Here is a 72,089-nt window from a genome sequence, read left to right on the forward strand (position 1 = left end):
GAAAAGTAAATATTATTTTTTAAAAAGTGAAGAAAAAAACATTTCATGTAATCAGACAGTGAGGGAATTTGTTTCGGGTTGAATGACTTTTCATAAAATGTTAAAAATAAATTCTTCAGAGAGAAGGAAATTAACATGCATCAGAAACTCTGAACTATTTAAAGAACACCAGAGAAGGAATGTTTTCTTCTTTTTCTTAATTGATTTAACTGATAACAATTCATGTAAAATAATAGTAGAAACAATATATGTGTTTATACACTAAGTGGCCAGATTATTATGATCTCTGAATATATATATACTAGAAGCCCGTTTGCACGAAGATTCGTGCAATAGACCTTCATTCACCTGGCTGCTTGCACCAGTTTTCTGCCAGCACCAGGGACCCAGGCCTTGGCTGTGGCCACCGCCTTCTGCCTTCTTTCAGGGTCGGGGCTTGGCCCTGGGCAGTGGCCTTGGGCTCCGCCGCACCCAGCATCCTTGCTACCAATTGCAGGAGCCGACCCCCAGTGGCTTCCTGTGATTGGTGCAGGCTCCCCACTGGTGCCCAAGGCCGGGAAAGCCTGGGGCGGCTTTCCCGGCTTTGAGCTCAGCCGCACCCAGCGTCCTTGCACCAACATCCCTGCAATGGTTTCCTGGTGGGCGTGGTTTGGTGGGCATGGCTTGGTTGGTGGGTGTGGCTTGGGCATAGCGAAGGTGCGGTCAATTTGCATATTTGTCTATTATAAGATAAGATATATATATATATATACATATATACATATATATATATATATATATATATATATATATATATATATATATATATATGGCTATAAATAAAAGGAATGACAACAGGTACTTTATACTACCTGTGAAATCATAAAGCATTATTTGAAAATGGATGAATACTAAGTACATAGAAGTTTTAGGGCAGGGAAATAATTCTATATAATGCTATACTGTGGATCCCTGTCATTATATATTTGTCAAAAGCCATAGAATATACAAAGCCAAGAGTAAGGCTTCTTGTGAGCGATGGAATTTCAGTCAAAATGATATGTCACTGTAGTTAATCAAATACAGCAAGCATGCCACCCAGGTGGAGAGTGCTGATCATGTGGGAGGCTGTGTATGTAAGGGGGAATGGGGTGTATGGGATCTCTGTAGTTTCTGCTCACATTTTCTGTGAATATTTAAAATGCCCTAAAAATAAAGTATATATGAAAAGAAAAATTAAGTAAGAACAGCTACTGAGCTTGCTCGCTGTGGGCGAGATATGAGGCCCAATGCCTGCCACTGCTTCTGGATATTGGGCTAGGATCTAATCTGATCTGATTTGATATAATCAGGAGCTGTAATCAATGTTGGAATTTTAACTTAAAACTATTTAGATGTTTGTTTGTTTGATTGCTTGTTTTAAGTAGTAAAAATGAGAGTAAAAAGTCAGTCTTTTAAATAAAGACAGTATTATTTACGACTGCTTTGGCCTAGGCTCTATCCCTGATGGGCAGGTGCATCAAAGAAGATGGCCATTTATTCATTCAGTAAAGACAATTTATTTGGTGTCTTTGTATCAGACACTGCTTTGTGGGGACACAAACACATGAGCTATGATTGACTTCTAAGGATTAGCTGGTTTACTTTGGACAAATCCCCTTCTCTCTCTTGGTACTCATGCTGGAACTAAACTATTTAGAATCAAATCCCAGCTCCACCTCTTCCTATTCTGTGAGTGCATACGGAAGTTAATTTGCTCTCTCACAGCCTCAGTTTTCTCATTTGTGAAATGGAGATGATCTACTTCACTCCCTAGTGTTGTGCTGAGGCTGAAATTAAGATAGTCAACTACTGGCACATAGCCCTCAACCTGGGGTGATTGCTACTGATCGGTTGATAGGTGGAGCTTGGACTCTCTGGACTGGGAGTGGCAGGCCAGCCCAGAAAGCCTGGCACAGGTTATTTAGGGTGGGACTCACAGCTCCTTTTCAAAGGTGGAGGAAGTGTGTGGGTGGAATTTGTAAGGTCAGAGTCTGGTGCCAGGCTACCTAAGGTATTGAACTGCACACTGAAAGGCCGTTCAGAATGTGGCTCCGCATGCCCAGAATGGGAGCATGGCTGTCTACCATCAGCTCCGAGTTTTATGTGCCGCACACAACCGCATGTGCCAGACTTCTCTAAGGTTGGCAGCACAGTAGGTTTATTTGCACCAACATCGCCACAAGCATTGCGTTTGTTTTTTTCTTATCCTGTTTTTTATCCTGATAATGTTCATGGGCTCTGTAGTGATACCCCTCACTCTCTTTCATTAGTAATCAGTAATGCCTTTTTTTTTTTTTTCCTGGCCTAGTGTCAGAGACCGCAGGAGCATTGCACAACATTGCTGCTCTGAATTGTTCTGAGTCCATATATTCTTCTAAATTCTCCCTGACTATGCCAAGGCAGGTCCCTCTCGAACCCTGCCCACTGTACTAACTGTTGGGAACTTAGTCCAAGTTCCTCCTTTATCCTCTGCTCACTAGTTACAGGTGTCGGATTTGCCTGGGGCTGGACCTCTTAGGACACTGGGTCTCAGATGGAGAAGCCATGAGAGGTTGTGGGATATAAGAATGAGTCTTTATTGCAGAAGCCAGTGACCATATAGCCATCAGACAAGACAATTCTTCACAGTAAAGTCCATACAGGCAGGCAGCCGGACATCGGCTGGTGAATACATATCTTTTCTACAAAGGAGCTTTAGTCTCTGTACCCACAGCTATTATCTGAGCAGCTGCATGCTGCCCCCTAGATTCACTGCCTCACAAATTGGCGGCACCTGAGCTCTCGGGCTCAGCAGCTTCTCCTGATTCCCCTGCCCAGCACATTGGCTGGTTAACATGGTAACTATATTGAGCTCTCTATGAGCTCCAGCTCTCAGCTCCATCTCGCTAGCTTAGTCTTCTTCACACTCCTTAGCTACTCTCTCCTGCACACATGGAAGCTACGTTCTCTGTGCCTACCGCCTCTGCTTCTTCACATTAGCTCTGCCCAGCTGCTCTTTCTAGCAGACTCCTGGTCAGTAACCTGAATATTAATGCCACGTATTTCCTCTTAAGCACTGCTTTTGCTACATCCTACAAATGTCAGTAAGTTATGTTTTTATTTTCATTTAGATAAAATGTTTTTATCTCTCTTCAGAGTTCTTTGCCTCATGCTTTATTTAGAAGTGTTATTGTTAACCAAAGTATTGTGAGACTTCCCATCTATCTGTCTGTTATTGATTTCAAAATGGCTACTGTTTCTCTTTCCTGGCTAGAGCAAAGGATAACTTTTGTGCAGATCTTTACTGTGGGAAACTCATGGAGTTCCTGGAAGCTACACTCATAGAATGTCAAAGGCCCCCTATTACGGGTTCGCCTTACAGTTTCTACTCATACACCGAGACTGCCAACAACCCTTCAATTATTGCTCATGTTTTCCGTCACTCTCACCGGTTTCCATGAGGTTTCTGGTTATGGACTTTTGCTTCACAAGGTTGAGATTCTCTGCATTCTTCTATCTTTATTTCTGTGGCCCTGTGTGCCCCGTAACCCCACTTTTCTAACGGAGAAATGGTGTCTATTTTGTTCAGATTTTGACTTGTTAGTTTGGAGTGGCATCTTCCACTCTGCATACATGCTGGACAAGAAACAGGCTACTTGGCCTTTGCACTGGAGAGAGCCTCTATTTACATGCAAGTAATTACTTATTAAGGATTTATTGCATAAATTAGATTTCTAAAAATATATCTTTCTGTATACATTATATTATTTTTTCTCTCTTATTCCCTACATTCTTTCTTTCTTTTGTGTTTATTTGAATTGTTTGTAGGGAACCCTTTTGTTTTCCTTTTCTTTAGTTTATTGGTATGTTTTAGATATTTTCTTTATGGTTACATTGGTGGCTACATTTAACAGCTTAAAATTAAAACAATCTATTTAAAACTGATAGCAATTAATTTCAGAAGCATACAAAAACTCTGCTTCAATACATTCTGTCCTCCCCCACAGGTATTGTCATACGTTACATCTTAAAAATCATCTGCCTAATAACATGTTTACGATTACTTTATATGCATTTGTCTTTTACATACTGTAGGAAATAAAAAGTGTAGTTTCATGCAAAAAAATAAAATACTGAATATTATATTTGCCCATATGTTTATTTTAATGAAAATTTATATTTCTATATCTAGCTTTAAGTTTCTGTCTATTATAAATTTATTTCAACCTAAAGGACTCCTTTAGCACTCTTGGTAGGGCAAATTTATTGATAAGTAATTCCCTTACCGTGTGTGAATGTTTTAATTTCTTACACATTTTTGAATGATATTTTACTGGTTATAAACTTTTTGGTTGCCCCCCCCACACACACACACACCTGCCAGCTCTTTATATATTTTATACCACTACCTTCTATTCTCCAAGGTTTTTGATGAGAAACCAGCTGTTCATCTTATTAAGGATCCCTTTTACATGATAAACAAGGGATCATTCTTTTCCTCTTCTGCTTTCAAGGTTCTGTCTTTTATGATGTCATTCAACAGTTGTTAATGTATTTAAAGTTGGATCTACTGGAGGTAATGCTACTTGTAGTTTGTTTAGCTTTTTCGGTGTGAAGATTTATGCTTTTCATCAAGTGTGGGGTGCTTTTATATAATTTCCATCTTATTACTTATATTTCTTGCTTGGTCATATATCATTTTTATTCTCTTTTCTTTGTTAGCCATGTTTTCAATTAGGAGGTTATAGGTAGACAGTTACAGCCCAGTAATTTTCCATTCATCTCACTTCCTCAGTTAAATAAGTTTTCTTTTGCTCATATATAGTCTCCAAAAATGTTTATAGCATGGAAAAAGTGGAGAGTGTGTGTTTAGGGTTTTTGGGATATCAAAAATTTACATAGGTTTTTAAAGAAAGTACAGTAAAAAAAGTGAATAAAATCACAAATTTTGCTAATAGCTAACACCTATTTGTATTTGAAAATCTGATGTAAAACTCTTCAAAACTGAGAAAGTATCTTATTTGAATTTCTCTCCTTCACTTTTATACATGTACGCTAACCTAGAGTCCAATGGTTAATGTTCCAAAATGGTCAACAGGAGTTAGGAAACCAGATCGTCTGAAACTCAACCTGGGCTAAAGAGATGGAGGTGAGTAGGAAACCCGAGGCAGCTAACATTTGTAGCACACATTACCAGAGGGAAGGAAAGCTGCAGTGGATAGAATTCTGCAGCTCTCCAGAGGGTACTTCTTAAGTATTCAGCAGAGTACTGACAAGAACATTTGTGCAAAAAGTTAAGCAAGACAGTAAAAAGCACCACCTAAACTATTAAAGGCAATAGTACTTGGAACTTACAAGGCTGTGAATTGTGCCTGTCCCCAGCAGCAAAAATAAAAACCCCATTCATCACAGAGCACTGGGTAGGATATGCAGTACCATGCAGGTCATTTCTAAAATCAAAGTCTAAAAGGGTCAAACTGTTTCCTAGTAATTTAACTGCATTTCAGAGAAAAGCCCTAAATTATTTATAGAAAAACAAAACATATGGCGCACAACTGGCTAAACTTAACAATGTCTGGCTCAGGATCAAAATGACCAGAAATGACAAAACATATGACCTCTACTGAAGTAAAAAAAAAAAAAAAAAAAGTCAATGAAAATGGACTCAGTTTTTCTCACAGCATTAGTAGATATTAATCCTATGTAATAAAATCCTAATATGCAAATTGTCCCCTCAACCTGGAGTTCAACCAGGAGTTCAACCAGGGAGCAGGGCCGGCAGCAGGCAGCCAGGGGAAGGGAGGTGCTCCTGGCCAGCAGCCACAAGGGACCCTACCTGTGCACGAATTTCATGCACTGGCCCTCCAGTATTATTATAATTGCATTCTCTATGTTTAGAACATTAAGTATGAAGATATTAAAGGCACCTAAAATACATGTTTAGAGTTGAACACTTTAGTGTTCCAGATGAAAATATAATGAGTGAGATTAAAGAAATTTTATATATTTTGGGAAGAAAGATTAGTGAATTGGAAGATAGAGTAATAGAAACTAAACAAAATGAGGGAAAGAGAATTATGGGTAATAAATAATTAGAGCTTTATTAATTAATAAATAAATTGAGCTATAGGAAAACTTCAAGCAGCCTAATATACAAGCAAATGGTGTCTTCAAAAAGAGTTGAGAGAAAATATATTTGAATTTTTCCAAAATTAGATGAAAAGTGTTAACCCAAATATCCAGGAAGCTAATTGAACCCCAAGTGCAAGACTCATGAAGAAAACGATATTAAAACACATTATAACCAAACTGCTATTAGCCAATGAAAATGAGAAAGACTAAAAGCAACAAGAGGAAAGGGATAACAAAGAGAGGAAATTTCTCACCACAAAAGTGCAAGTGAAACAATATTAAAGAAAGATCTTTAAAATACTAAAAGAAAAAATAAAACTGTCAACCTGAAATTCTATATCCAGTTAATGCATCAGCAATGACAGAATATTTACGTAAAATTATCAAGTAACTTAACCTAATTTACATTGATAAACACTCCATCCAAGAATAAGTAGAATGCACATTTCTCTCAAGTGCACATAAAATACTATTATGATAGAAAATACTCAAGAACAAAAATGCCTACTCTCTATAAATTTAAAAAGATTAAAGTCACACAACTGTGGTCTCTGACCAATGTAGAATTAAATTATAAATACAAAACAGAAAGATTTCTGGAAAAAACTAAATATTAAAAACTAAATAACACATTTCTAACTTAACCATAGAACAAAAATGAACAAAACAAAGTAAAATTGGAAAACATTTTGAAGTGAGCCAAAATGAAAATGTACAATATTAAAAATGTTATGTCACCACTAAAACAATTAATAGAAGAATTTTACATTACTCAATGACAATAACAGAAAAGAAGAAAGCTCTTAAATAAATGTCCTCAGTTTCTAACTTAGAAAGCTAAAACAAGAACCCTAATTGAATGAAAGGAATCAAAAAAAAAAAAAAAGAAATAATATGTATCACAGGAAATAAAACAAACATTTGTAGAGAAAATTAATAAAACAAAAAGCTAGGACTTTGAGAAAATCAATAACATTGATAAGTCTCAAAAAAGACTGATCAGAAAAACATAGATAATACAAATGAAAGATTCAGGAATGAAAGAAATAATATAACAATAGGTTCTAAAAATATTAATGTTTTAAAAAACTATGTCAATAAATATGAAAGTTAGAAAAATAGGCAAATTCTCTTTAAAGACAAACTATAACACTACCTCAAGAATAAATAGACAAAGTGAATATTCTGATATCAACTAAAGACACTAAATATATAATACAACTCTCGTACAAACAAAAAAAAAATGAAAACAACTTGAAGTATACCAAATAAGAAATAATACCAAGTCTGTACTAAAGCTTCCCCAAAAATGAAGAGGAGGAATTATTTTATATTTATTTCTCTGAGAAGAATTACCCTGGTAGTAAACCAAATAAATGGAAATAGAGAATATTATTTACCTTGAAAATGTAGGCAAATATCCTAAATAGAAATTTAGCAAATCCAATCCAAAAATATATTAGAAGGGTTTATTTTTCCACATTAATGTTTTGTCTTGGCTCATGCTGAGTACTTTCCTAAAATTTCTCAAATATTCACAAGCTCCAAACAAGTATCATCTGGTCTAGGTGCATCACATACCTCTTGCTAAGTGGCCCTAGATCTGGAAGTAGTGAAAACTATCCTAGGTTTCAGCTTGTCATCTCCTGGGTACCTCCAAGCCCAGCACAAATAACAGCCATATACAGATCATCCTGTAACTCATGCCAGGTGTCCATAGGTAAAGTGCAGGAAGTGACTGACCTTGACCTGCACCTCCTGGGAGACTCCAGAGCAAGTTTACCATTGGACAGCTTCAGACCACCCTGGAGAATCACACAAGCATCTCCACCAGTGACACATTCAAGGGCCAAATCTTGCTGGCCACCAGAGCTCCACTGAAGAGAGTCTTGCTTTTCTGGAGTCCATAGCTTCTCTGTTGTAATTGTGGCCAGTCCTCCAAGCAAATTGTCCTGGGGAAAAAGCTCTCCCATTTACATGCCAACAACAAACAAAGCTCAACTAGAACAGGAGGGTGCACTTGGAGTGCCTGACTCAGGTGACCAGAGAGGCTGAGCCACTGGGACTTACAGGAGACCTTCTAAATAAGGACAATCTACCAAACCCAGGGGACATACATAGCAGCTCTACCCAATACTTAGAAACACAGGGAGGAAACCAAAATGAGGAGACAAAGAAATATGTCCCTAATGAAAGAACAGTAGAATTTTCCAGAAAAAGAACTCAATGATATGGAGACAAGCAAACTACCAGATACAGAGTTCAAAAGAATAGCTGTAAGAATGCACAAGGAAAACTTAGTAAGAACTACAAGAGTATAAAAAAGATTCAGTCAGAAATGAAAATACAATAACTAAAATAAATAATGCATTACCGAGACTCAACAGTAAATTAAGTGAAGCAGAGAACTGTGTCAGTGATTTGGAAAATAAGGTAGCAGAAAATAACCAATCACAATATCAAGAAGAAAAATAATCCAAAAAAATGAGGACAATTTTAGGGGCCTTTGGAGTAACATCAAATGCACCAATATTCAGTTCATAGGGGTACCAGAAAGAAAAGAGAGAGAGATCAAGGAATTGAAAACCTATTTGAAGAAATAATGATGGAAAACTCTCCTAACTGGACAAAGGTAGTAGACATACAAATCCAGGAAGTACTTACAGTCCCAAACAAGATGAACCCAAAAAGGCCCACACTAAGACACATCATAATTAAAATTTCAAAGATAAAGACAAAGAGAATTTTAAAAATAGCAAGATAAAAGCAATTAGTTACCTACTAAGGAGTGCTCCTAAGACTCTCAGCTGATTTCTCAACAGAAACTTTGCAGGCCAGAGTGATTGATATGAAATATTCAAAGTGATAAAAAGCAAGAATCTACAACTAAGTCTGCTCTATTCAGCAGAGCTATTATTTTAAACTAGTAGCCCGTTTGCACGAAGATTCGTGCAATAGACCTTCATTCACCTGGCTGCCTGCACCAGTTTTCTGCCGGCACCAGGGACCCAGGCCTTGGCTGTGGCCACCGCCTTCTACCTTCTTTCAGGGTCCTGGCTTGGCCCTGGGCGGTGGCCTTGGGCTCGGCTGCACCCAGCGTCCCTGCGACCTGATCGCAGGAGCGAGCCGACCCCGCAGGTCGACTCGCTCCATAGGAGCAGGCACCCGGCTGGCGCCCAAGGCCCAGAAAGCCCCGGGCAGCTTTCCAGGCCTTGGGCTCCGCCGCACCCCAGCCGGGTCCCTGCGACCCGATAGCAGGAGCGAGCCGAACCCCCAGGTCAGCTCGCTCCTTCGATCGGAGCAGGCACCCGGCTGGCTCCCAAAGCCCGGAAAGCCCCGGGCGGCTTTCCGGGCCTCGGGCTCCGCCACACCCCAGCCGGGTCCCTGCGATCAGAGAAGGCACCCGGCTGGTGCCCAAGGCCCAGAAAGCCCCGGGGGGCTTTCCGGGCCTTGGACTCCGCCACACCCCAGCTTCCCTGCAAGGGTTTCCTGGTGGGCGTGGTTGATGGGTGTGGCTTGGTTGGTGGGCGTGGATTGGGCGTAGCGAAGGTGCGGTCAATTTGCATATCTGTCTATTATAAGGTAAGATTGAAGGAGAAAGTGTTTCCTAAGCAAGAAAAAGCTAGAGTTCATTTCTACTATTTGAAAAAATGTTAAAGGGTCTTCTGTAATAAAAACAAGAAAAAGAAAGATGAAAACCAAAATTAATAAAATGGCAATAAATACATATCTATCAACAATTACTTTAAAACCAAATGGATTAAATATTCCAGTAAAGACATAGATGACTTAATGGATAAAAAAATACAAGATCCTTACATATGCTGTTGACTCACTTCAGATCAAAAGACACACATAGATTCTAAGTAAAAAGATGAAAAAAGATATTCCATAAAAGTGGAAATTAAAAAAAACACACAACCTAGAGAACAATACTTATATCATAAAATAGACTTTAAAACAAATGTTATAACAGGAGACAAAATAGGACCCAGAAATTCCACTCTGTGTATCTATCAGAAGAAACTCAAAACATCAATTTGAAAAGACATATGCATCCATATGTTAATTGCAACATTATTTATAATAATCAAGATAAGGAAGCAACTTAAGTGTCGAACAATAAATGAATGTATAAAGAAGTGGTGTATATGTACAATGGAATATGACTCAACCATACAAAAGGAATAACATCTTGTCATCTGCAACAAAATGGGTAGACCTAGGTCTTGTGCTGAGTGATATAAGCGACAGAAAAAGACAAATGACAGATTATTTCACTTATATGTAGACTCTAAAAAACAAAATAAACAATCATAACCGAAACAGACTCATAGATACAGAGAACATTTTGATAATTGCCAGGTGGAAGGAAGTTTGGAGAAAACAGGTAAAAAAGGTGAAGGAATTAAAAAGTACAAATTGGTAGTTATATTACCATATACAGTCAATAGTGCCAGGGAGTCACCCCATTGGCCAAGATGACGAAGGGGGAGTTTCTCACACTGAGAAAAACAAAGGCTTGAAAGATGAATGGATGGCCCAAGACATCAAAAGCTAACAGGGTGGCCGAAACCGGTTTGGCTCAGTGGATAGAGCATCGGCCTGCGGACTGAAAGGTCCCAGGTTCGATTCCGGTCAAGGGCATGTACCTTGGTTGCGGGCACATCCCCAGTAGGGAATGTGCAGGAGGCAGCTGATAGATGTTTCTCTCTCATCAATGTTTCTAACTCTCTATCCCTCTCTCTTCCTCTCTGTAAAAAATCAATAAAAATATATTAAAAAAAAAAAAAGCTAACAGGGTGATTGGATAGAGAAAGAAAGCCCTCACCTCCTTATCACTATAAACACTGCAGGCTTGAGCAGGAAGGTGAGATTGTCTTTGAGACAGGAACCCACCATTCTCCCAGGTTAGCTCCTGAGTAAGCCTCTTCCCTTTTGAAGCAAAACTGTCTCACCAGTTTGCCTTTGCTACCACTGGCAGCCAAACCCACTTGTTAGGTTTCAGTTTTTGCTGAGCCAGCTGAGAAGATGTGGATCATGGTAAGTACTGGATTGCCCCAGCTCAGGTCCCAGCTGCCTGTGGCAGGCTGATCCTGAGAGCAGGCTGGTGAAATGAAAGAGATTTCTAGGCATCAACCACCTAAAATCCTTGGCTGGTGAAAATAAAGTTTGTTTCTAGGAGTTGATGGCCCCAAGGACTTGGTGAGTCAAACCAGCAGCCAGCACGCACCCTGGGGGTCCTCTAGCCCTGCCACCTGGGCTTTGAGCTACTGACAGTGGCTGACGTGGCTTTGATGAGCTGGCCATGTGAAATCAATGGGAAGGAAATTGCTAATTTCTGGAATCTGCTTCATCTGAGAGATTCTGAGCAGCTGCAGCAAGTTTTAATTAGCTGGTTATCTATCCCTGCCATTTGGGTTCTGTGCCATTTGGGTCCGGTCAGGACCACTTGCAATATCAGTTGGCAGAAGATAAGGGGCTAGAAATTGCTTATGAAAGCTCATTTGGACTAAGGGAATTATGGATCCAAGTTCTGTTCAGATGTCCCACTTTGTCTGGGGTCTTTCTAGGTTATGGTTTTGGGTTTGTACTTTTTTGCCATTTGTATTGTTCTGTTTTGACTCCTAAAGGGAGTCCACTGGGCTGAATTTTAGCACATTGGTCAATGTACAGCTGTAATTCATTGACTAAAAAAAAATTGGCTTTCTATTGTAACACTGCTTGGCCTATGTATATTTTAGACTATGGGAGAAATGACTCTAAATGGTTCTCTAAATTACTACACTGTCGTACAGTTGATATTGTTTTGCCAATGGATAGGGAAATGGAACAAAATCTCTTATGTCCAGGCATTTATGTTATTACACAATGTATGATGAAGGAACAGTCTCCCCGTTAAGGATCAGACAGGGCTCTCAATTTGGCTAGGGAGCATCCCTATCCATACTGGGACAATTTATCATCCAAACTGGGCAGAAATACAAAACTATCCAAGGAATGTAGCTGGAGAGTTGGTAACTGGAGTCACTGTACAGATACAAAAATATACGTACCTTCAACCTCAACAATGCCTGCTTGGCGATCAAAAAATTACACATAGTTTTCTCTACATGCACTATTGCCCCATCTCATTGTTGGGCCAAGAGTTACTTTGTAAATTGCATGCACAAATAACATTTTCCCCTGAGAAACAGCAATTATGTTTAGGAGTCCTGCCGGGATATGCTCTTCAGCTTTCTAGGTACTCCTGGCTTGCCTGGAAGTACCCAGATACGAACTTTTCCACCTGAGATTTATGAGCAAGTTGATTAAGCAGTAGGGGCTGATGGAACCCCAGGTAAAGTGGCTAACATCTACCAGTGATGTCACGAACCTATGACACACGTGTCAGCACTGAAACGCGTAGCCATTTCTGAAACACGGCCACTGAGGTGGCCGCATGCCGAGGATGAAACATTTGCTGCTCCTGAGGATGAAACATTTGCGACTAGAGTCTTGGAGTTAGTTTTTTTCTCAAAGTGACACACTACCCGAGTTATGCTCAGTTTTTTGGCAAAGTTTGACACACCAAGCTCAAAAGGTTGCCCATCACTGAATTCTAACCAATAAAATTAAACTAGAGCTCATGACAAAAAAATGGCCTCCATGCCTCCAGGCAATAGCAGCTATAAAAAGTAGAGAAATTCACTCCAGACAACCTACAATGGTATTTGTACCACTCTAGGTCCTAACCCTATTAAAACATAAAAGAGGGTATTGGCTGAGGGCAGGGTGCATTGGGAAATTATAAGGCCATTTTATCAGACAACCCAAGTGTTTCCTTACAAACTAACACTATCTTAAACCCAGCAACCCTACTCCCAGACTCAAAAAGAAATTCAGACCTCCAACATGATTGCTTAGCGATCATTGACAAAATTCATTCCAGCAGACCAGTTCTATTGGATCAGTTACTGACAGATTCTGACTAGGAATTATATACAGATGGTAGTAGCTTCCTGGGGAATGGTTAACAATGAGCTAGGTATGTGGTAATCACCACAGACAAGATAATAGAGGCACAGGCCCTTGTCATGGGAACATTGGAACAAAAGGCTGACTGATAATAGCCCTCACCAGAGCCTTAGAAGTATCCCAGAGAAAGAACAACATCTTCACAGATCCCTAAATATACCTTCAGGGTAGCCCATGCCCATGGGGCAATGTGGAAAGAAAGAGGACTGTTAACCTTGGGGAATAAAGACATAAAACATGCAAATGAGATTTCAAATTGCTAGAGGCGGTGAATTTCCTGAACCAGATTGTCATAATGCCCTTCCCAGGACACCAGAAGGACAATTCCCAAACAAGTCAGGGAAACCAAACTGCCAATAAAGCGAAGACAAATCACCTGAAGCTGCCACTTACTGGGGCTTTAATTCCCACCTGGACTTGTATGAGGAATAGCCCAAGGATTGGGATTCTCTAACACTGACCCTAATTCTATATGGGCCTGAAGTTCTAGCATATCCCATCCTCAAACACCTATGTGAAGGGATCCATTATGGAAGGGATGCTTTAATGCACCTCATTAGACCACATTTGAAGGACCCTCATTTACAAAGGATCATTCAGAAGATTACCCAAGGCTGTCAGACATGCCAAAAACAACCCTAAAACAGAATGTTCCCCAACTGAAAAGGTAGTACAATATAAAGGGATATGCCCATTTGAGGACTTGCAAGTTGACTTTACACAGATGCCCAAAACCATATTTTTTATAGACACCTTTTTCTGGATGGGTACAAACATTCCCCAATAGAACAGATAAGGCAACTGAGGTTGTAAAACTTCTACTCAAAGCAATAATCTCCAGATTTGGACTTCTTCACATCATTCAGAGCTACAGTGGATCATCCTTCACTTCAGAAATCTCCCAGAAGATAGGACAAGCCCTGCAGATTCAATGGAAACCATGTGCATCTTGGAGACCCCAATCTATGAGGAAGACTGAGGAAATGAACCACCCAATGAAGAAGACCCTGGCAAAATATGCCAGGAAACACATTTGAAATGGGACAGGGCACTCCCTATTGCTCTGGATTAGGGTAGTGCTCTAAAGTAGGTTTAAATGAAGCCCATTTAAATAGTTTATGGGAGACCCTTCCAAGTTTCTGTTTTAGGGACAATATGTACAACATTTAGGCCAAACTAACAGTTTTGCACTAATTTGCTCATTGCAGGTCTATCTACCTGTCTGACTACCCCTTACACCCATTTCAGCCAGGAGACCTAGTCTTAACTAAAGACCTGGAAGACTCAGGGTCCTGAACAGCAGTTAACTGAGCAATGGACTGGTCTCTACGATGTCAGCTGACAACACACTCTTCCCTAAAGCCCACAGGAATCAAGCCTTGGATTAATCACACATGATTAACAGGTGCCACCTATGGGGGACTTGCATTTTGTTGCTGTTAATACTGCAAGGGAAAACAGAACCTGCACTCATAAAAAAATAATTTAAAATTTATTTTTTTGGAAAGGGAAAGTACCTCTTCTTTTTTTTTTTTTTTTCAATCCTCACTTGAGGGTATACTTTTTTATTGATTTTTAGAGTGATAGATAGATAGATAGATAGATAGATAGATAGATAGATAGATATTAGATAGATAGATAGATAGATAGATAGATAGATAGATAGATAGATAAACATGGATTTGAGAGAGAAACATTGATTGGTTGTCTTCCATATGCATCCTGACCAGGGATTGAACCCACAACCTATGTGTGCATTCTAACTGGGGATTAGGACCACAGCCTTTCAGTGTATGGGATGATGCTCCAACCAACTGAGACACCTAGTCAGGGAAGGACAGCGCCTCTTAACAGTCTCACCTTGGAAACCCATCTGCAACACCATCTCTTGAAAAATGAAGCCGTCTACCAGCTTTGCTTGTTAAGCATTGCCATCCTCTAGACACTGCATACTCCACCTTTTGAAGACAGCAATCCTTCTATCTTGTGCAAAGGCTTCCCTCCATTTTTTGTTCTCTTCTTCTTTAGTACATAGCAAGAATCTTTGGATCTGGGATAAGCAAGACTGCTCCTTGACAGCAGGAAGAAAGCACAGAAGGTGAGAATTCTATTCATTTATCCTTATAAGACTACAAGGGTCGAGAGTTTTACAGGTGGGAATTGTGAATGTAGACAGTTGGGGAGTGTGGGGGATCACCCTATTCACCAAGATGATCCAAGGGGTATTTCTTACACTGAGCACCCCAAGGGCTAGAAATACGAATAGGCAAGACCGAAGCATGCCTAAAGTAGCAGTGTGACTGGATAGAGAAAGAAAGCCCTCCCCTTTTATTCCTATAAGAACTGTGGGCTTTAGCAGGAAGGTGTTATGGTCTTTGATATGAAAGTCCACCATTCTCCCAGGTTAGCACCTGAATAAACTTTTTTCCTTTTGCACAAGAACTGCCGGGACTGACCAGCAGACCCTGAGCGATAGATGAATGATTATTCTGGCACACGTTTCTGTGAAAGAGAGGGCTAAGGGACTGCCTGGCTAAAAGAACCAGACAACCCCATTAGCCTGCCTCCTTAGGCTTTTATTGTAGCAACAGCTTGAACAAAAATTAACCTCTAGATACTATCAATAGGGTAAGCATCCTTGAGAAGACACATGTATTTGTAGTGTCTTTAAACAAAGTAGTGTCTAAAGACCAAATGTAGAGATTCCGGTAAACCACCTGGGGGCTCAGACTTGTTTGGAAAAGTCAAGCCAGGGTCTGCCACCTTTGGCAAGAATCCCCTAGAGGCGTCCAACGTTTCGAAGAACCCTCCTTATAGACTTTCCAACCAAGTCCTGTGCTTCCCCACAAAGAACCTGTCTCACAAGTTTGGCTTTTGCTGCCACAGGAAGCTGAACCCACTTTGTTTGGTTTCAGTTACAGAATAGTCATGGAGTGTAAAGTACAATAGGGAATATAGTCAATAATAGTGTAATAACTATGTCTAGTGTCAGATGAGTATTAGACTTACTGGGATGATCACTTCATAAATTACATAAATGTCTAATAACTATATTGTACAACTGAAACTTATATAGTATTGTACATAAACTGTAATTGAAAAATATAAAATGTTAAAATGTAAATAAAAAATAAAAAAAAATTATAACCCTTAAAAGAATTTTAAAAATAAAAGGATAAGACATAATGGCCATGTGTGTTTTATTCCAGGTATGCAAAATTTATTTATTATTTGAAAATCAATGAACATATCACATTATTAACAAATGTTATTATCATCTCAATAGATGAAGGAAAAGCATTTGTCACAACCCAGCGCACCTCCCTGAGAAAGACTTAGCAAGGTAGGAATAAAGGAAATCTCAGAAGTTCATCATCTGATCATATGAAAACTCAAAGAATAAGATAAATATTTTGACTCTTCCTTTGGTGATATAATAGGTTAATGGGGGAGGGGGGATTGAGGACCTATGTAATACTTTTAACAATAAAGTTTAAAAAATAAGAAAAAGGTTACTGTGTAGTTAGAAATAGAGTTAGGGTTCAAATCTTGTCTGTTTACTTACCAAATCAGGTCTCCTGCTTCTTAGATCACAGATATCAGGACCCAAAGTATTTCATACTTTTAATATTCCATTAAGAAATGTGAAATATGCTAGAATAGCATTTTAGCACCCAAATATAGTTTCACATTACCTCAAGCTCTTTGTGTTTCTCAAACATCATGAAGAGGGGGGTCTCTCTCTCTCTCTCTCTCTCTCTCTCTCTCTCTCTCTCTCTCTCTCTCTCTCTCTCTCTCTCTCTCTCTCTCTTTTTCCCATTCTTTCTCCAGTATCTCTCTTCTCTTTCTTTTACTCTGTCTCTTCATCTCATCCAGTTCCCTCACATATTACAACTTCTCCATTATCTCTTCATCTTTATTTAATATGTCACAAATCATCCTCCTTACTCCCTAGCCTTACCTCTCTCCCTCTGGAGCTCTGGTCCCCTGGTGTTTCTATGCTAATGAAGATGAGGGGATAATATTTCTTATGCATCCATCCTGCACAGGCAGTCTCCTTGGGGATGTATGTACTCGAGTCTGGTTGCTTTATTTGAGAGGATCAGGCTTCTCTGTTTTTATTTGTGCCACTCCCCTTTCCTCTTCCCTCCAGCTTTGTAAGGGTAAGATACTGTGAAGGTGAATGTTTAATATTTGTGGGTACATGTGTTTGTGCACTGATAAGTTGTGAGCAGTCACCAAACAGATTGAATGGTTTAGAATGAATAGCTGAGATCAATCAGAATAGCTGGGAATCTGATTCCATTGTACACCAGCTAGGTATCAGCTCCAAATACAGCACTATGCATGTTTAATGTATAACTATAAGCTTACTCACCTAATTCTCTAATTACATTATAAGTATGTAACTTAATTATCAATACAGAGTTTTTTAAAAATTTGTAATAAAAATGCATAGCAAACTTTATTATCTTAAATTACTTCTAAGAACACTCTCTCATTGTGTTAAGTATATGGACATTGTGGTTTTTTTTTTTATCTTACAAAACTGCAACTGTGTCCTCAGTAACAGCTCCCAGTCCCCACTGTCGCAACCTCTGGTAGTCGCCATTCACCTTTCAGTTTGCATGTGTTCTATGATCTGTGCATTTAACTCCCCTACATATCTCAAATAAATGGAATCATACAGTATTTGTCTTTTTTTTTTTTTTGGTCAAGCCATTTTATCGAGGGCTTTAGGAGGAGGGTTGAAGGGCTGGGAAGACAATGAGATTTGACATTCTCAGCCCAGCCAGGATCTCCCCAGATTCCCAGCCACTGAACTATCTTTTTGTAATTAGCTTCCTCCACTTACGTCATGTCCTCAAGTTTTATTCATGTCAAATAAAATCCCACTGTATGTATGTACATTTTCTTTATCCATTCAGTTCTCAATTTGAACAAATAGGTTGCTCCTATCCATTAACTATTGTGAACAGTGCTGGCCTGAATATGGTTGTAAAAATATATCTCAAAGATTCTGCCTCAATTCTCTAAGATATATACCCAGAAGTAAAATTGCTTTTTATATTGTAGTCTTTTCTTAAATTTTTTTGAGCAACCTCCACACTGTTTTCCATGACAGCTTTACCCTTTTATAGTCCCAGCAACAGTACACAAAGGTTCTGATTTATCAACATCTTCACCAATACTTTTTTCCTGTGGGGTTTTTATGAACAGTAGCCATCCTAACATTTTTTGAGGTGGCATTTAAGCTTTTAGTTGTTTTTCTTAATCTGTGTCATGAGCACATAGTAAGTATGCAATTTACAAAGCAAGTCATTATTAGGAAATTATAGTGGGGGGAAATATCCCTTTGCTGATAAAAGATTTCTACAAAATATTGAAATATATAATGTAAAAAATTTTAAAGGATGTTCTCCTGTTAATATAAACATGTTGGGAAGTCCAAGCAGGACCACTAGTTCATATTATCTACCCATGACCAAGGAATCCAGAGCAGCTTTCCACTGCATTATTGATTCTTTATGGATGTGTTCTATGCTAATCCGTAAACACATGAATGCTTAATTTATCTGGTTTCTCTCCCCTTAGTGATGCAGAGCTTTGCCGTTTCTGCTGTCACAGTTAAGGGGGGACAGGGGTTGGTCAAGTGGCACTGACAAAGGAGGCCTGAACAAGAGAATACATTTATGATTCTGACATAATTACCATCTCAAGTCAAATTAATATTAAATATATAAAATCAATGCTTCATAAATAATCCATTTATTATTTAAGGGCATTCCTGTGTTCCCTCAAGCCAGGACTATTTCTCTGGCAGGGCTGAGGCAGGCTAGGAACTGAGAATAAACAAATTGTTCAGTGAGGTTTAATTTTATGCATGTTTTATACATGAGGATATTGGAAAATGGAGATTCGATCACACTCCAGCTGTTTCTTTTAAACTGTGTTGTCCCTTTTATGTTACTCCAAGATAATAAGCACTTTCTTCTCCCTGGGGTTACACATAAGCACAGCACAAAAGTGGTGTCGCCCTGACTCACGAGCCACTTATGCATGTCCCTTCCACAGGCAGTGGCACCACGGACAGCTCCTTTTGCTGGTGGCATCCATCCTCCTTTGGTTTCTATTGAGTTTATTTATAAATGTGAGAGTCGACAAGGTTAAACAAATCACTAAATGCCACACTGTATGTGAGTGTGTGAGGTCCCACAGTGTTTTCCAACAATGCAGTTTATTCATATCTTCACTGAATTAGGCTATCCTATCTAATAAAAGAGTAATATGCAAATTACCCATTACTCTGCTACACCCACCAGCCATGCCCACCAGCCACACCCACCAGCCAATCAAGAGCAAGTATGCAAATTAACCCAACCAAGATGGCTGTGGCCACTGAGTGAGCAGGAGGGAGGCTTGGGTTTCCCTGGTGATGGAGGAAGCCAAGCTTTCCACACACCCTGGCCAGCCGAGGCCTAAACTCAAGGCTACAAAGTTTCAATTATAGAAGATAAATCCCAACAGAAATGGCAGCAGCCACGGAGCTAGAGAGAGCAGGAGGCTAGGGTTTCCCCGGCGATGGAGGAAGTCAAGCTTTCCGCACACCCTGGCAGGCCCAGGCCTCCGCTTAAGGCTACAAAGTTTCAATTGTAGAAGATAAATAAATCCCAGATACCAGGGCCTCCGCTTGGGTCACCGGGATGTGTGGCCAGCCTGCAAACCACCACAGGCCGCTCGCCCAGGCCACCCCATGCCCCAAGGGAACCCCCACCCTGATCTGGGACACCCTTCAGGGTAAACCATCTTGCCCCCACCCATGCACCAGGCCTCTATCCTATCTAATAAAAGTGTAATATGCAGATTTACCATCACTCCAACACACAAGATGGCTGCCCCCATGTGGTCAAAGATCCTGCCCCCGTGTGGACACAAGATGGCCACCACAAGAGGGCAGTAGGGAGGGACCAGGCCTGCAAGGGAGGGCAGTTGTGGGCTATCAGGCCAGCAGGGGAGGGCAGTTGTGGGCAATCAGGCCAGCAGGGGAGGGCAGTTGGGAGGGACCAGGCCTGCAAGGGAGGGCAGTTGGGAGCGATCAAGTCTGCAGGGGATGGCAGTTAGGTGTGACCAGGCCAGCAGAGGAGGGAAGTTGGGGGCAACTGGGCCTGCAGGGGAGGGCAGTTGGGGTGACCAGGCCTGAAGGGGAGGGCAGTTAGGGGCAAACAGGATGGCAGGGGAGCAGTTAGGCATCAATCAGGCTGGCAGGGGAGTGGTTAGGGGGTGATCAGGCTGGCAGACAGAAGCAGTTAGGGGCAATCAGAAAGGCCGGCAGGCGAGCAGTTGGGAGTCAGCAGTCCTGGATTGTGAAAGGGATGTCTGACTGCCCGTTTAGGATTGGGCCTAAATGGGCAGTCGGACATCCCTCGAGGGTTCCCAGATTGGAAAGGGTGCAGGCTGGGCTGAGGGACACCCCCGCCCCCCAATGCATGAATTTCGTGCACCGGGCCTCTAGTGTTAAAAATAATCAGAAATGCTTTTCTAGATCTTCTAAATAAAAATGGCAGGGTAGGTAAACACAGTGCTCACCTCTCACAATCACATCAAAACTACAACTGGCCGAAACCGGTTTGGCTCGGTGGATAGAGCGTCGGTCTGCGGACTGGAGGGTCCCAGGTTCGATTCCGGTCAAGGGCATGTACATTGGTTGCGGGCACATCCCCCGGTAGGGGGTGTGCAGGAGGCAGCTGGTCGATGTCTCTCTCTCATCGATGTTTCTAGCTCTCTATCCCTCTCCTTTCCTCTCTGTTAAAAATCAATAAAATATATTAAAAAAAAAAAACAAAAAAACTACAACTGAACTACAGAACAACCATCACTCAGAACCACCTGAAATCTGGCTTAACAAAGTCCAACTATTAGGGATACAAAGAAGAAGCCACATGGAGAGTGGTAGGAGGGGCAGAGATGCTGTATGAGCTGGTCCCACGTCCACAGGTGGCAGATAAACATTGGGAGGGACATCTCAGCTGAAGAGACCCCACCTGAGGTGTGAGGGGTCCAAGTCCCACACCAAGCCCCCCACCTCAGGGTTCCAGTGTCAGGAAGAGGAGAACTCATAATTTCTCTGTAGAAACCAGTGGAGATTGAGATTGAGTGAGACCAAGGGCTGCCAGAGTCCCAGGTAGTTCCTCTTAAAGGGCCCAAACACAGACTTACTCGGACTCACTCCCTCTGAGCTCCAGCACTCGGGCAGCAGCTGGAAAGGCACCAGAGGCACACAGCGGGGAACTGAATTGCCTAGCATCAGGGTGAGAACTGGAGGAGCAGCTTTCTCCTGGACAGAGTGCTGCCAGAGACCACTGTTTCTTTTCTGAGCCCTCCATCCACAGAGCCAACCGGCAGGCTATACCTGAGTCTCCATCAACCTGGCTAACACTGTTTGCCCCACCCTGATGATTCCCAGAGACCCTGCCCCAACTAACTTTCGGGCCCAATCAAATAGTTTCCAGTGGCTTTTCCATACAAATGGCTCATGTTTTAGATTTTCCTAAAATTCCTCAAACAAAAATAAAGCTTTTCTCTTTGATAAAACTTTATTGCAATTTAACAACACAGGGAGTGTATCTTCCATGCACTTTCTCTATATACAATACATACTGAAAGAGATGGGCATAGAAACATGTTAGTCTCACTGCAGTAACTTGCTTAAATTGTATCTGGAGAATAATTTATACAGGCTAAACAATTTAAATCACACAACGGGTGTTCATTTATTAATACTTCTAAGGTATTGTTTACACAATATAAGAGATTAAAAACCATTAAGTAAGTTCATAGTGTCTAAGCAGAAGGAATATGTTTACTGGTTATTGAGAGAGGACATCAAATCAGTCCAACCCCCCATGAAATGAACATCCTGTAAAAATGTTCATCCTTGAAGATACTGTCTATTCAAGGATGACCCTGATCAGTGTGCCTGGCTTGTTTTAGCCCCTGCAATCTCCCCCTCCCTAACTGTCACCCCTAAACACACTTCTTCATCAAAATACCTCTCATGAGGGGACATCCCAGAGAATACAGATTGACAACCGAGCATGGAGGGTTGTAAGTATGATGACAAACTCTGACTTTTGTCAGCTTTAGGGCAGCAATGCACTTTGCAGAAACTGATGACTGGTAAGCTGAGCTCCTTGGACTGATGAAGTTCAAAATGTTTGACATGTTGTCAAAACCCACAATTACTATGTTATCTTTTATTATTTACAAGTGCTAATTAAGAGGCTAATGATCACATCCCTAAAGTCAATGAGGCTGCTGCTTAAATATGTTTCTTCAATTTCCTTGGCAGTTACAATAATAAAGTGGCATCTATATGACATTTTCCCCCTTGAAATGTTAATAGACTTCTGCATCTCCTACTTATGACTAGTAAGGCATGCAAAGCACCTTCAATAAAGTTGTTTTATGTTTTATACATACAAAGGTCATACTTTTCTCTTCCTAAATGCTGTTTATTTTTTTATAGTAACTGGTACTTTTTACTCTGTAATCTTCCTAATGTCTATGTGGTTACATCTTTGAATATCAGAAAATATTTCAAACATCTGTCCTTAAGGAATTTCCATTATATTACTGGAAATCCAAGGGTTTACTGAACTGTAGACATTTATCAAATGTGTACCTTAGTTTGTTGTAAAACTTGGACAAAGGTTAAAATAACAAAAACATAACCCGAAGATGAGGTGATCAAGGAGGGATTACCTAGGATATGTTTGTGGTGACTGGGGGATAGCAATGCATCAGCAAGGGCTATATCATTTAGGGACAGGGTATCATAGGGTTTGCATGAACTGCCGAGATTGAAGGTATACTAGTTTCCTATGTTACTGTAACAAATGACCATAAACGCAGTGACTTTACTCTCTTACCTTCCTGGAGAAGCACAACCTAAGTCTGTGGTCAGCAAACTGCGGCTCGCGAGCCACATGCGGCTCTTTGGCCCCTTGAGTGTGGCTCTTCCACAAAATACCACGTGCGGTTGCGCATGTACAGTGCGATTGAAACTTCGTGGCCCATGCGCAGAAGTCGGTTTTCGGCTCTCAAAAGAAATTTCAATCGTTGTACTGTTGATACTTGGCTCTGTTGACTATTGAGTTTGCCGACCACTGACCTAAGTCATTGGCAGTGCTGCCTTTCTTCCTGAGGCGCCAGAGGAAAAACGTGTTTCCTTGCTATTTCCAGGTTCCAGAGGCTGCCTGGGCTCCTTGGTTCATGGGTCCCTGTTCCTCCATCTTCAAAGTGACCTGACCTTTGATTTTCTCTGTCCTCACAGTTTTCTCTGACCACAGCAAGGAAAGGTTCCCTACCTTTATGGTACAGAATAATTTACAATGATCTCACCTCAAGGTCCTAACTTTATTTACATTTGTCAAATCTATTTTGCCATATAAGGTTACATATTCACAAATTCCTGGGGTTAGGTTATAGACATTTTTGGAAAACCATTATTCTACCTACCATAGAGAATATTTTTTGTGTTTTATTATCCAATGATTTCTCTTTTTTATTATTTTTAAAAGCAGTAGTTATCTGGGGATTTTTTAAAATTGTATAAAGTTTTACATATGTCTTCTTTTTCCCCAATTGACACCCCTACCACCCCCCGCCAGCCATTCCCACCCTGGGCAAGCCCCCACTGCTCCTGTGTCTGTGTCCATTGGTTATGCTAATATGCATGCATACAAGTCCTTTGGTTGCTCTCTAACCCCCCCTCCCCTGACATTTCTCTGGATATATTCTTGTTCATCAAATTATGTTGATCATTATATCTCACATATGAGTGAGATCATGTGATATTTATCTTTCTCCAACTGGCTTATTTTGCTTAGCATAATGCTCTCAAGTTCCATACATGCTATTGCAAATGATAAAAGTTCCTTCTTTTTTATAGCAGCATAATATTCCATTGTGTAGATGTGCCACAGTTTTTAATCCACTCATCTGCTGATGGGCACTTAGGCTGTTTCCAAATCTTAGCTATTGTAAATTGTGCTGCTATGAACATAGGGGTGCATATGTCCTTTCTGATTGGTGTTTCTAGTTTCTTGGGATGTGTTCCTAAAAGTGGGATCACTGGGTCAAATGGGAGTTCCATTTTTAGTTTTTTGAGGAAGCTCCATACTGATCTTCACAGTGGCAGCACCAGTCTGCATTCCCACCAGCAGTGCACAAGGGTTCCTTTTTCTCCACATCGTGGCCAGCACTTGTCTTTTGTTGATCTGCTGAGGATAGCCATCCTGACAGATGTGAGATGGTATCTCATTGTTGTTTTGATTTGCATATCTTGGATGATTAGTGACTTGGAGCATGTTTTCATATGTCTCTGGACCTTCTGTATGTCCTCTTTCGAAAAGTGTCTATTCAGACCCTTTGCCCATTTTTTGATTGAATTGGTTATCTTCCTTTTGTTAAGTTGTGTGAGTTCTCTGTAAATTTTGGAGATTAAACCCTTATCAGAAATATCATTGGCAAATATGTTCTCCCATGCAGTGGGCTTTCTTGTTGTTTCATTTATGGTTTATTTTACTGTGCAGATGCTTTTTATTTTGATGTAGTCCCATTTGTTTATTTCCTCCTTAATCACTATTGCCCTTGGAGCTGTGTGGGTAAAGATATTGCTACGACATATGTCTGCTTATTTTGCTGCCTATGGAGTCTTGTAGGATTTTTATGGTTTCCCGTCTTACATTTAAGTCCTTTATCCATTTGGAGTTTGTTTTTGTGTATGGTGTAAATTGGTGATCTAGTTTCATTTTTTTTGCATGTATCTGACCAAATTTCCCAACACCATTTATTGAAGAGACTGTTTTGACTCGGTTACATGATCTTGCCTCCTTTGTCCAATATCAATTGAGCATAATGTCTTGGATTGATTTCTGGGTTCTCTGTTCTGTTCCTTTTGTCTATATGTCTGTTCTTGTGCCAGTACCAGCCAATTTTGAGAAACATGGCTTGGTAATGTAACTTGATATCTAATATTGTGATCCTTCAACTTTGTTCTTCTTTCTCAGGATTGCTGTGGCTATTCGGGGTCTATTTTTATTCTAGACGAATTTTTGGAGAGTTTGTTCTAGATCTTTGAAATATGCCATTGATATTTAATGGGGATTGCATTGAATCTGTAGATTGCTTTGGGTAGCATGGACATTTTAATGATGTTGATTCTACCAATCTATGAACATGGTATGTTCTTCCATTTATTTATGTCTTTTGCTATCTCTTTTTTCAATGTCATGTAGTTTTCTGAGTACAGGTGTTTTACCTCCTTAGATTTCTTAATTTTTATTTTTATTTTTTTTTGGTACAATGGTAAATGGGATTTTTGTTTTGTTTTGTTTTGTTTTGTTTTCACTTCTCTTTCTGTGAGTTTAAAAAGGCCATATATTTCTGGTTGTTAATTTTGTATCCTGCTACATACCGAATTTATTTATTAGGCCAAGTAGTTTTCTGATAGGGTCTTTAGGGTTTTCTATGTATAGTATCATGTCATCTGTGAATAAGGACAGTTTTACTTCTTCTTTTCCAATTTGGATGCCTTTTATTTCTTCTTCTTGTCTGATCGCTATGACTAGCACTTCTAATACTATATGGAACAGGAGTGGTGAAAGTGGGCATCCCTGTCTTGTTCCTGTTTTTAAGGGAAATGAGTTTAGTTTTTGCCCATTGAGTATGATGTTGGCTGTAGGTTTGTCATATAAGGCTTTTATTATGTTGAGGTATGATCCCTCTATTCCCACTTTGCAGAGATTTTTTATGAAGAAATGGTGTTGGATTTATCAAATGCTTTTTCTGCATCAATTGATATGCTTATGTGATTTTTGTCTTTCAGTTTGTTTATGTAATGTATCACATTTATTGATTTTCTGATATTTTACCATCCTTGCATCCCCGGAATAAATCCCACTTGGTCATGGTGTATGATCTTTGTAATGTAATGCTGTATCCGATTTGCTAGAACTTTGTTGAAGATTTTAGCATCTATGTTCATCAAGGATATTGGCCTGTAGTTCTCTTTCTTTGTGGTCTCTTTATCTGATTTTGGGATTAGGGTAATTCTTGCTTAATAGAAAGAGCTTGGAAGTGTGCCTTCCTCTTGCATTTTTTGGAATAGTCTGAGGAGGATAGGTTTTAGTTCTTCTTTGAATGTTTGGTAGAACTCCCATGTAAAGCCTTCTGGACCAGGGCTTTTGTTTGCTGGAAGATTTTTGATCGCTGCTTCAATTTCTTCTGTAGTTATTGGCCTATTCAGGTTTTTTGATTCTTCCTGATTGAGTTTTGGGAGTTTGTATTTTTCTAAGAACATGTCCATTTTGTTTAGGTTGTCCATTTTGTTGGAATAGAGTTGTTCATAATATTTTTTTTTTCATAATCATTTGTATTTCTGTGGGATCAGTTGTTACTTCACATCTTTCATTTCTGATTTTGTTTATTTGGGTCCTCTCTCTTTGCTTCTTGGCGAGCCTGGCTAGAGGTTCATCAATCTTGTTTATCCTTTGAAAGAACCAGCTCTTGGTTTTATTGATCTTTTGTACTGCTTTTTTGGTCTCTATGTCATTTATCTCCTTCTGATCTTTATTTTTTCCTTCCTCTGCTTACTGGCCTTTTCTTGTTGCTCTCTTTCTAACTCTTTGAGCTGTAGGGTTAGATAATTTATTACCATTTTTTCTTGTTTTTTGAGGTAGGCCTGTAGAACTATGAACTTCCCTCTCAAGACTGCTTTCACTGTGTCCCATAGATTTTGGATTGTTGTGTTTTCATTGTTGTTTGTTGCCATGATGCTTTTTATTTCTTCTTTGATCTCTTTGGTAACCCAGTTGTTGTTTAATAGCATGCTATTTAGCTTCCAGGTGTTTGATTTTTTAATTGTTTTTATCAATAATTTCTTATTGACCATTGTGTGAAAGCTTTTTGTTAGATACCAATAATAGTAAATAGTAAATTAATGTATATATTAATATATAATACAAAATCTTTAATATATATATATATATATATATATATATATATATATATTAAAGATTTTGTATTGAGTTTTAGAGACAAAGGAAGGGAGAGGGAGAGAGAGAGAGACATCAATGTGAGAGTGAAACATCATTTGCTTGCCTCTTGCATGCCCCTTGCTGAGGATTGAACCCACAACCTGGGCATTTTCTCTGACTGGGAATGGAACTGGCCACCCTTCAGTACAAGGGATTAAGTCCAACCAACTGAGCCACACTGGTCAGGGCTAAATTAACGTTTTAAAGGAATATAGATAAAAATAAAAAAATAATAGATAGATAGATAGATAAATAGATGATAGATGGATACTTAAAGGTATAAAATACAGCTGATGGTATAGCCATGTGTAGAAATGTGTGTGGGTAATTTATATCTACATACATATATTTACATATAATTTAAAATTATATATATATACATATATATATGTATGTGTGTGTATATATATATATATATATATATATATACACACACATATATATATATATACACATATATACACATATATATATAATCTTTATGTTGTATTTCCTGTCTCCCATGTTTCCTCCAGTACCTAAAACAGGGTTGTGTGCAGAAAAGATACTACTGATACATATCTACTGATGAATGAAATTAGAGTTCCTCTCTTTTTTGAACTCCTGAAACTTTAGAAAGTGGCCATCATGGATGCTCAAGCCTGTAGTGAAACACTGATGTGGTCCTATTTTATTGATAAAACCATAGACAAAGCATAAGGCAAACAGCTTATTATTTATGTTCATTGTTTTCTCCCAACTTGAACACTGATAGAAAATACAAACACCAGTCTGGTGACCCAAATTCCTCACAGAGTCCAAACCAAATGAAGCTCTTCTCCTCATGGTGGCCTTGCCTGCAGGTAATGCATGTGAGTCATCCTATCTAATAATAGAATAACATGTAAATTACCATCACTCCGCTACGCCCACGATTGGGCGACGGGAGGCTGGGGGTTGGGCCTGGGGTGGCCTATCCAGCCATTGAGAGGCACGGATCCGCTGCCACTGAGGGGGGCTAGCCGCTCCAGCTCCAGTTCCTCCGGGTAAGCAAGCCACCCATGCTCTGCCCGACACCTCCACGCCACCCAGCTCAGCTCTGTCACTTCTCTGGCTGAGGGACAGTGAGTAGGAAACACACCCTCAGTCAGGGGCAGGCTTCCACGGGAGCACCGGGCCGGATTTCTGCAGGCCCTTCGGCTGCAGAAGTGTGTTCACTTGGGGTTGTGCCCAGGAAGATGCTCTCCAGCTTCCTGGCTAGAGAGTCCCCACATTTCCAGTCTCCGAGAGTGAGTTTAGTGGCAGAGCCAGGAGGGACAGAGCGGGGTTCCAGGTGGCAGTGCCGCCCCGCCTGGGCGCACACGGTTCACTGCATAGATGACCTAGGGCCACAGGGGCCTGAGGATCCTTCAGGAAAGGGCGTGCGCTTGGGCAGCTGCTGTTCCTATTAACCTGGCCTGCTCCCCTGCGTGAGTTCTTCTGACTCTAGAGAATCATCCCATGTTAGTTGCTGTAAATGGTTCTGTTTTCACATGTACTCATGTACATACATCCATATGGCACATCTCCTTTTTCTCTGAAATTGGTGAGCAAATTGAGAGCTCGGCAAGGTCATCACAGACCTTCTCCCCCTTCGTGGTGGTCTTTGGGGTTACCTTGGCAACGGGTACAATGCTTTTCCGGCTATTATTGTACAGTCAGTACTATGAATTTTCTGTTTTGAATTTTTTATAACTTTGTAGCAATGTAGATAATGTGTTTATACTTTTTGTGTAGAGTATAAGAATTGTGTTGAATAAATCTAGGATTAGAATGTAGGGAAAAAAAGAATGAGATTGATAAGATTTTTATCATTTTCTTTATTTCTCTTTGTGTTTTTTTTAAATTTATCTTTATTGTTGAAAATATTAAAGATGTCCCTCCTTTTCCCCCCATTAACCCCCTCCATCCCACACACACCAGGCCTTCAAGGCACTATTGTCTGTATCCATGGGTTGTGCATAAGGGCCGAGTGGGGGGTGAGAAGAGATTATCCAAAGGACTTTTATCATATTCTTTATTTCTTAGTTATTTAGCACAGTGTTTCTATTTTTTTTTTGCCTCAACACCCTTTATACTCTTTAAATGTTTTTAAATTTTTTTATATTTTATTGTTTTTTTACAGAGAGGAAGGGAGAGGGATAGAGAGTTAGAAACATCGATGAGAGATAAACATCAATCAACTGCCTCCTGCACACCCCTTACTGGGGATGTGCCTGCAACCAAGGTACATGCCCTTGACCAGAATCGAACCTGGGACCTTGAGTCCACAGGCCAACACTCTATCCACTGAGCTAAACTGGCTAGGGCTATACTCTTTAAATTTTATTGAGGACCCTGAAAAGTGTTTATGTGAGTTTTAGCTTTCAATATTATTATGAGAAATAATTTTTTAAATTTTAATTATTTATTTGTCATTCAAAAGTAATTGTGAACATATATGCAATGTTTTATGAAAATAACTATACTAAAAAAAATTATTGAGAGTGTCATTTGTTTCCACTTTATATCTCTTTAAGGTCTGGCTTACTAATGGACCACCATATTCTCTATCTACATTCAGGAAAGTGAAATATGGTATTTTGGTATAAGTACATTCTAGATATGTAGTTGGAAAAGATAGAATTTATTTGAATAGGCATTTTAGAGTTTTGTGGATAATCTTTTTTGAAACTGCATAGAACTCAACAAATGTTCCTTTCTTAATATTAGTTACAATACCATATCTAAAAAAAAAAGTTTTAAAGAACTTTAAACTTTGTTAGGATAAAATTTATTGGTCTAGCCTGCATTTTAATACACCTTCTATCCATGCCTGATTTTATAATAATATTGTGATTTGATCATTTATAACATATTAATTAATTTATGTAGATTTCCCAAACTTTGACAGTTTGTATATATAATGTAAAATTACATATAATATGAAAAAATCACAATCATTAACAGCATCACCAATCTTATCAGAAAATTTTTGTATATTGTGAAGCTGTCTGTCATATTCATGTTGGCAAATACACATTTTCAGAAATCTAATTTTCATTTGAAATCTTGGAATTTATTATTGGTAAAAATAATCTCAACTATTTTCCTTGAGGTGACAATCTCACTTTGTTCATTTTCATCAAAATGTCTGCCAAATACCCAAGTCTGAATAACCACCATTTTTTTCTCCTATATTCATTCCAGTAAAAATTGAGTTCCACGAAGAAAGAAGCAATTTTAGCTTGCATATCTGTCACACATGTGCTTTCCTGGAGTCTCCACTGTATTTCACTATGCAGCAGAAATGCTTCATGTCCTTGTGACATTTTTCACAGAAACATTAAAGGATGTGTACGATTGAGTCATAATTAATTTGTATGTGTCCATCATAGAATTTTATTTTTCCTGTGAGTGCATGGTGGTGAAGAACACAATGGCAACTAGTACCCAGTCTGGTGCCTATGCTTGATTTATGCTAAGGCCCATCAGCTTTACCCACCATCAGTACAAATGTCAACTCAGTGAAACAAAAAAAAACACACACACACATCTGTCTTATTATGAAAACTAGAGCCCCGGTGCATGAAATTTGTGCACGGGGGGTGGGTGTCCCTCAGCCCAGCCTGCACCCTCTCCAATCTGGGATCTCTCTCACAATCCAGGACTGCTGGCTCCCAAACGCTCTCCTGCCTGCCAGCCTGATCAACCCCTAACCACTCCCCTGCTAGCCTGATTGAAGCCTAACTGCCCTCTCCTACCGGCCTGGTCATCCCTAACTGCCCTCCTCTGCTGGCTTGGTCGCCCCTAACTGTCCTCCCCTGCTGACCCAGTCACCCCTAACTGTCTTCCCCTGCTGGCCCGGTCACCCCTAACTTCCCTCCCTTGCCATCCTGGTCACCCCTAACTTCCCTCCCCTGCCAGCCTGATTGCCCCTAACTGCCCTCCTCTGTTGGCCTGGTCCCCCCGCAACTACCCTCCCCTGAAGGCCTAGTTACCCCAAACTGCCATCTCCTGCAGGCATGGGTTCCACCAACTGCCCTCCTCTGCCAGCCCGGTCAGCCCTAACTGCCCTCCCATGCAGGCCTGGTTCTTCTCAACTTCCCTCCCGTGCTGGCCATCTTGTGGTGGCCATCTTGTGTCCACATGGGGGTGGCCATCTTTGACCACATGGGGGTGCCATCTTGTGTGTTGGAGTGATGGTCAATTTGCATATTACCTCTTTATTATATAGGATAATTTTGACCTTGCAGATCCCTACATTTTCTTGGGGAGTTCAAAGACACTATGAAGCACACATTGAGAGATACTAGTTAACATATAATATAAATTTAACATAAATAAATAAATAACATATGCTTCACATAGTGACAGGTATATAGTAGGCAATAATGAAATACTTGTTGACTAAGTATATAAGGAATATCTGGATCTACCTTGACCCAAATGATAGTAACTAGCCAAATGTGAATATTTAGACCTAAATTAAAATTTTCTTATTTATTTTATGACATATTGTCAACATAATTTTAGTGAAACAAACTTATCAAATATAGGAAAAACCAATATAATTCCATTTTTAGGTTTCCAATATATTAAATAATGTTTGATATGATTTATAAATTTTATAACATTTTCTTTTAACTATTAGAGAATATTTTTTGGATAATACTTTTATTGTATTTTTTCTCTCTGAGAATATATATTTGGAGGAAAGATGAAGATGTAAGTCTCCATTCTGAATTGGAAACTGCAGTCATGTCTTGATTCCCTATTTTGTTTCCATTAATATTAACCTCATTAACTTACTGGGTACTAAATATACAACTATATGTATTCTGTGTAATTAATGCCATTATGTTTTCAATATCTTTGCATATTTCCTATTACTGCCTTACTTTTAATCCATAAATCTGAAATTTCTGGTTCATAGTACTAGCGTTGTGTAGGATTTTTAATGCATATTTCTAAACTATATTCCAGAACATCTACAACTTCTTAAACTTAATTAGTATTATGTGAATATTACCATAGTTCATACCAACTGAATTATATATCTCCTTTTATTTTTCTTAGTCAATGTGATTAAAATTATGTTATTCTTTAATGTTAATTTGTATCATTGGTTTGATTTTTTTGAGTAATACTTTTAAAAAAGACAGGATTCAGAGAAGAAGGGATGAAAAGAGGACTTTTCAGGCAAAAAAGAAAAAAAGAAAAACAAAGAAAGAAAGGCTACAATTATTCAACTGAAGAATATTTCTTTCTAGCATGTGATAGTTGATCACATAAATTTTAGGTGCATCTTATGTATTGTGGTCATCCAGAATGTGCAGGAGGGACTTTTACTCACTCAATGTTCATTAAAACTGATGTTACCACATACACACTGAGAGGTTTATTACTCACACTCGAGGCTCAGTGCACTAGAGGCCCGTACACACAGTGGGGAATCCCTCAGCCTGGCCTGCACCCTCTCACAGTCCAGGAGCCCTCGAGGAATGTCCGATTGATGGCTTAGGCCCGCTCCCCACGGGACATCCTTAGTGCTGTATAGGAGGCGAGAGAGGATCCCACCACTGCCGATGCAAAATACTTTCTTTTCTTTTTCTAGGAAACCAGGGATACTTTTACTTAATGAATTCAAAGCAACATCCATTATCTCCTCATTGCTACTTGTTACCTTTTAGTAATGGGTAATTGAGAGAAGAAGGGAATCAATTTATTATGATTTACCTGTTTAATCTTCTCTTTCTTACCATGTAAAATGGTAATATTCATGTCTACTTAGTGCATATTGACATGTGGCTATGAATGCCAAAGGCACAGTGTTTGGATAACAATGCATAGTATATTTTGGTTTAATTCTTTGTCCATGCTGGCCTAAGAAACACTGACCTTTGGCCATGAGAAGGATTTAGGTTGAGGAGGACACAAACATTACTTTAACATGGATATAAATTGTTAGGACAATCACAAAGCAAAAAAGAGTAAAGTTATACAATATGATTTTCAGAATCAAAGATATAGCTAAAATGTGTTAAAACAATAAATATTAGCTAACATCTAAATTGATATTTTCTGGAATTTGGTCATTTTGTTTGTTTCAGTAATTTATAAGGGAATAGTGCTAAATAAATCACATAACTTTTTAACTTATTTCAAGACATGAAATCAATGTTTTCTTCTAATCTAAGGAAGCACATATTTGAAAGCCACTGAATTAAGAAGTGTGGTCATTTTTTAAAATACCCACATGCTCAAAGCTATTCTGGTTGCCTTATCTTTTATAGGGTCAGACAGATTCCTTGCTCTGGTGAATTTCTTCATTCCAGCCCCTGCCTCAGGGGGACAAGTTTGAGAGACAGCTGAGTCATACCATCTAGGGTAAACAATGAGGGTCTGAAAAAAATAAAAAGGATAATGTAGTTCTGGGTCCCCTGACTGAAGTTACTCAAGAAGCTTGAGGACATTTTCAGACCAGTGCTTGGAACACAGTAGGGTCTCTCATTAAAACACTAACTACTCTGAATCACTAGACTCAACATCAGAGGAGGGTGAGTGCCAGAGGATTGATGACGAGGATTCAGTGGGCTGTGTGCAGGCTTCCTTAGACACCTGTAGCCTCGGTAAAGGTGGCCTTTTCATCTCTGCAGCCAACAGTGGAGAATCTGCTGCTTTGGGAACTGCCTATTCCTTTCTGAGGGCTAACTTAGTTAGGTCATGTCAGCCCAGGATAATCTCCCTTTATGAGATTGTGCCATGCCATGTAACCTCTTCCTCAGTATGACTAACATTTTGATGAACCCTGGGGATTACACAGGGAGTGTAGCCCACAGAACAGGAATCTTGGGCATTTTTTTTAGAATTCTTCTTACTACCTATGGGACACATAGGGTTACCTTAAATGGATGCTGTCTTTTTCATCTTCATGAACTGGGCATTTATAGGCCAGGAATAGAAATTGGAGGTGGGGACTATCTCTGTGCTAGTAACAACAGCAACAGCAACAAAACATCTTTTTATAGGCAAAGCAGTTTTGTTTTTATTTGGTTTTAGGGATATGAGTTTTACAGATACCTTAAGTATTACAAAATTCTTGAGAACTTCAGACACGAAAAAAGAATAACACAAAACAGTTCCCGAGGCACCAGGGATGCTCGAACAAAGGAAATAGGAAGAAGAAAACAAAACAAACACTTCCTACTAAGGCTACAGAAACAAAAGTCCAAGCCAACAGTGCAGTTTCATGACGGTGAGGGTCACTTGTAGATACATAAAAGAACATTACACGTGCGGAGGCACGAGTACTTGAGGACAGTCAACACACACGGCACTGAGGAGTCTGGTCATATATTTTGATGAGTGACTGCTGACAGCTTTTAAATCCCACCTCTTCCTCTCCATGTGCCCCACTTCTGGAGGAGTTGATAAGACAGCCAGGAAACTCCTTTGGTGCCAGTGAAAGATTTCTGACAAACTAAGTCCCTGTCTGCACATGAGAACACACATATTGGCCTCATCATCTAACCACAGTAAGCACCCGGATACTCTCATTTCCTGCTCTCTCAAACCATTTTAGAAATGTCCAAGAGGACTGCCCTGCTTTCTAGAGAAATCTCAATTATCTATAATAATAGAAGTGTAATATGCTAATTAGACCAGATATCCTTCCAGATGTCCTTCCGGGATGAAGCCGGGGCTGCAGCTGCAGGATCCAGGCAGCGGCCATGGCTGCGAAGGCCTACTCTTGCACGAATTTCATGCATCGGGCCTCTAGTCCTATATAATAAAAGGCCAATATGAAAATTGACCGAACGGTAGAATGACTGGTTGCTATGACACGCACTGACCACCAGGGGGGAAGATGCTCATTGCAAGAGCTGCCCCCTGGTGGTCAGTGCGCTCTCACAGTGGGAGTGCTACTCAGCCAGAAGCCCTGAGCCAGGTGGAAATAGAGCTAGACTAGAACAATATCTACAAAACTTAATCAATTTTTATTTGTAATATCTAAGTAGATGTTTGAATAGAATACCTTAAAATAAGAGGGAGGAATTTATTTTTTCTCTTCCAAACTATTTGAAAGCTACCAAGTCTCATTTTAGAATGCATTAAGTCATTCTAATATTAATCACTAATTTGGGATTTTTTTTATAATGCAATTATTAGAAAAATGGAATTTCACATTTGTAAAAAGGGGTCTTCTGACCTTTGGAAAACTATGTTCTTTGGTTAACTAATTGTATGGAAATTAAAATTCAGTGAGCATATTTAAATATAAATTTTACATCATTTTTTTCTCACTTATAAAGTATCTCTGGTACTTTCACAAATTTTGTGCCATGAGCTCAAGAATGTGATTTATTTATATTTCTGTTTCTGCTGTGTACTTAAGGTGTGAAAACAGTTTGTACCATCATTAAAAAGTCATTTTAACAAATGAACATAGAAATTCTCACTTCCACCCGTCCACCTCCCTCCCTCCAAATGAGACAAGTGCTCGTCAGTTCAAAAACACCCTGGGAGCCGAGGTTCTCTGCCCAAATCTGAAACACATTAATACAACCTGTATCACGCTGTCTCCACCAAATGCTTTAGAAAGCCTCCACTTGCTGACAGCCATAAGTGGTCTAGCTTCGATGGCAGGTGAGCAGTTCTAAGTCAAGGCTGCCATCAGGCTGATGTCTGTGTGGTAGACACAGAGGGCTCAGGGAGAAGGAGCAAGGATGATTCCTTGTGAACCTGTGTCCTGTGCCCCACACGGTGCAAGGCATTGTATATATTCTATGCCATTAAATACTTTTTAATGTATAATCCTGCAAGTATGCATCATCATTCATTCCCAGGTGACAAATATTAGTATCAAATTGGAAAAAAAAATAATCCAAAGTCTAAACAGTAGAGAGCAAGAGAATTAGAATTTAAATCTAATTCTGATTAGATTTCTGAGTCCAAAATCCTTGAGGTTATATGATTAAATGACTAATTTAATTATTTTGCTTAGTTGTTTCAATTCCCACAACCCTAATCCCCCACAAACATATCTATAGTAATAATAGAGGAATATGCAAATTGTTTGGGACACCGTAATATAACAACCATTCAGCAGGCTGCATGTGCAGCAGGCATGCATAGGAGGGGACTTGTGGCAGCAGGGATGGGGGCAGGGGAGGCGGCCCGGTGGAGGGCGGCCTGTACTCCCCACATGGCGGCGGCTGTGAGCGGCACCAAGCGGAGCCTGTGAGCCAATCCAAAGCAGCACCTGCAGGCCCTCAGCACCAAGGAGTAGCTGCGCCAGTCCTGCCTCCTGGCCCAGAAGGTGCGTGATCGCAGGAACAGCCACCGTGGCAGCCCAGATTGATGTCCTCCTGGCCGCAGTGCAGCGTGGGTTTGCGGATCTGTGCAGGAGCAGGCCTCCCATGTACACATTCTCTCCCCCCTCCTTGTGTGTGAACATCCCCCAGCTTGTTGTCACCCAAGCATGCCCACAACAGTCCTGGACCACAGCATGCGCACGTTCCCCCTACCCCTCCGCCACACTTCCATCAACCCCGGCGTGCCTATGTCTCCCACACGACGTGCGCACATCCCCTTTCGGCATGCTCATGTCCTTTGGAGAGTGTCTGGGTGCTCGGGGTGGGCACCTGTGAGATGACAGTGAGAGAGTGGAGTGGTGACACCGTGTTCCCACGGAGGCTAGTGCGGCGACGAGATTGCCTCTATGGGGCTAAGGCTGGTGCTGAGGCGGGAGCAGGTGCAGACAGACACACTTGCTGAGGTGCCTTTGGTCAGCATTCAAGATGGGGAACCCAGAGGAGGAGTTCTCTCAGTGAAATGGTGGGCAAGTCGGGGAGACTGCAGAGGAGGAATGTGCACTCGGGGTGCCAGTGCCCATGAGCGAAGGCTGCCCTGACTGAGCCTCACTCGCTTGGGGCCTAGCACGCTCCTGCGGGGCAGCGGGAGACAGGATGTGCTTTTCTGAGTTAATGAGATAAAATATTGATTCTTCCACTGCCCGCGAAGGTGGAAAGTGGAGTGAGGAGACGTGCAGGGAGTGAGCGAGGTTTCCTGTCTGGGGGTTCCAAACCCGCCTTTGGTTCCTTTCACCACTAACTAGAGATATATACAGGGTGACCTCCCAAAATGTATACACACTTTGAATACCTACTAATTCTAATGGGTTTAAGTATGAAAGAAAGAAACAACAATGGAGCTATAATTTGTTAAAAGTGTGGGTATAAACTGGCAGTCAGACATCCCCTGAGGGGTCCTGGATTGGAGAGGGTGCAGGCCGGGCTGAGGGACCCTCTGCTGCTGTGCACGGATTTTGTGCACTGGGCCTCTAGTATATATACATATATTAAGGGATCACATGATGCAGAGCACACATGAACCTGTCTCCCAGTGCTCTCAACAAAAGCTATGAGGCCACTGACAGAGCCCAGTATCCTCACTTAGGTGCTCCTCTGCAGGGACATGAGCCTCCAGTTTGCAATCAGACTCAGCTGGCCCAAGCCTTCTCATTCTCAGGAGAAAAGAGAGATACAAAGCCATGGTAGAAGAGTTTTTCTTTCTTTAATCCACGATTCCACAAATTTGTATAAGTTGAAAAATAATATCTACCTTGGAATGTTACGAAAATTTTACACAGAAAATATCTCTCTTAGTGCTCAGATGTATTCATTGAGTTTAGGCATTATATCATTGTTAGAATGAAAATTTCATTTTAATTTTAAACATCAGCTGCCATCATCCCATATAATGAATGATTCAATACTTATCTAACCCCTCAGGTAATGAAAGGCAATTAATAAACTAATAGACACATTTATATGCATTTGTTATGAATTTAACAGTTATTATAAAAAGCAACCATTACACACATATTTTAAATAAAGCAAACAGTTTGGCACAGTGGGTAGAGTGTCAGCCTATGGACTGAAGGGTCCCCTGTTTGATTCTGGTCAAGGGCATGTACCTCAGTTGCATGCTTCTCCAGGGCCCTGGTTGGAGATTGTTCAAGAGGCAACCAAATCAATGTGTTCCTCTCATATCAATATTTCTCTCTGTCTTTCCCTCTCTCTCTTCTACTCTCCCTAAAAATCAATGGGAAAAAAATCTTCAAGAGAGGATTAACAACAAGATAATAAAAATAAAATAGAATAGAATAGAATAAAATAAATATATTTTAAAAATTAAGTAAACATGTATCATTTACCTATAATATATCCATTATTCTACATTTTATCTCCCTATCTTCTATACACAGAGAAATAAAAAGAGCAAATCCATTCCATGTAAGGTACGTGTGAGTTACCTTTCAAGGAGAAAACATGCAGGGCTTTATGAATACAAGTAAAATACATTCTTTAGGAAGTTAAAAGCTATGTACATGGAAGGTTCAACAAATACTCAAAAATACACTTAAGACCCAAATCTGTGATGCCATTGGAACATGTTCTCTGTGCTCAGAAAGGTGGTAATTTGTAGGCTGTAGAGATCAGAGAAGCATTTTGGATATGGAGCTTAACAAATGAATAAGGGACATTACTACATATTGCCAGGCATACACACACACAAAAAAAATGAGTATAGGTATTTTGAATGACTTATCTCATTTAATTTCATAGCACTTTAAGGTGGATATTATCTGTCATCATTATACAGATGAGGAAACTAAGATGAAGGTCACAAAATAATTTGAAGCAGAGCAGGTTCTGTATTTTAATTCTTTATCATCATTAAAGACTTTCTCCAAAGAAGAGTCCTAGGTTATTTCAGGTAGAAGGAAAGGCAAACCCAATTCTGTGCACACAGGAAAGGGGAGAAAAAAGACATATGGTTGAAGTAAAAGGAAGTTGAAGGATGGTTGAATTTTTTTGTTTGTTTACTTCAAAATAAGGAAAGAAAAGAAACAATGAAATTAGTATAGACTAGAGCACAGTTCAGCATTTTTGAAGTGTTTTGCACATAAATTATTTGCCAAAATACAAATTTTATCATGCAACCTTGTATTTAACCAGGTTAAACTGCTCCCATGACTCACCATTGTGGAAAGGATGTTGTCTCAACTTTTAGGTAGTGTTATAAACTGGCCACTCTCCTCCATCACTTCATTTCACTACACACACGCACATATGCACACGCATGCATGGGCACACACACACTCCTGTCCTTTCTCTGGCCCTCTACTTCTTCATATATTTCAATTCATTCTGTGTACTTGAGTTTATAGAAAGTCTATAAAGTTTGGAGTTGTTGTCAACTTGGATTTCTATGTGCACACTTTAGTGTTCTTACCCACTAAAGTTTGCCCACCTCCCTCTTGTTTTCATATCCTACCTAATAAAATGGTAACATGTAAATTACCATCACTCCACTATGCCCACGATTGGGCCAGAGGGAGGTGCAGGGGGCGGGACTCGGGGTGGCCGGAGTAGCCGATTGGGCCGGCGGGACACTGAGCTCGCGTCGCCAGTGGTGGCGCGAGCTCAGCATCTGCGCCATGGCTGTGCTGCGGCACAGAAGGGGCCTCTGGGACAGCGAGCTCAAGTCCTGCAGGGGACCATCAAAAGCGGGGGAGCTGGGTGCCTATCTGCTCTGGCACCAGGGCTTTCAGAAGCCTCCGCCGAGCCAGAGGCTTCTGAAAGGCCTGGTGCACCAGCGGACAGGCACCCAGCTCCCCCACGATCAAAAGCGAAAGCGTGTAGGGGACCCTACATGTGCATGATTCAATCATGCACTGGGCCTCTAGTATCTATATATAATTTTGTGGGAAAATGAATTCTCCTCTTTCTGTGAGGCCCCAGTACAATGCCCTCTCTTCTGTAAAGTGTTCCCTGGTCTCTGTAGCTCCACCAGCTCACCCCCAAGTTAGTTTGAATGCTGTCTTCTTTGCTCTTTGGTGCTCATTTCTATCCTAACTCATTTGCTATGAAATTATAAAATTTGTTGCTATATATCTTCTCTATCTGAATCATGGACTTCACAAAGGTAAGGACTGTGTGTTTTACTTATCTTTGTGTTCCCAATATAAATCAGTAACTTGATCAAGAAAAGCTTTTGAATGTATTACAAAAAAAGGAGTACCTTTTAGATTATTAGGTTTTCAAAGGCTAGAGCGTTTTCCATTGTTTTTATTTGAAAAAAAAAAAAGATATGTAGCTATTTCTGACTAAGCCCCTAATATTCTCCACCTCCTGGGCTTCATTCACAGCCTCATGTGACCTCCTCCCCTGAGTGTGGGCTACAGCACTTGACTTGCTCAATCCAATAGAATAATATAAAGGTGATAGAAAGTCATTTTAAATAATTGTTTATAAAAACTTGTGAATTTTGTCTGTTAATGTCTCTCGGGGCTTCTATTGGTTGCAATTAGGCTTTTCCACGGGATTGCAAGGAAAGCATTCCAAGGACCCATGTACTGAAGATTATGGTGTGGCAAGGTGATTTATTTGTGATGCAAAGTCAAAGGCGTGCCTTTCCTGGGTTCCCAATGTCCTATCTCCATCCATTTCACATGGAAAAGGCTCCATCAGGTCTTCAGCAAGGCCAAAGCAAAGGCCATTTCCTGCTTTTGTGTTTCATATTAACCAGTTAACTGTCATAAGCGTCTATAGTGGCAGACCTTTTCTAATTAAATTCAAAATATCATGGCAGTTTTAAAGCTAGTCCATTGAAGGCTGTGCAGTCTGCTGCAGCCCCAGGTGGCCACCAGGCCTGCATAGTCCTGTGTTCCTATGCAGGAGAGAACACAAGTGAACCAGGCGAGGGTGGCTCACAGAGCATCACACACACACACACACACACACACACACACACACACACACACACACACAGACAGCTTCTTTGTTAATCTGAGATTCTACTATCTTGGGGTTGGGAAGAACCAGCTTTTTCAAAAATAAGCAATCACCTTCCCAAGCTTTCAGGGATTCGGATGAGTCCACCCCTACACAAAGACTCCTTTCCCAGGGTAGACTGACAGGCCTCTGGTCCTGCCCCTTCCCTGCACCAGTTTCACTTTATTGACATGTGTTTACTTCCCCGTTTTGTTCCAGCCCCTCCCCAAGTAATCTGTGGGGAATGGACTGGTGGTTCCCTGGAGGAGGGGAGAGGGGAGTGCAGTGCAGGAGGAGGGTGCTGTAGCTTCCTGGTGAAACAAACAAGCTCATGCTCTCATTTGGTTAAGCTCAACAATGTCTGACTCCCTTGCTCTATTCCTATTTATCAATAACTAGCTACCTATGGTAACACTTCTGGTTTACCATCTCTACTGAAGCCAGCTTCTATATAAAGAGGACCATGTATCAAGGATTTGAGGGCAACAGCCAAAGAAATAAGGCCCTCAGGCTAACAGCTCACAAGAAAATCCATCATGCCAATAACCACATGAGCTGGAGAGCAGATCCTTTCCCAGAGAAGCCTTGAGATGAGAGCACAGCCTGCTGGCATCTTGATCACAGCATGTAGGAGACCCAGAGGCAGAGGGCACAGCTCAGCCACACCTGGCTGGGGATTTATAGAAACTGTGAACTAACAAATGCTGTTGTTTCAAACTCTACATTTAGGCAATAACATACATAGCAATAGATGAGTACTATATTATACGATGTAGTTTAAGCTTTGTTGAGCTTATTTTGTACATGTACCCACACACATACCCCTTAGCAATCTCACTACTTTTCATGATTTGGACAGCCTGAGTCCAATTTAGGTACATAATATGAATATAGGACATGTCACCAGTTCTTAGGAATTAAAATGAGACCTTGTGTCTCACAGTTACAGGGTATAAAATAACCCTTATTTAAAATAAAATAACCCTTTATGTTTCACAGGCAGAAACTTGTGAAATGCTCATTAGAGAAAGAACTTATGAAAATCCGACAAATTATTTTTAATATGTTTTTATTCATTTCAGAGAAGAAGGGAGAGGGAGAGAGATAGAAACATCAATGATGAGAAAGAATCACCGATCAGCTGCTTCCCAAATGCTCCCCACTGGGATCGAGTCCACAACCCAGGCATGTGTCCTGAATGAGAATCAAAGCATGACCTCCTGGTTCATAGGCCGATGCTCAACCACTGAGCCACTCCGGTCGGGCAACAGACAAATGATTTTTTAAATATATCAGTTTGTATTTAACCGGGTACTTATAACCCCATTTAGTATCATTTGGTCTCAAATCTACATTGAAATCCTCTTCAAGATTTGGCTGTCTCAGGGTATGGAAATGAATTACAGTCTAAACATTTTGCAATTCACAATCATATATTTTAATAACAATATTCCAGGGATGATTAAATTTGTTCTAGGACAATCTAATGGATTTATTCTTATTGTCATTACCTATGGCTAGTAAGACTATTTTGTTTTATTGTTTTTTTTATTTTTCCCAAAATGCCAAGGGATCAGATTCACTATCTTCAATTAAGAATATTCAAGAGTAATCTACTTAGTCTCTTGAAAGGACATAAAAATAACAACAGAAAAAAAAATAGAAAATAGTAAAATAGTACAGAGAAGTTAAAGTATCAGGGAAACTTCCCCAGTAAAATATATTTTAAAGAAATGGTTATTTTAACAATCTTAACTGATTTTTATCTCTAACTCAAAATTCTAAGTTGAAGGAGAGCTGATAAATGGCACCTAAAACCATATAAAGTATGGCTACTAGGCAAGTACATCAAGAGGTTCAAACCCGCTGATTTCTTCTCAGAGCATGAAGTAGAGACCATACAAAGTATAAGGTGATACATTTCCAACTGCACTGTAACAGCAGCACAGCTAAGGAATTTTCTTACCAAAGGAAATAAAATTGCTAAAGCCAGAACAATAAGTGCATTAAAGAAATAAATAATAATTAAAAAAATCCATCTTATTTGACCTTATGGCATAGCTTATCACCACAGATCAAAGTTCATACTTTACATAACTCTAAGAAAATATTAGAAAATGCAAAAATATCTTACATGTGCAATGGCATAAATGCCATAAAAGTATATACAGTGAGGTTATAAAATAATGATACTGCTAAAGTGTATATATGCATATGTTTGAGTATATATTTTTTTAATGCAACAGTAATTCCAACTTCAAATAAAGCTGTTGCATTTTCTTTGGTTGAAACCATGAATACTCCAGTGGTGCCAAAAATGCTTCGGTAATTTTGAGAACTCTTCCTTCAGGAATAGAAAGTAAGGAATGCATCCAACTCGAATGCTCACAGAGGCAGGTAAACCATCTAATTTTAACAGATTGATTGAAATCAGGTAAACGTGATGAAGTCAGATGAGGTGGGCAATGTGTGTTCCACGTATAATGGGCAACTTCTCTCAGCTCTGGCCAATTATTACCACAAGGTCCCTCTGCTGCCAAGCTTTCTCATTTTTAGGAGAAGCTGAAAATATTTATTTAATGTGAATTTCTGTGATTTTCATGTTGGTAATTCAAATGCAAAATTACTTAGCAGACTAAAATGTTGAGGCAAAATAAAACATATCAATGTGCCAGATTCAGTCTAGGATGACCAGTTTGTGATTAATCAGTTACTAGTATTCCAAAGGCAGCCCAATGGGCTTGGTTGAAAATAGTGGCTGGTTGTTGGACAAAGATGGAGCAGGGGAAAGATGAAGTGTTGAAAATCCTTCAGTAAAATAGCATGTGGGTAATCAGCGTGGAGACAAAGCAGAACAAAATATACTGAGGGAAGTTTACAAGGAACCTAAGATTAGCAATATATCAAATAGAGTATTTGCATTTAAGGGAAAGAGTTATGCAATCTTATATAATAAAGAGGTAATATGCAAATTAACCCTCACACCCTCACAAGATGGCTGCCTATAACCAGGCCTGCAGCGGGGTTAGTGAAGAATGACCAAATGACTGAACAAGCAGGCTGCATGGGGCGACCAGGCTGGCAGCGGAGTTAGTGAGGGACAACCAAACGACTGAACAAGCAGGCTGCGTGGGGCGACCAGGCTTGTGGGAGGGCCATGAGGGGTGGCCAGGCCAGCAGAGGGGGGCAGTAAGAGACGACCAGGCCAGCCGGGGGTGTGCAGTTGGGGGTGATCAGGCTGGCAGAGGTGCAGTGAGGGGCTACTAGGGCAGCAGGGGGCGTAGTGGGGGTTGACCAGGCTGATGGGGGGGGCAGTTAGGGTGATTCAGCTGGCAGGGGGGCAGTGAGGAGTGACTAGGTCGGCAGGGGGGGCAGTTGAGTGTGACCTGGCCGGCAGCAGGGGGCAGTTAGGGGTGATCAGGCCTGCATGCAGAGGCAGTGAAGGGCGATCAGACCGTCATGGGGGGCAGTTAGGGGCAACCAGGAAGGCAGGCAGGTGTGTGATTAGGAGCCAGCAGTCCAGGATTGTGAACTGGCAGTCAGACATCCCCCGAGGGGTCCTGGATTGGGAGGATGCAGGCTGGGCTGAGGGGACCCCGCCCCCCATGCACTAATTTCGTGCACCAGGCCTCTAATACAGAATAAATTAAGGGTAAAGCTAAGGTAACAAAATTTGAAATAACCCTGAAATAATTTAGATCTCCTAATATGGCCTTTTGAGAAATACTATTATATTAAGTATGCTAAACGTTTAGCCTACCTAATAATAGACAAATATGCAAATTGACCGCACCTTCGCTACACCCAAGCCACACCCACCAGCCAAGCCACACCCACCAACCAATCAGGATGAGTATGCAAATTACCCCAACAAAGATGGAGGCTAATTTGCATATCACGACAGTGTAGAAAGAAGCCAAGAGCTGCAGAAGGGAGCAAAGCTGCGGAGAAGCAAGCAAGCCGGGGGGAGGAGAAGGGAGGAGCGGAGGCGGGGCTGGGGGAGAAGGGAGAAAAGCAGGCGGGCTGGCGGAGAAGGCGGGGTGGGGGAGAAGGGAAAAGCAGGCTGGCTGGCAGAGAAGGTGGGGCGGGGGAGAAGGGAGGAGTGGAGGCGGGGCCGGGGGAGAAGGGAAAAGCAGGCGGGCTGGCGGAGAAGGCGGGGCAGGGGGAGAAGGGAGGAGAGCAGGCAGGGCGGGGTAGAGTGCAGCAGGAAACCCTATTGCAGGATTTTTCCTGCAACGGGAATGCTAGTATCTACTGTTTGGACAGAAATCTTTTGTGATAGTACTTTAGAGTTGTTTGTTTGTGAATGATAGCTTCCCATGGCAGATATATATGGGTAGGCAACCCTGGCATGTGCCCTGACTGGGAATCCAACTGTGACTTCCTTGTTCATAGGTTGATGCTCAACCTTTGAGACATGCTGGCTGGGCCAATCTAGTAGTTATTTTAGTGGATTCTCTAGGGTTTTTATGTACAATATCATGTCATCTGACAATAATGAGATTTTATTTCTTCCTTTCTAATTTGGATGCCTTTTATTTCTTCTTCTTGTCTATTCTTTTTAGTTAGCACTTCCAGTACTATGTTGAAAAAGACTGGTGAAAGTAAATATCCCTATCTTGTACCTGTTCTTAGAGGACATTATTTTAGTTTTTGCCCATTGAGTAAGATGTTAGCTATAGCTTTGTCATATATGGCCTTTATCATGTTGAGATATGTTCCCTCTATTCCCACTTTGCTGATAGTTTTTTATCAAAAATGGGTGTTGGATTTTGTCAAATGCCTTTTCTATTATGATCATGTGATTATTTTCTTTCAATTTGTTTGAAAGACAAACATGTATCACATTTCTTGATTTGGGGATATTGTATCAGCCTTGCATCCCTGGAACAAATCCCACTTAGTCATGATGTATGATCTTTCTAATATATTGTTGGTTCAAATTTGCTAATATTTTGTTGAGGATTTTAGCATCTATGTTCATCAGGGATATTGGCTTGTAATTCTCTTTCTTTGTAGTGTCCTTATCTGGTTTTGGAATTAGGGTAATGCTGGCCTCACAAAAAGAGTTTGGATGTGTTTCTTCCTCTTGGATACTTTGGAATAGTTTGAGGACATAGATGTTAGTTGTTCTTTGAAGGTTTGGTAAAAACTCCCCTGTGAAGCTGACTGGACCAGGCCTTTTGTTTGCTGAGAGTTTTTTGACTACTGCTTCTATTTCATCAGTTGTTATTGGCCTATTCAGGTTTTTTGATTCTTCCTGATTCAGTTTTAGATGGTTACATTTCTTTTTGGAATTTGTCCTTTTCATTCACATTGTCCAGCTTGTTGGCACATAGTTGTTGATAGTTTTTTGGTGTTGTTTTTTTTTGTTTGTTTGTTTGTTTTTTTACAATCCTTTGTATTTCTTTGGTATCAGTGGCTACTCCTCCACTTTCATTTCTGATTTTATTTCTTGGGTCCCCTCTCTTTGTTTCTTGATGAGTCTGGCTAATGGTTCATCAGTCTTGTTTATCTATTCAAAGAACAAGTTCTCAGTTTCATTGATTTTTTGTATTGTTATATTTCAGCCTCTATGTCATTTCTTTCTGCACTAATTGTGTCCTTCCTTCTACTTACTTTGAACTTTGCTTGTTGTTTTCTTTCTAATTCTTTAACTTGTAGGATTAAATAGTTTATTATTAATTTTTCTTGTTTCTTGAGGTAGGTCTGTAGTGCAATGAAATTCCCTCAAAACTGCTTTTGCTTTATTCCATAAGTTTTGATTTGTTGTGTGTTCATTTTCATTTGTTTCCAGGACATTTTTGACGTCTTTCTTAATCTCATTGGTAACCCATTCATTATTTAATAACATGCTATTTAGCCTCCATCTGTTTGAATGCTTCTTAGTGTTTTTACTATAGTTGATTTCTAATTTCATTGCATTGTGATCTGAGAATATACGTGATATGATTTCAATCTTCTTGAACTTCTAGATACTTGTTTTGTGTCATAACATGTGACCTATCTTTGAGAATGTCCCATGTGCACTTGAGAAGAATGTATATTGTGCAGCTTTGGGGTGAAATCCTATATAATAAGAGAGGAATATGCTAATGATCCATTATGCCTTGAGGCATAATGACCAACCACGTAAGGACCAGATCATGGATCTGCAGGAGGGTGGGGCAGCAAACTACAAGCGGGCAGGGAAAAGCTACAGGAGGGAGCAGGGCAGCAATCTATGAGGGGAATGGGGGAAGGGAGCAGGGGGAGCTACAGGAGGGCGGGGCAGCAAGCTGAGAGCTACCAGCAGCCGTGAGCGGGTGGCCAGCTGAGGCAAGCAGCAGCAAGCTACTCAAACATGGATTCGTGTGCAGGGCTATTAGTGTTCTATAAATGTCTACTAAGTCCATATGATCCTGTGTGTCATTTAGAGTCACTGTTTCTTTGTTAACTTTTTGTCTGAAAGATCTATCCAGTGAAGTCATTGAGGAGTTAAACTCTCCTACTATGACTGTATTGCTGTTTATCTTGTTCTTAAAGTCCTCCTGAACATATCCCTTTTGCAATCCGGGACTGCTGGCTTCTAACTGCTCACCTGCCTGCCTGCCTGATCACCCCTAACCACTCTGCCAGCCGGCCTGCTCACCCCAACTGTCCCCTTGCCAACCTGCTTGCCCCCAACTGCCCCCCCTGCCATCCTGATCCCCCCAACAGTCGCCCCACTGAGGGTCTGCTCACACCGAACTGCCCTCCCCTGCCAGCCATCTTGTGGTGGTCATCTTTGACCACATGGGGGCGGCCATCTTTGACCACATGGGGCAGCCATCTTGTGCGAGGGTGTGAGGGTCAATTTGTGTATTACCACTTTATTATATAGGATATGTATTGAACTGTTCCTATATTGGATGCATATATGTTTACCAGGGTTATATCCTCTTATTGGTTCAATCCTTTAGTATTATGTAGTGACCTTTATTGTCTCTTGTGGTAGCCCTCATTTTGAAATCTATTTTGTCAGATACAAGTATTGCTACCCTAGCTTTCTCTTTTTTGTTTCCACTTGCATGGAATTTTTTTTTCATCCTTTCACTCTCATCCTGTGTGTATCCTTTGTTCTGAGGTGGATCTCTGGTCAGAGCATATAATTGGGTCATGTTTTTGGATCCATTCCACTACCTATGTCTTCTGCTTAAAGCAATTAATTTATTCACACTTGAAGTTATTATTGATAGATACTTATTTAGCGCCATTATAATTTTGTATGCTTATATTTCTCTATGTATTTCTTCTAATTACAGCAGTCCCTTTAGCATTTTCTGCAGTGCTGGTTTGGTGGTGATGTATATCTTTAGCTCTTTTTTTTTTTTTTTTTTTTGTCTAGGAAGCTTTTTATTTCACCATCTATTTTGAATGACAGCCTTGCTGTATATAGTAATCTTGGTTTCAGATCCTTGCTTTTTATTACCTTGTGTACTTCATGCTATTCCCTTCTGACCTGTAGAGCTTCTGATGAGAAATCAGCAGACAGCCTTATGGTAGCTTCTTTGTAGGTAACAGATTGCTTTTCTCTTGATGCCTTTGATTCTCTCTTTGTCTTTAATTTTGGCATTTAATTAATTAATTCTCTGCTCCAGCTTTTGCATCCAAGCACAGGCCCTCACCACACTATTGTCTGTGTCCATTGGTTATGCTTACACACATGCACAAAAGTCCTTTGGTTAATCTCTTATCCCCTGCCTCTCCTGCTTTCCCTACCTACCTTCAGAGGTTTTATACTACTCTGTCTCTATATCTGTTCATCAGTTTATGTTGTTCATTATATTCCACAAATGAGTGAGATCATGTGTTATTAACCTTTCTCTGACTGGTTTATTTCACTTAGCATAATGCTCTGCAGGTCCATCCATACCATTGCAAATGGTAAGAGTACTTTCTTTTTTATAACAGCTTAGTATTCCATTGTGTAGATGTACCGTAGTTTTTTAATCCACTCATCTGCTTATGGGCACTTAGGCTGTTTCCAAATCTTAGCTATTGTAAATTGTGCTGCTATGAACATAGGGGTGCATATATTCTATTTGATTGATGTTTCTTATTTCTTAGGATATATTCCTAGAAGTGGGATTACTGGGTCAAATAGGAGTTCCATTTTTAGATTTTTGAGGAAACTCATACTGTTCTCCACAGTGGCTGCACCAGTCTGCATCCCCACCAGCAGAGCATGGGGGTTCCTTTTTCTCCACATCCTCAACAGGACCTGTCTTTTGTTGATTTGTTGATGATAGCCATTCTGACAGGTGGGAGATGGTATCTCATTGTCGCTTTGATTTGCATCTCTCTGATGTTTTCATATGTCTCTTTGCCTTCTAATTTTCAAAAAGGGTCTATTTAAGTCTTTTGCCCATTTTTTATTAGATTATTTATTTTCCTTTTGTTAAGTTGTGTGAGTTCCCTATAAATTTTGGAGATTAACCCCTTAGTAGATATAATATTGGCAAGTATGTTCTCCCATACAGTGGGCTTTCTTAATTTTTGGTGATTTATTTTGCTGTGCAGAAGCTTTTTATTTTGATGTAGTTCCATATTTTTATTTTCTCCTTAGTTTCCATTGCCTTAGGAGCTGTACCGGTAAAGATATTACTATGACATATGTATGATATTTTGCTGCCTATGGATTCTTCTAGGATTTTTGTGGTTTCCCATATTATGTTTAAGTACTTTATCAACCTTGAGTTTGTTTTTGTGTATGGTGTATGTTGGTGGTCTAGTTTCATTTTTTTGCATGTATCTGTCCAATTTTCCCAACACCATATATTGAAGAGACTGTCTTGACTCCATTGTATGTTTTTGCCTCTTTTATCAAATATTCATTGAGCATAATGGCTTGGGTCAATTTCTGGGTTCTCTGTTTTGTTTCATTGGTCAATATGTCTGTTTTTATGCCAGTACCAAGCAGTTTTGAGAACCATGGCTTGGTTATATAGCTTGATATCTGGTATTGTGGTCCCTCCAACTTTGTTCTTCTTTCTCAAAATTGCTACAGCTATCTGGGGTCTTTTTTGTTCCATATGAATTTTTGTAGAGTTTTTTCTAGGTCTGTGAAATACGCTGTCGGTATTTTAATGGGGATTGCATTAAATCTATAAATTGCTTTGGGTAATATGGACATTTTAATGATGTTGCTTCTACCAATCCATGAACATGGTACATTTTTCCATTTGTTTATATCTTCCTCTATCTCTTTTTTTCAATGTCCTGTAGCTTTCCATGTACAGGTCTTTTACCTCCTTAGTTAAGTTTATTCCTAGATATCTTAATTTTTTTGGTGCCATGGTAAATGGGAGTGTTTTGTTGTTTTTCATTCTATGAGTTCATTATTGGTGTATAATAAAAGCCATAGACTTCCAGGTGTCAATTTTATTTCCCGCTACATTGCCAAATTCATTTATTAAATCTAGCAGTTTTTTTATGGAGTCTTTAGGATTTTCAAAGTACAATATCATGTCATCTGCAAATAATGACAGTTTTACTTCTTCTTTTCCAATTTGGATGCCTTTTGTTTCTTCTTTTTGTCTGATGGGTATGGCTAGCACTTACAGTACTATGTCTAGCAGGAGTGAGAGTGGGAATCTCTGTCTTATTCCTATACTTAGGGGAAAGGATTCTAGTTTTTGCCCATTGAGTATGATGTTGGCTGCAGGTTTTTCATATAAGGCTTTTATCATGTTGATGTATGATCCTTCTATTCCCACTTTGCTGAGAGTTTTTATCAAAAAAAGGTGTTCAATTTTGTCAAATGCTTTTTCTGCATTTATTGATATGATTATGTAATTTTTATCTTTCAATTTGTTTATGTGATTATCATATTTATTGATATGCAGATATTGTACCATCCTTGCATCCCCAGAATAAATACACTTGGTCATGGTGTATGGTCTTTCTAATGTAATGTTGGATCCAATTTGCCAGAATTTTCCTGCGGGTTTTAGCATCTATGGTCATCAGAGGTATTGGCCTGTAATTCTCTTTCTTTTTAGTGCCTTTATCTGGTTTTGAGATTAGCATAATGCTGGCTTCATATAAAGAGTTTGGAAGTATTCCTTCCTCTTGAATTTTTTGGAGTAGTCTGAGGAGAATAGGTTTTAGTTCTCCTTAGAATGTTTGGTACACCTCCCCTGTGAAGCCATCTGGCTCAGGGCTTTTGTTTTCTGGAAGTTTTTAAATTACTGCCTCAACTTTCTCCAGAGTTATCACCCTTTTCAGGTTTTTTTGTTCTTCCTGCTTGAATTTTGGAAGGTCATGTTTTTCTAGGAATATGACCATTTCTTCTAGGTTGACCAGTTTGTTGGAATAGAGTTGCTCAGATTATTTTTTTACTAGTAGAATCTGTTGTATTTCTGTGGGTTCTGTTGTTATTTCACCTCTTTCATTTCTGATTTTGGTTATTTGGGTCCTTTCACTGTGCTTCTGGATGAGCCTGGCTAGAGATTCATCAATCTTTTTTATCCTTTCAAAGAATTAGCTCTTGGTTTCATTGATCTTTTGTGTTTTGTGATTTTTTTTTTTGGTTCTCTATATAATTTATTTTTGCTCTAATATTTATTATTCCTTTCCTTCTATTCATTCTGGCTTTTCTTGTTGCTCTCTAATTCTTTAAATTGTAGAGTTATATAGTTTATTACCATTTTTTCTTTGTTTTTTTTGGTTTGTTTGTTTTGTTTTGTTTTTTGGTGGGCATATAATGTTATGAACTTCCTTCTCAGGACTGCTTTCATTATGTCCCATCAATTCTGGATTGTTGTGTTTTCATTGTCATTTGTTTCCAGGATTTTTTATTTTTTATTTTTTATTCTTTGATCTCTTTGGTAACCTGATCTTTGTTTAATAACATGCAATTTGGCCTCCAAGTGTTTGATTTTTTTTCATTGTTTTTATTGCAGTTGATTTCTAATTTTATTCCATTGTGATCTGAGCAGAGGCTTGATATGATTTATATCTTCTTGAATTTGATGAGACTTTGCCTGTGTCCCAATATGTGGTCTATATTTGAAAATGTCCCATGTGCACTTAAGAAGAATGTATATTCTGTAGCTTTGGGGTGAAATGTTCTGAAGATGTTGATTAAGTCCATCTGATCTCGTGACTCATTTAGAATTATTGTATCTTTACTGATTTTTTTGTCTAGAGGGTTTATCCAGTGATGTTAATGGTGTATTAAAGTTCCCTACTATGACCATATTGCTGTTGACCTCCCCCTTGATATCTTCCAGAAGGTTTTTTATGTATTTGGGTGCTCCTGCATTGGGTGCATATATGTTTACCAGAATTATATCCTCTTGTTGTATCAATCCCTTTAGCATTATGAAGTGACCTTGCTTATTTCTGCTTTGACCTTCACTCTGAGGTCAATTTTGTCAGATATAAGTATTGCTACCCCAGCTTTTTTTTATTTTTATTTGCCTGAAAGAGATGGGTCATGTTTGCTTATCCATTCAGACACTCTATGTCTTTTGATTGGTGCATTTAATCCATTTACATTTAAGGCTATTATTGATAGGTATTTGTTTATAGCCATTTTTATTGTTTATGCCTGTGTTCCTTCTTCGCTTTCTACTTCTTCTTTTTACAGTAGCCGCTTTAGCATTTCTTGCATTGCTGGCTTGGTAGTGATAAACTCCCTTAGTTTTTGTTTTCGTTTGTTTGTTTGTTTGTTTTTTGTCTGCAAAGCTCCTGATTTCCCCTTCAATTTTGATTGATAACCTTGCTGGGTAGAATATTTTGTGATTCAGACCTTTGCTTTGCATCACTTTGTATACTTCATTCCATTTCCTTCTGGCCTACTGTGTTTCTGTAGAGAAATCATCCTACCTAATAAAAGGGTAATATGCAAATTGACCGTACCTTCACTACACCCATAAGCCATGCCCACCAACCACACCGACCAGCCAATCAGGAACAAATATGCACATTAACCCAGCAAAGATGGCGGGGGGAGGGGGCAGTGCCCGCTGCCGGTGGAATCCAAGCCATGATGGCAGACTGGGGCAGGCGGCGTCGGTTAGTGCCGGCAGCCGCCTGACCAGGTCCCAGATAGGGTCTTGGAGTCAGCCGCTGCCAGCGGCAGCTGACTCCAAGCCCCTATCACAGATCGCGGACCTGGGCAGGTGGCGTGGGTTAGCGCCGGCAACCGCCTGCCCAGGTCCACGATAGGGACTTGGAGTCTAGCATAACAAAAAGAATATTCAGCAAAAGCAGGAGACAAGGTTTCATAAGTTCTCCCCCAGGTCACCACTGTTCTCTTATACATTTTAATTATCCCAGACTTTGCCTGATGGGATTTGATTTGAATTATGCCTGATAGAGATTACATGGCATGAATTTTAGGCTCATTCTTTTTGTGGTTGCCTGACTGAGAAAGGCCTTGGAATGAGAGAAGGCACTTTTATTTTCCTTTTTCATTCTATAGAGACTGAGGAATTACAGTTATATGAAGAAGTTAGTGAGAGAATGAAAGTCTCATGCTGTATTTTTCTGTAAGTTTTATCATGTGGACTATCAAAAACTTGGTGGGATCCTTTTAAAGAGGTGCTACAAAAATCATGTTGGAATTAACATTCAAGAATAAAAGGAGAGAAGTGAGTGGTGGGTAAAGGAAAGAAATTTGTCCTAGAAATTATATAGAAGCCACATAAACCTTCAGATTCTTACTCATTGTGCTTTGGAGGTATTAAAGGATAATTTTTTAAAAAGTTAAAATCATGACTCATAATCTGTATAGATAAAAGGCTAAGTGACTGACATTTGTCCATCCGTCCGACCAACCGGTACATATGACACCCACTGGAAATTTAAAAATAAACTTTGACTCGCACACATGCCATACATATAAAGCTCTCGCTGGTGCTAATTTGAATGTTGCAATTGGTGGGAAAGTTATTTTCAGAGGGGATTTTTGTGCTGCCATGCTATACGATTGGCCATAATACAAATAAGTTTAAAGTACTGTAGTGTTTGGGGATGTTTCAGACAGTTGTCTCTTAAAACAAATATGAGATCAGAGAATTCTGCTTATAGTGAATGGTTAGTAAAACTTGGAGATGGCAAACTTGATAGCAGTTTTCATTTAGGAATGGATATTATTGAAATTCCCCATGAAATGATTTTATAATGGATCTATTATTAAAGCCACCTTTGGAAATAGTATATCTATAGATAATATTAAAAATATATCTAAATGTGCAATTCTTTGTCCAAAAAATGAGCACGTTCAAAAATTAAATGAAGAAATTTTGGATATACTCGATGGAGATTTTCACACCTATTTGAGTGATGATTCCATTGACTCAACAGATGGTGCTGAAAAGGAAAATTTTCATATTGAATTTCTTAATAGTATTATTCCTTCTGGAATGCCGTGTCATAAATTAAAATTGAAAGTGGGTGCAATCATCATGCTATTGAGAAATCTTAATAGTAAATGGGGTCTTTGTAATGGTACCATATTAATTATCAAAAGATTGCGACCTAAAATTATCAAAACTGAAATATTAACAGGATCTGCAGAGGGAGAGATTGTTCTGATTCCAAGGATTGATTTGTCCCCATCTGACATTGGCCACCCATTTAAATTAATTCGAAGATAGTTTCCCATTATGCCAGCATTTGTGATAACTATTAATAAATCACAAGGACAAACACTAGACAGAGTAGGAATATTCCTACCTGAACCCGTTTTTTGGACATGGTCAGTTATATGTTGCTTTGTCTCTTTTTCTTTTTTTAAGTATTTTTTTAAAAATATTTTATTTTTTTTTTACAGAGAAGAAGGGAGAGGAATAGAGAGTTAGAAACATCGATGAGAGAGAAACATCGATCAGCTGCCTCCTGCACACCTCCTATGGGGGATGTGCCCACAACCAAGGTACATGCCCTTGACCGGAATCGAACCTGGGACCTTTCAGTCCACAGGGTGACGCTCTATCCACTGAGCCAAACCAGTTACAGCTGTTGCTTTCTCTTGAGTTCAAAGAGCATGTGATGTTAAAGTTAAAGTTGTAAATACTTTATCTCAAGGGAAATTAGTCAAGCACTCTGAAAGTGTTTTTACTCTTAATGTGGTATACAGGGAGATATTAGAATAAGTTTAATCACTTTATCAGTCATTATTTGCATCAATGTTGTTTTTATATTATGAGTTTGTTATTGTTGTTATATCATTTTGTTAATGTTTAGTTATTAATAAAATTATGTATTATTTTCATATACATTGTACTTATTTCCTTTTATCTCTCACACTTTTATTATAGAGAAAGGGCAAATAGCAATATTAAAATATTTCATCTAATTAATTCCCTTTCAATGTGCACGAATTTCGTGCACCGGGCCACTAGTTTGATAATATAATGGAAGATCCTTTGTAGGTAAAATTACAATGTGTCTTAGTGTGGCTCTCTTGGGTTCATCTTGTTTGGGACTCTCTTTGCTTGAGTGACTTTTTTCTTCCCCATATCAGGGAAGTTTTCTGTCATTATTTCTTCAAATAGGTTTTCTATTTCTTGCTCCTCTTCTTGTCCTTCTGGAACCCCTATTATATGTATGTTACTTTGTTTCATGTTGTCTGAAAGCTCTTGGAGGCTCTCCTCCTGCTTTCTATTTTTTTTTTATCCAATTGTTGTTCGGATTTTATGTGTTTTACAGACCTATCCTCTAACGCAGTAATTTGGTCCCGCGCTTCTTCAAGTCCATTGTGTTCTTTATTGTAGCTATATAATTTTCTATATCCTCCTGATTCTTACATAATTTGTTTTTTTCTCATCCATCTAGTTTATGAACTGTATGACCCTTACTCTAAATTCTATTTCTGACATTTGCATGCCTCTGTTTCATTTAGTTCATTATTTTGACATCCCTCCTTTTCTTATGGTTGTTTCATTGTCTTCCCATTTTTGCTGTCTCTTTCTGGCCCCAGGCTTCCTGCTTGGGGTCTGAGGGTTTGAAGTCCCTGGCAGTTCAATGGTCCTGGACTCGCTAGCTCTGGGGGCTAAATGTGCCATGAGTTTCACACCTTTATTGTCTCTGCACTGAGTTGTACCCCCTTCTACAGTTCTAGTCCCTCAATTATCCATTTTTCAGGGTTGGTGTGTGAGGGTACACAGTTCCTCTGGTGTTTGACTCTCTGTGAAGGCCAAGTGCTCTCTGGCATACAATTTGTTGTGTGGAGCCAGCCTCTAAGGTGAGATGGTGCCTTAGGTCCCTCTGGCAATGCACTTGCAGTGTGGTCCTGTGACCTGTGGTTGGGCACACCAGGTCACACCAGTAGCTCTGGTCTTGGCTGAGGGTAGGGTGTGTACCAGGTGACAGCTCTGTCTGTACTGGGAGTGGAGTGAGCAACAGCCAAAGACTCTGTTTGTGCTGGTGGCACAACACCCACCAGCCCAAGGCTCTGTCTCTGTCAGGTGTGTAGCACACAATGGGCTGTAGCTCTGTCTGAGCTGGTGGTGGAGTGTTCTCAGTCTGTGCCAGGGGCATGGAACTCACCCAGCAAGGGTTCTGCCTGAGCTTGGTGCAGAGAGTGCACAGTCTGTGTTGGGGGGGGTGGCGGGGCGTTGGCCCAGTGAGGATTCCAACTGCATCAGAGTTGCTCAGTCTATGCTGGGGGTAGAGCACTTGCCCAGGGAGGGCTCTGTCTTAGCTGTTGGCAGAGTGAGCTCAGTTTGTGCTGGGGCAGGGCACTCACTGCACATGATCTGTCTGGGTGGCAGGTGTAGCATGCACCTGACTGTGGTTCTGTATTGTGATCAGCGATGGAGCTTGGAGTGGGGTACCAATGGCTTGCACTAACAGCATGGGTACCTGAAGCATGGGATCCTGGGATGCTGTGTTTGGGCTCTGGCTCAGTTGCACAGCTTGAAAGGTCTGGCTGGTGCACTCTCACTGCAGACATCTGAGACCCATGTCATGGTACCATGCTGCTCACTGGTGTTTCCACATGGTACCATGGAGCATAGTGGTGTTTCCATGCAGGTTATGGCTGGCAAGTGGCTACCTACACTGGTCTGGGGGTGCTGTTCGAGGTTGGTCTGGATGTTGTTGTGGTAGTACTGCTGACCTCCATTGCTCTCCTCTACAAGATGGTGTGCATTCCATGCCAAGGACAAGCTGGCCTGGGGGTGCCTGTAGAGGTAGGAAGGGCTCCCTGTCTAGACAGGCCTGATCTCACAGTCCCTGGGATCCTGAGATATCTATCTGTCCCTCGCTCACCCACACACTCATCACATATATCCACACACATCCTTCTCACTTCTTTACTCTTTCATACTCTCTCTCCCTGCCATTCTGATGGCTGCCATGTTGAATCTCAATTTTTGGCATTTTAATTATGATGTGTCTGGGGATGGACCTGTTTGGGTTCTTCTTGCTTGGGACTCTCTGTGTCTCCTGAACTTGTGTCATTTTTTCCTTCACTGTGTTAGGAAGTTTTCTGCCATTATTTCTTCAAACATGTCTTCTACCCCTTGCTATCTTTCTTCACCTTCTGAAATATTGTTATGTTTCATGTTGTCCCATAGCTCCCTTAATCTGCCATACTGTTTTTTCTTTTCTTTCTTTTTTTTTTTTTTTTGGTTCTCTGAGTGGTTTTTTTCTACCCTTTCTTTTAATTAACTGATCCAATCCTCAGGTTCCCCTAATCTGCTGTGTATTCCTTCCAATGTGTTCATTCATGCCATGTCATTCTTCATAGCTACTAGTCTTTTCTCATGCTTGAGCATCTTTGCCATCATTATTCTGAACTCTATATCTGATAAATTTCTTATCTCCATTTCATTTAGCTCTTTTTCTGGAGAATTCTCTTGTTCTTTCATTTGGGGTTTGTTTGTTTGTTTGTTTGTTTTTTGTTTTTGTTTCTCCATTTTGGCTATCTGTTTGGTTTTGTGTCTGTGTATTCGGTAGATCTGCTATGACTCCCAATCTTTAGAGCAGAACAGTGAAATATGCTGTTTATGAGTGGCCCTGAGTACCCTGTTTAGGGCTATCAGAAAACCACAGCTTGTGGCTCTCTCTGCTGGGGCTGGGTGCCTTTGGAAAGGAACAAAATGTGAACCAGGGTGTGCTTTTCCTAGCTCCAGGTCTGGGATTAGATCAGACAAAGACTCAAAGCCGCTGGGGACCCACCTGTGCCTGCAGTCTTATTGACACTCATACTTGATTAGCCTCAGACAATTGACCATAGGGTCGGAAGGTCTTCCAACAGGGTGAGTTAATTACGTTCTCCCCTCCCCCAACCAGGCAAAAACAGCCTGGGTAACAAAGGTCCACTAGAGAAAGATGTCCTCTGCAGCATGAGGGAATGACTCTGCACAGAAAACCGGGGTGGCTACCCTCAGAGCTCCAACAACAGAGCCCCCAAACTTGGCTTCGGCTCACAGCGCCAGTCCACTCTGCCCTCCCTCTGCCAGACCCAAGGTGAGTGGCTGCACATGAAATGTTGTGTATTGGCCATTTAGGAATGTGCCTGCATTTCCAGCCTCTCTCCCAGGCAGATTGCACCTTAGTTGCTTTGCACAGCTTTTCTCAGTTCTGGTTGGGCACCTTTCTCAGTTCTGGTGCCCTGGGCTTGGGGGGCCAAGCTAGGAGTTTAGACTCCAGAGTTCTCAGTGGGAAACTCCCCTCTACCCACCACCACACACTCCTCCAAGATATCTATGGAACTCCAACTACGAGCTTATAGGAGCCTGGCCAGCCCTTTCATGCATCCACTCTTCCTGCCAGTATCAGTGCTGTCTCCGCTTTCCTTCCTTGGCTATCAGGGTTCTTTCCCACTAGCTTCAGCTGATTTTTCAGGGGGATTTTTCTATATCTTAGTTGTATCTCCAGTTTTGTCCTGGGAGAGTGTCAGTGTAGCTTCCACTTACTCTAGTACCATTTTAGAATCTCTCAGCCATGTTTTGTTGTTTGTTTACATCCCTTATTAATTTTGTTGCAAATTGTATGCCTGACTTAAAATGTGCTAACTATAGAAATCACATCACTGCCCCCTTCATCAGTGTTTAATTTTTTCTGTTGTTTTTATTATTAAAGGCTGTAATATACTTTTATTTATAGATATTTCCTTTTTTTCAAAGACTTATTTATCAAATATGATTGTTAGATCTCTGTATCTCTAGCACATGCTAAGCTAATGTGTGGACAAAGATTTATTTAGTGTCAGCAATTAAAATAAAGCAAAACAAACAAAATCTATCATGAAAATACAAAAGGAGGACAACAACGTTTCCCTTTATATACAGACTGTCTCTGTTTGGGCATGCCTTCACCCTTTAGCCAGGCTTAATCTGAGACTTGGCACGATCCTTTCACGGTACTTTGCTGAGCATGTGTGCCTGGGCCTTCTTGTGCCTTGCAATATTTCCTCCTATACACAGATGTTTTGGAATGTCCTAATTTTGCAAACTCTCTTTTCAGCTTCTCCTCTGGGCCTTAGATATTCTGTTGTGTGTTTTTACCTCAAGTCTCTTGTCCCTCGTGCTTGTGGTCATCTATCATTTGTAGCAATGTCTGACTGGATCATCTTGCTTTAGCAATTTACATATCCTCCTGCCCAGTTAGAACAGAATTATACAATCATTTTCAAATAATATCTATTCTGCTCCCTTCAGTTAAAGGGTGGTGGGGGCAATGGGAGCCAGTTGCTGCCACTGAGAACCAAGGTTTTCACTGTACCAAAGAGGGAGTAGGGCAAGGGTGACTAAAAAGGCCACCAAATTTTATGTTTTGAAACTGCTTTACCTTTATTGGGGATTTGCCAGGATGCTGGAAACCTGTTTTTTAAACTTCTAACAAAGTTGGTTTAGATAGCTTCTGGTTGTTCCTTTGATTTTTCTATGATGGGACAAGTGCTTGGAGTTTTCCAATCTTCCATTTTACTAACATCACTTCCCCATTGCATCTGTTTCTCCATCAATCATTTTTAAAATGTTTGCACTGATTAGTGGATAATGATATGACAAAATTTTTATTTTTTTATTGCCAGTGACACTATGTACTTTACATAACCTTATCAAAGAGATATATTTTCTACTTATGTTGTTTGTATATTGATTTTGCCACTTTATATATTCAAGCTTTTTTTTATTAAATGTGGATATATTTTACAGTGTATAAATATTGTTTGTTTTTATTTTATTTTTAATTGTCTTAAGATTTAAGGAATAAATTGTCTTAAGATTTAAGAAATACAATGTGAAATTTATGATATGCAACAAATGATTAAAAGGTAATTATAGCAACAGAAATTTGTTATCCTGAGAGTCTATAATTTTAGGCAATATTTTATACTATTATATATAGATATTAAAGTTGTTTTTTTCATTTTAGAGAATATTAAACTTGATTTTGTCTATTTCCTCTATTTTTCTATTGCAGAAGTATACAAATGTATTTGTAAATAGTGGAAGTACATTTGCATGTTTATTGTTTCTCTTCTCCATTCATTATATGTGATTGGAGTGCTTTTGTTGAGGCAGCATAGGATCTTGCCAAGGCTGATAACATACATTGCTCAGGAGGACTACTCTAGGCAAGGTTTACTGCCTAGCATACTGATATTCTGATTTGATTGATGTTTCTGAAACCCTTACCTGTTGAGTTAGAGAACTGAGAAACTGCAAACCCAAACATTTCATTCATTTAGATAATGCTCATATAATTATACTAGAGGCTCGGTGCACGAATTCATGCACCAGTGGGGTTCCTTGGCCTGGCCTGCGGGATGGGGCTGAAACCAGCTCTCCAACATCCCCCAAGGGGTCTTGGATTGCAAAAGGGCACAGGCCAGGCCTAGGGACCCCACTGGTGCACGATCAGGGACAGGGAGGAACACGGGAGATTGGCCAGCCGGGGAGGGACCACGGAAGGGCTCCAGGGCGTGTCCAGCCTGTCTCACTCAGTCCTAATCAGCCAGACCCCAGCAGCAAGCTTACATACCGGTCAGAGTGTCTTCCCCTTGGTGGTCAGTGCATGTCATAGCGACTAGTTGACCAGTTGACTATCTGCCCCCAGGTGGTCAGTGCACATCATAGCAAGTGGTTGAGCGACCTTAGCATATCATTACATATTATGCTTTGATTGGTTGACCAGCTGACTGGATGTCTGGACATTTAGCATATTAGGCTTTTATTATATAGAATTATTAACTTTTCATTGGATAAACAATGTAGACATTTGGGAAATCCAAAGTAATATAAAGTTATTTACAGTTTTAAAATCTTCTTGAATCCAAAATTTTGGAGGAAAGCATGAACAATGAAACAATGCTTTTATTAAGTTAGGAATGGCCAGACTTACTGACCATACACACCAATGGTTTTGGAGAATAAGGAACAAGATAAAGTGGAGTAGGTGGAAGATACTAAGCTTGTGCCAGTGCAAAAATAAATGTTCTCAAACTATTATTCTTGAAATTATATTACTCACATAAACATTTGCTGACATATATTTTATTTTATGTGTCTATGAGGACTTCTTTCTCCATCACCAACTTACTTTTCTCTAACACCACAGTAAACCCTCAAGAACTATGTTTTAAACAACTTAACAAAATGATCTCTTATATTATAACCTTGACTTAATATTTCAATTAAGTTATAAAGGATGTATATTCTGCTTTTTCTCAAGGCTGCACCCAACTCTGTTTTCTTAAAGGATATAAAATTAAGCCCTGTGTTTTAATTTTTTATCTAGCCTTTTCATAGCTTAGAGAAGTCTGCTCGTGGGGGGGTGGGGGGATAAGAAGGGGGAAGGGCTTGGTGCCAACCATGAGAATCCACAGGTGTATGTGGTAAATCTACAAATTCTGTTTGAAGAAAGATACTAGTAATGCTGAGGAGAGAAGCTTGAGAAGCAGCAAATCCAGACTTCCTCAACCCACTCCCTCTCCCATGCCCCCTTTGTCAGGAGAAGTAGCACTTCCCCTCACCCTGATAAATTTGCTCTGTTTTCCCTCTCTACCCTTATAAAAGCCTCTGCCTGAATTGAAATTGGGAAGATGGATTGTTGAGGACTGGGGAAAGTCTCCCATCTTCTTGAAATGCTCACTCTGAAATAATCCTCTTTTCTTTTCTGAAAGCACCTGTCTCATGAGTTTGGCTTTCATTGTGGCAGGCAGCCAAACCTGGATTCAGTTCTAATACCACCTATTAAAGAGACTATAATATACTAGAAATTTAATATGAGTTTTATAAATATTAATGATTGTATTGAAGGTCAGATGGGTGTGAATAAATTGACAACTAAGGCTTATGATAGAATTTCTCAATGATGTTATACTAACAATTTAATCTACATTTTAAAATAATTGGTATTTTACTATACATTTTGATATACATAATCATACCTTTTTCATTCTAACAAAAAGCTTTGTAGAAAAGATGCAGTTAATGTTTTTGTTATCATTCTTATTTTTGGATTAATATAAGTAAATGCAGGTGTTTGATCAAGATTTGCAGGTAATCAAACCATATCTTCTAACACTAACTTTAGATTTTTTTCTTCAAAACAGTATAAGTGATTGGTAAAAGATGTTCTGTAGACAATCTGAGAACAAAAGTTTGTGAACAAAGTGTTAGAAATAAACTATGGATACAATAATCAAAGATTTCTATAAAAACTTTCTATTCTATACTCCTGCCATCATTTCAAGGCTTTCTATCTATAAGCATCCTAATATATAAAAACCCAGGCTCCATAACGACCGACCAAAGTCTCAACCGAACACCAGAAGTCAGTCCTGCAGTCAACCCAGCACTGACTGCTGAGAGGGCTGTGGATCAGGCCTGGAGAGAGGCCCAAAGAATGAGGCAGGGTCTGATATGCAGCCTCCATGGCAGCTGTTGATCAGCCATTGCCTCTCTCTTTCTCTCTGGGCTTAGCTATCAGCCATGCTTCTGTATCTCCGGGCCTACGCGGGGGCTGCTGATCAGCCCTGCCTCTCTGATCAGTCCCAGAGATAGGCCCAGAGACGCTGACTGGCATAGCAACCAACCAATCACAACCAAATCTGGGTGAACTGTGAGGAGCCAATGTCTGCCTACAAGGCGGAGCTTTTGATGCTGACTGGCATAGAACAGACCAATCAGAACCAAATTGGCTGGCAGGGGATGGCAGTTGGGGGTGAGATCAGGCCTGCAGGGGAGGGCAGTTGGGGGCGAGATCAGGCCAGCAGGGGAGGGCAGGTAGGGGTGATCAGGCAGGCAGAGGCAGTTAAGGGCAATCAGGCTGGCAGGGGAGGGCAGTTGGGTGTGAGATCAGGCTGGCAGGAAAGAGCAGTTAGGGGCAAGATCAGGCCAGCAGGGGAGGGCAGTTGGGGAGGCCAGTTGTGGAGGTGCGGAGAGAAAGAGAGGCATGGCTGATGGCAAAGCCTGGAGAGAAAGAGAGAAGCAATGGCTGATCAACTAGGTCAGCAGGGGAGGGCAGTTGGGGACGAGATCAGGCCGGCAGGGGAGGGCAGTTAGGAGTGATCAGGCAGGCAGGCAGGTGAGCAGTTAGGAGCCAGTGGTCCCAGATTGTGAGACGGATGTCGGACTGCTGGTTTAGGACTGATCGGACATCCCCCAAGGGGTCCCCAATTGGAGAGGGTGAAGGCTGGGCTGAGGGAACACCCCCCTCTGTGCACAAATTTCATGCACTGGGCCAATAGTTTTGCCATAAACAAAAATAGTACATGACAGTGGGTGGATAGGATCAAGAGAAATTGGATCAAAATTAAAACTTTTCATGTAATTTCTGACAAAATAGGAAAGAAAAATTTGTAATGAGATAAATGGCATGTTGAATAAAATTGTGGTGCCCAAGTAGATTTTGTAACCCATTTTGGAAAGTGACAAATTTCTTCTAACAACATTTTATCTGTAAGTGATAAAACTATATAAGCCAGTGGTCAGCAAACCGCGGCTCGCGAGCCACATGAGGCTCTTTGGCCCCTTGAGTGTGGCTCTTCCACAAAATACCACGGCCTGGGTGAGTCTATTTTGAAGAAATGGCATTAGAAGAAGTTTAAGTTTAAAAAATTTGGCTCTCAAAAGAAATTTCAATCGTTGTACTGTTGATATTTGGCTCTGTTGACTAATGTGTTTGTCTCAACCACTGATATAAGCATAAAGGAAATACAATATTTAAAAATACTGAATGAAAATTTTTAGAGAAAATTGCAATCAATGACATAATTCTATGCAGAATCTATTTTCCTATTTAAACCTTAAATACATATTTGTAGAGTGTATTACTTTTAATTTTCTTATTTACTTTATTATAATTCAGAACTTGCTATGCAGCTCAAAATGTCAATATTATATTTTTGTGTTTTTCTTTTCATCTCCAAGTAAAATAATGTGAAATTTCTTATATTAAATGCCTCAGCCCTACAGCTTAAACATTTCCCTAAAAAGAGAAACAAACAAACAAAAAACAGCTTGGAGCTCTTACAGAAGTGCGTACACATTTCCCCCTGAAACCTAATGGAACAATACTGGCGATGTTCATGTAAGAGATCATTCTGATCTCTTAAATGTAATTATTCACATATTTTTTACTATTTAAATATATTTGATGTTTGATTTCCAATTACTAAAACTTACAGATCCCTGAACATTATATCTAACACCTTCTAGTTTAGATGCTGGCAAATGTTAAAAATGTTTATTCAAACTGAACTAAATAAAAACCTGATAAAATATGATAAATTATGTCAAACTTCCTACTAGCTATCTCCACAAGATCATGTGACCTCATTAGACATGTTTAAAGGTTAATTATTGATGATCTCTCTATCTTAGAATAAGAATTGACTGTTACAATAAAATAACTTTTATAAAAACAAGAATATTTTATTTGTATACTTTACCTTTTTAAAAATAGCTTTTGTATCTATCTTATTCAATGCCACAAACCACTGTATAGGAACTAGGAAAAGCTTCTCAATTTCCTTTTGACACAGAAACTGAGGCTAAGAAAGAGCCAGATTCTCAGCAATGTTTTTAGAACACAACCTAATATAAAGTTCCATGTGTGGGAGTCAGTTACATAAAACCTGTTAGAATAGTGCAAGAAAAGAAGGAAGTGCAGGAAAAAGAATACAGGTACCAAATGCTATAATAATTAAAGTGATTATAACAATTAATTGGAAATCATAAATTACTGGTGAGAAAGCAAAATGTTACAGCAACTCTAGAAAACACATAATATTTGAAATACAGTTACCATATGACCCAGCACATCCACTTCTGGGTATTTACACAAGAAAATCGACTAGTTACATTTACTAACAAACAAACAAAAACACTTGTACATGAATGCTTGTGGCAGCTCTATTCATAATCATCCTTAATGGGTTATATCCTAGACTAGAGACCTGGTGCATGAAATTCATGCACGGGGGGGGGGGGCGGTGTCCCTCAGCCCAGCCTGCACCCTCTCCAATCTGGAATCCCTCGAGGGATGTCCAACTGCCTGTTTAAGCCCGATCCTGGGCAGTCGGACATCCCTCTCACAATCCAGGACTGCTGGCTCCCAACTGCTCACCTGCCTGCCTTCCTGATTGCCCCTAACAGCTTCTGCCTGCCAGCCTGATCACCACTAACCATTCCCCTACCAGCCTGATTGATGCCTAACTGCTCCTCTGCCAGCCTGTTTGCCCCCAACTTCCCTCCTCTGCTGGCCTGGTCACCCCTAACTGCCTTCCCCTGCAGGCTTGATCACCACCAACTGCCCTCCCTTGCAGGCCTGGTCCCTCCCAACTGCCCTCCCCTGCTGGCCATCTTGTGGTGGCCATCTTGTGTCCACATGGGGGCAGGATCTTTTACCACATGGGCGCAGCCATCTTGTGTGTTGGAGTGATGGTCAATCTGCATATTATTTTTTATTAGATAGGATAGAGGCCTGGTGCATGGGTGGGGGCCAGCTGGCTTGCCCTGAAGGGTGTCCTGGATCAGGGTGGGGGATCCCTTGGGGCATGGAGTGGCCTGGGCAAGGGGCCTGTGGTGGTTTGCAGACCGGCCACACCCCCCAGCGACCCAAGCAGAGGCCCTGGTATCTGGGATTTATTTATCTTCTATAATTGAAACTTTGTAGCCTGGAGTGGAGCCAAGCCTTCTGCTCACTCCATGGCAGCAGCCATTTCTGTTGGGATTTATTTTTCCTACCTAATAAAAGGATAATATACAAATAACCATCACTCCGCTACACCCATGATTGGGCCGGCGGGAGGCTGGGGGGTGGGAATCGGGGTGGCCTATCCAGCCATTGAGAGGTGCGGGGGGCGGGCCTATCTGGCCGTTGAGAGGTGCCAGAGGCTTTGGCCTGGTGCATGAGCGGACACCCAGCTCCCCTGCCATGGAAAGCTGGGAGCTGGGTGTCCGCTCTGGCTCCAGGCGCTTTTGGCCGGAGGCACGAGTGGACACCCAGCTCCCCTGCCATGGAAAGCCGGGAGCTGGGTGTCTGCTCCATGGAAAGCGGGGAGTTGGGTGTCTGCTCCGGCTCCAGGCCAAAAGCCCCCGCCGGGGGATTTTGGCTGGGTGCACGAGCGGACACCCAGCTCCCCTGCCATCGAAAGTGGGGAACTGGGTGTCTCTCTGTGCATATGGAGAGACTATAAGGTGCCAACAAAGAAACCACTACTAAGGAAAGGACTCAAAAACTAAAACTATGGAACTTACAGGTAAAGAAATAGGAGAAAATCTTTGCTACTTTGGAGGTAGCTAGATAGCTTAGAAGGACATAGGAAACACTAACCATAAAAAAGTAATTATTAGATTTGTTAAAATTAACATCTTCTCTTGAAAAAAGACACCATTATGAAAATAAAAAGGCAAGTCATAGGAAGAAATCATTCACAATACGTATGTCTGAAACAGACTTTTATGGAGAATATCTATGAAGCAGTCGTACAATTCAATGGTAAGAATACAGACAACCCCATGTTCAAAATGTGCAAGAGATTTGAACAGACACATCACAAAAATAAGATCTATACCATCATGTGATGATTAATATCATTAGTCATAAGGGAAATATGGATTAAGCCTCAGTGATTTTCTACAAAATACACTAGAAAGGCTAAAATTAAAAAGACTGACAATAACAAGTATTGGCAAGTATGAGGAGCCACTACAACTCTCATGTAGGTGGGAGTATAAACTGTTGCACCCACTTTGGAAAATGTATTGACAGTTTCTTAGAAAGGTAAACATTCCCTTACCATAGACACAGCAATGTTACCTCTTGGCATTTAAAATAAATCAATAAATCATAACATTTGTTCACACAAGGATTTGTACACAGATGTCCATTGTAATCCTATATAATAAAGAGCTAACATGCTAATTAGACCAGATGGCAGAACAACCTTCCAGAACGATCAGTGGGTGAGGCTGTGAGGTAGCCGGGGCCACAAGGCAGCCGGGGCTTCGAGGGCTGAGTTCCTTGCACAAATTTTGTGCATCGGGCCTCTAGTCTTCTATAATTGAAACTTTGTAGCTTTAAGTGGAGGCCAAAGCAAGCCAGGGCTGCAGAAGCTTGGCTTCCTCCATCGCCGGGGGCAACCCTAGCCTCCTGCTCTCTCCAGCTCTGTGGCTGCCGTCAGTTTTGTAGGGATTTATTTATCTTCTATAATTGAAACTTTGTAGCTTTAAGCAGAGGCCTGGGCCGGCCAGGGTGTGCAGAAAGCTTGGCTTCCAACATCGCTGGGGAAACCCAAGCCTCCTCCCTGCTCTCTCCGTGTCCTCAGCCATCTTGGCTGGGTTAGTTTTCATACTCGCTCCTGATTGGCTGGTGGGCGTGGATGGTGGGCATGGTTGGTGGGTGTAGATAGGATGGCTTTCAATGCTTGAATAGATAAACTATGATGCATGTATACAAAGAAATAAACTACCAAGGAAGGACATAGAACAAATTATAATATACAACTTGGCTAAATTTCAAAGACATTATGCTGAGTAGAAAAATCCTTTTGGAAAAGCTTCATACCATGTTTTCTCTTATGTGACAGTCTCAAAAAGACAGTTCCAGGGATGAAACACAATCCGTGGTTTTCAGGATTAGAGTGGGCAGGAAGGTGCAACTATTAAGGGAGGTCATGAGGGAAATTTTTTGGTGATGAACATGTTTTGGTTCCTGATTGTGGGGTGGCTGTAAGTATCTATAGATGTGTTGATACTTATTAAAATACATTTAAAAATTTACTTTTACTGTAAGATAACTTAGCACTAAAGTTAGTGATGTAGGTCAAAGCAAATTTAATTAATATTCTACTGCCCTTTGCCAGGGTAAATAATGTCTATAATTAAAAAAATTAAAGATTTGCTTTATAAAATCAGTAGTTTAAAAAAGGTAAAGGAAGATTACCTGAATAACATTGTGTTCTCTGAATAATGCTTAGAGAAATATTATTCTCAATCACAGGCAATATTTTCCAGATATTTTATATGACTCCATATGTAACTTTTTTACATATATGACTGTCAAAGTAGCCACATTTTGAGGGATTATGTCCTCTATTTTTTTTTTTTTTAATTAGTGGGTGACAAGTTTTTAAGAAAATTTTATATTACCATTGATGCTGGGATATAAGCTAGAAATAATACTTTCAAAGAATCTGGCTAAAGGTAATGATAGAAGTGTTTTGAAATTTTGTGGCCTGATTAAAGAGGAATTATCTTCTGCCTCCCTTCTAGGATTCTTAAACTTATAGTTTTTTGGTCCATAAATATGGAAGACAGATTCATTAATTTCTCAGGGGCTTCCATTCACAGTTTTATATTATTTCTGGTTAACAGACTAATAGTGATCTAATTCAATAGCAATATGTTAACATTCAAAAGCAAGCAGATAACATTCTGGTTAAATTCAGATTTTATTTAAACTACTTCCTTTCCCTCAAATTATTTTGGGTCAACCAACTCAGATAGAAGCTGTTTCATTTGTGGTTTTTAAATTATAGTTTTTAGGGTCAAATTCATAAAATCTTCTCTAAGATCATGGTCCATGAGTTTAATATTTGTTATTTCTTCTATGTAATTTATTGTTTCAGATTTCATAATTAGGTCTTTGATTCATTTTGAGTAAATTTTTGTACATGGGCACAAAATTTAGTTTCATTCTTTCGCATGTGGCTTTCCAATTTCTCTAGCACCCCAAAGGCAAGGGAAGTAAAGTTTCTGCACAGCAAAATGAAATAACCAACAAAACAGAAAGTCAACCAAGGTAATGGGAGAAGATGTTAGCAAACAATAGCTCCAAAAGGGGTTAATATCCAAATATATAAAGAACTCATGTAACTCAATACCAAACAAATAAACAATCCAATAAAAAAATGGGCAGAGGATCTGAAAAGACAAGTTTCCCAAGGAGACATACAAAGGGACAACAGATATACTAGTATGAAAAGATGTTCAACCTCACTGGCAATTAGGGAAATTCGAATCAAAACTACAATGAGATACCACATCAAACCTGTTAGAATGGCCATTATCAACAAGACAAGCAATAACAAGTTTTGGAGAGGTTGTGGAGAAAAATAAACCCTTTTCACTGCTGGTGGGAATGTAAACTGGTAATGTCACTATGGAAAACAATCTGGTAGTTCTTCAAAAAATTAAGAATAGAGTTATCATATCACCCAACAACCCATTTCCTGGAAAACCTAACAAACATTTATTCCTAAAAATATATGTACCCTATAGGTTCATTGCACATTATTCAGGGTGGCCAAGATGTGAAAATAACCAAAGTGTCCTTTTGATGCCATTGTGATATCTGGTTATTATTTAACAGGAAAGGAGTGAAATGTAGTACCAAATAATGTAGACATGCCATTGATACAGCTTTGCAAAAATGCTGCATTTAACACTTTTCAAGTCTGTTCCCCACTGACTGATGGAAGCAGGGACTGGACAAAGGCAATTTAGATTTATGCCAAGTAAGCTCTGAGTGCCTTGGGAAAATGCTTGCCTATCAATCACATCTGGAAACAGGTAATTGGCCAGGATGGTCCACTGCAAGAGCAAGTGAAATCTTAAATATTTAAACTTTCAAAGGAAGGAAGGAAGGAAGAAAGGAGGGAAGGAAGGAAGGAAGGAAGGAAGGAAGGAAGGAAGGAAGGAAGGAAGGAAGGAAGGAAGGAAGGAAGGAAGGAAGGAAGGAAGGAAGGAAGGAAAGGAAGGAAAAAAGGAAGGAAATTTGCTCTCTCTTGCATCCAGGGCACCTGGCTTCTATGACTCCTGTTGCAGGGACACGTTCCCCTATGGCCACGTGGCTCTTGGCCATGTGGGGGTTCTACACATGGACTAATAGATTTTAATCTGACTAAATGTTGAACTACATTGGCTACAACATGGAATGAAGACTCTGGACACTGGCCCTGCTTCTGACTCTCCTGACGTCCCAGCAGCACCTTTTCCAGGACTGGATTAAGTAAGGGGCAGGGGACTTGGGAACCCAAGAAATGTAACTCCACACAAATAAAATCTACATCCAATCCTCCTGTGTGAATCTTACAAAATTCATTTTCTGAAGATATCGCAAGAACCTCATTCTTACTTTTGTCTGGGAAATCTGGCCCATTAATTCCTCCAGCACACTTTGATAGAGGATTGGATAAAGAAGATATGGTACATATATACAATGGAATACTACTCAGTCATAAGAAAAGATGAAATACTGCCATTTGGGACAACATTGATGGACCTTGAGAATATTATGCTAAGTGCAATAAGTCTCCAGAAAAAAACTCAGAAACATATGATTTCACTCAAATGTGGATATAAAACTGAAAGTAAAAGACACAGACAGACAATAGTATGGTGGTTATCAGAAGGAAGGGAGTGGAGGGGTAGTAAAGGGTAAAGAGAGCCAAGTATATGGTGATGGAAGATTTGATTTGGGATGTTGGGCACATAATTCAATATACAGACTATGTATTGTAGAAATGTACACTTGAAATCTATATAATCTTATTAACCAATGTGACCCAATAAATTTAATTTTAAAAATCAAACAAATAAATAAATATTTAAATGCACAAATAATTCGGATAAAGAAAATCTGCATAAAATATTAAGGATGAAACAGGATATATATTTGATGGATAGATTTTCTAATAAATAATAGAAAGGATTCTCCCCACCTTAAGAAAATCTTTCTGTTATCATAGCCTTAGTAAGATATAATTTATATTCCATATAACTTACCTGTTTTAAGTGTACAGTGAATTTTAACTTATTTACAAACCTGTGCCACCATCATTACACTCTAATTTTATAACATTTTCGACAATCTAAAAAACAATGTCATGCCTTTTTAGTTAGGCTCCAAACTCCAAGGCAATAATTAATTTACATTTTTCTCCATAGATTTTTCAATTCTGGACATTTCATATATGTGGATTCATATAAAATGTGTTCTTATATGACTGGCTTTTTTCACTTATATAATGTTGTGTTTTTTTAAGTTCATCTATATTGTAAGATATATTCTTCACTCTTGCTTATCCTATCTAATAAAAGAGAAACATTCAAATTGACTGTACCTCCGCTACGCCCACAAGCCACATCCACAAGCCATGCTCACTAGCCAATCAGGAGTGATTATGCAAATTAACCCAACCAAGATGGCAGTTAATTTGCATATCCAGGCGCAGAGCGAAGACTGAAGACAGTGTAGAAGGAAGCCAAGCTAAGCTGCGGAGAAGCAAGTGGGGTGGCTGAGACTGGAGGGAAGCAGGCGGGGCAGGGGAGAAGGGAGGGAAGGAGACCCCCGAAGGAAGCCCAATTGCAGGAATCTTCCTGCAATGGGCCTCTAGTGTCTTAATAATATCCCAAGAGTAGATGTACCACATTGTATCAGTTGATGGACATTTTGGTTGTTTGCACTTTTTGGGAATGTTGACTAATGCTGCAATAAACATGCATGAGCATGTGTTTTGTGTGAGCATGTGTTCTCTTTCTTGTGTAGATACTTAGGTATGAAA

General features: G+C 40.1%; 1 long non-coding RNA gene across 5 annotated transcripts; it reads left to right on the forward strand.

Annotated features, from left to right (window-relative positions):
- Nucleotides 1–5,062: 5,062 nt before the first annotated feature.
- LOC114228179 (uncharacterized) lies at nt 5,063–32,558 on the forward strand. 5 transcript variants are annotated; one of them, XR_008557474.1, is made up of 5 exons: nt 5,063–5,149; nt 15,178–15,247; nt 16,436–16,492; nt 28,003–28,090; nt 30,456–30,612. It is a non-coding gene; the product is annotated as an uncharacterized LOC114228179 (long non-coding RNA). The 5 variants fall into 5 exon arrangements; XR_008557475.1 differs by lacking the exon at nt 30,456–30,612 and adding an exon at nt 29,786–29,832; XR_008557476.1 differs by lacking the exon at nt 30,456–30,612 and adding an exon at nt 29,786–29,813 and having other exon boundaries at nt 28,003–28,099.
- The last annotated feature ends 39,531 nt before the right edge of the window (nt 32,559–72,089 follow it).

Source organism: Eptesicus fuscus, chromosome 11 (assembly GCF_027574615.1).
Source record: "Eptesicus fuscus isolate TK198812 chromosome 11, DD_ASM_mEF_20220401, whole genome shotgun sequence".
Taxonomy (NCBI): domain Eukaryota; kingdom Metazoa; phylum Chordata; class Mammalia; order Chiroptera; family Vespertilionidae; genus Eptesicus; species Eptesicus fuscus.